At 37.2% G+C, this 70,530-nt stretch overlaps 1 protein-coding gene across 1 annotated transcript; it reads left to right on the top strand.

Annotated features, from left to right (window-relative positions):
* The first annotated feature begins 10,181 nt into the window (after nucleotides 1-10,181).
* LOC139718207 (uncharacterized) lies at nucleotides 10,182-52,309 on the top strand. The gene is made up of 13 exons (XM_071629686.1): nucleotides 10,182-10,304; nucleotides 13,668-13,698; nucleotides 14,836-14,979; nucleotides 15,837-15,963; nucleotides 19,423-19,538; nucleotides 21,112-21,138; nucleotides 35,508-35,579; nucleotides 36,308-36,451; nucleotides 37,772-37,898; nucleotides 39,180-39,295; nucleotides 41,185-41,205; nucleotides 48,748-48,897; nucleotides 52,185-52,309. The coding sequence occupies exons 1-13, from the start codon at nucleotides 10,302-10,304 to the stop codon at nucleotides 52,307-52,309; spliced, it is 1,203 nt and encodes a 400-aa protein (XP_071485787.1). The 5' UTR covers nucleotides 10,182-10,301.
* The last annotated feature ends 18,221 nt before the right edge of the window (nucleotides 52,310-70,530 follow it).

Here is a 70,530-nt window from a genome sequence, read left to right as displayed (position 1 = left end):
TCTACTTGTTTCCAGACACAGGAGGAGAAAAATGAAGCCACACTATTACGTCATGGAGTGAAAACGCAATTGGCGCCAAACTATGACCATACAGACGATCGACTGAAATTAGACATGGTTCATATCAGACAAAGGCGAAATGAAATGAATGGTAACATTGGCCTTACACGGAAAAAGCAACAACTACATGCTGCCATTCACCCAGACATGAATGATATATCATTCTATCATATTTTTATATCTATTATCACTTCCACGTATAGTCCTACATGATATTGCCACCTTTTTAGATTAACCTGGTGCAGAGAACATTATTCTTGCGCCCATCGTGTATATGGTATATTATATATATTTATATATGCGTTATAATGCTTTTGTTTTTTGACAACTACGAACAGGTGTTCAGTCTGTGGCGCCCGACGCAGACAATTGCGATTACGGCGCCCTATATCCCTGACACGGAGTGCCTATCCAATCCAAATGCTGATAGTCCTGTAAGCTAGACAGAGAGTAACAGAAGCCAGTGAGGAAAGGTATTTTGTCCTTTAATCTCCCTTATACGCTCACATCTGCACACCCGTCGAAGTCTCATTTGGAAGAAAAAAAAAAAGAAAAGAGGGAAAATTTAAGCCCGGGGCGCCGAGAACGAAAATAAAACGCAGTGGAGAGAGAGAATGACGGAGACGTTGAAACATATTCAGTTCATGCATTTTACCCAGTGATGATTGCCTTACCAAGTTATCTACGGCGGCTTTCGTTATGCTTCTGGAAGGGGTGGAAAATGCCAACGACTTTGAGCTGCGATATCACTGCATGGTTACAATATCTTAAATGTGTGTGTGTGTGTGTGTGTGTGTGTGTGTGTGTGTGTGTGTGTAAGTGAATGCTTCGTATGATACTTATGCCCACACATACATAATTATAACTTCGTTCCATGATAACTAAGAAATCATATTCATAAACAAGGCACACATGCTCAAACACATACCAAACACACACACACACACACACACATACAGAGAAGTGTTGCGTGTATTCTACTCATCGATGGGGCTTGATGACATTATGCAAATGCAAATATAGATTTTAAAAGATATGCCAAAAAGTGTGGTTTAACTATGTACAATATACATTTTATGATTAAGAAAACGCATGTTTCAATTGGTCAAAATGAACTCGACAAGAATCGAGAGAAATAAAAAAAAATTTTTCGTAAGATTTTGTTTCTTGAACATTTTGTCCGTGCAAAAAAAGTAAAGCAAAGTAAATAAATGTGTATGAGTGTGTGTGTGTGTGTGTGTGTGTGTGTGTGTGTGAAAATCTGCTACATGAAACGACGGAACTGTCTATATATCCATTCAAAGAAAGGATGATGTACAGTTTCATGTACATGGACGTGCCTCTAATGCAAACAGGTAAATGGCATGATGTACAAAGATAGACGTATCAGACACAATATGTACACCGCATGGTCATCTAAAATTCAATGAACTTTTCCTTAAACTTTAATGTCTAAATGACATGATCACGCAGGGTTACAAATTGGCTTGCAGGGTGAATCAAATATTTATCTGTTATTTATCTGTTTATTTATCTGGGTTTTTTTCGCTTCTATAGTTAAAGTAAGGGCTCCGAACTGAATGTAAGTATACGCAACAAACATGACATAAACAAAATATTCACAACTCATTTTCACGCAAACACTTCACATTTTGCACAATGCACCGCTGCATTTTTTTCTTAATTTTTCTCCTTATTCTTCCTTCTCTCTCGCTCTTAATCGCCACTCAGTGAGTGGTGACTTGAATATCATATTCTTACCATGTCGCATTGTTTAGACAATAATTCCTGAGGCCATTGTCCTCGTCAAGCGTTTGCTTATGATGATGGTCTCCAGTATTTCTCTTATATCCAGAGTTGCTTCATTTTATTTTGTCTTTGAACGACATATATACGGGATCCTATATGTTTGCATAAATATATGCATAAAATTATGCCTGCTTGTTTTCATTTTGCATTGTGTTAGAAAAAAAAATTGTACGATATTTGAATTAATCATGTATCTGTTTTAACTGTCAGATTCAAAATATACTGTGCTCAATTCGTTCAATTGACTTTGTATTTCATTTATGTATGAAAAAAAAATCAGATATGAAATCAAATCAATCAAATCAATCAATTGACATTTCAAAAGACATTCAAATGAGCATCGTTTTCCTAGAGAGAAAAGCAGTCTACATGATGGGATGGAAGGGAAATCAAAACAGACAGACAGATGGGATTGTGTATAGAGAGCGACGAGTAGAACAGAAACTGGGACAAACAAACAGAGATACAGAGACAGCGACGCAGGGAGAGAGAGAGAGAGGGGGGGGGAGGGGAGAGTTAAGCTACCCTGTGAAGTTAGACGCATGAACGAGACAAGGGTATAACATGCATAATATTGCCGTCTCCAATATTACCAAAATAAATTTTGAGGAATTTGATTAAAGCGAATATTATCAAATTTTAGCTGATTCAATTATTCACCTCTACCTGTTTCTGCACTTACCCTGCCATCTAGGATGAAGTGACACATGCACCAAGTATACGTCTGATATCATTTGCACCACACAAACATCACAATAAAGGGTTATATCTTTCATTGCACTACACCTACAATATGGTACTCCTCTCAGAACTGCTCTCTCAAAATTATTGATCTTGCTTTAGACATGACAGAGTTAAACATGGAGTTGTTCATGTTGTCAGGAGATCTTGATTAGATTTCGTATTCCTACAGTGTAGCTTGGTAAGCTCATAAATCTATTAGGCCTGCCGTTCCACATATAATATCAAATTTCCTTTCCTCGTTTATACACCCTCTTAACTTTGCTCATTAAAAGAGATTGAAATGAATTATATATTACACATACATGTTGATTGGTTTTGGTTCATCATACCCTCAGCATCACTTGTAGAAATAATGGGATAAAATTAACATCTATCTGCCAAATCCTCATTGTCTTCTGTAGTAATTATTTTCTACTGTTTTCCTTCAGATTACTCTGATACGCCTATGCACAAAAAAACCTTCCAAACCATGATTCTGCCAATGGCATTATCCATCATTCATCATTACTTACGTATAAAGTACTAATGGTGCATGTGATTATTAGAAGATATTGGAAAGCACCTTTCCCTATAGCTTAATTCTATGTTACATGTACTATGATGAATAACAAAAGACATGGCAGGGAAATAATGCTCGTTTCATAGGGAAGGTGCATATATTAATATACTTAAGTAATGATTGACAGAAATGGCAATGCCAGAATCTATCTTTGGAAGATTTCTTTGTGTGTGTGTGTGTGTGTGTATGTGTGTGTGTGGGCATATCCAAGTAATCTGGAGAGAGGCAGTAGAAATATTTTAATCAAATAGTGGTGGCATATTTTCAGATATTCTTTTGTCCACATACATGTGATTATAATTAATTATAATCTGCATTGCATAATTTCTTTAAGCGTCGTTCCCTTTACTTACTGTCTTGTAAACTTGCTCTCAAGAAGTCAACTGTGGATGAATTTGACAATAATTATATTTGGCAATAAGTGAAATTAATACAGTAATCTGAGTTGCTATTTCCCACTCACAAGAACATCTTCTTTTGCGTGTGCACTGGCATTTATTGAGTGGATTCTATTTCTTTTATATACTGACCTCCTGCATGCTTTGATTTAGTTAACTAGGTCATATAGACAGCAAAAAGTTTTGATAATTTCTTATTGCCAAACCGTGATATATTTATAGAATTTGCAACTGTTTTGTCATGTAGGGCCTATAGTGTGAATATGCAGATGTCATCCAGTGAATATTATTTATGTTAGCTCTTTTTAGATCCTTTTTAATTGCTTGTACGGTTTCGTACTAAAAATATACAAACAAATCTAAATCTATATCCAAATTTAAATATGTTTTAAGCCATATTCCACCCCTCAAAATATGTTCTGCAATTAAAGTTTGATATATCATATTTCTCTCATTCCGTCATTATCTTCATTAAATATGACATCATAAGAAAGCCTAATGAATTATCTTTAAAATGACACCTCACTTGCTATGATTGGGTGTTCTTCGAATGTGCAAAACATCTGAGAATGGAGACAGATCAAAAGTGAAAATTCGCAACAATTCTGCTATAGATAATGTATAGTTTTGATGAAAAAATGCCACTGGAATAAGCAATGCTGAAACGAGAGCACTTTCAAAAACTCCCATTTCCTAAACATTAGATGACTGTTTGGTCAACCTTTATGTTTGATTTTAATCTGCAGATACTACTGCAGTTTTTAATTCATGGATGGAGTCTGGAATCTAATGATAATCTCACAATGCTTTTTTTTTTTCAAGCACATTCCTTCCCTGAAACGACAAAGCAAATGGGAATTATACTGTTTGACATAACACGTTTGCTCTATTTTGCAACATTTCACATTTGACATTTCCTGATACTCAGTCGTACTGTGCATTCCAGGAGTGTATTATGTAAACAAGTGAGTTGTTGTAAAGAAAGTTAATCAGGCTTTCTTATGATGTCACATTTCAATGAAATGATGTAGTTTTGAGAAAAATATGATACATCAAATTGGAATTGCAGGACTTTTTGAGGAGTTTAACTCGATGTACCTGATGGAGAATTAACTTGGGACGAATGACACCATTAGCCTATCTTCACACTTGCACGCCTGACTGTTACGAAAAACGCGTTATAGTTTAAAATTACATAATTGTCTTAATTTTCACAAAAAAAAAATCATGGAGCATCCATGTTTCTCTCTTTTTTCTATAGTTATCTGAGCTTGATTACTGCGTGAGAGTATGGGTATCCATAAGTTGCGGGAAAACAAGTTATTAGAATTGAAGAGCCCACATCACTACTCATATAATGCTGGGATCGCTAACGTGGTAGCAGCACTCAACTCTTTTAAATGTGCATTTCGTTTTCAACAAGACAAAGTGTCAATTTCACCGCACGCATTAACAAACAAAGTTAACGATTACTCCCATTTTTGTGAGACCTTGTGAGAACAACAACTGACAAAATTCACTTAAACGAGCGGCGACGTATACTAGTAGCTTGGTTGAAAGGAAAATTAATTCTTAAAATAGACATACGTCGTAGTTTACAGTTGGTCAATTCAGAAAAAGAGCAAATTTCAAATCTAAGGCATCTACAAAAACAGTAGCGGATCCAGGCGGGGGCGCACCGGGCGGCGCCCCCCCCCCCCCCCCCCATATTTTTTTTTTAACAAAAGAAATAAAAAGAAAAAAATGGGGGTTGGGGTGCGTGCGCCCCCCCCCCCCCCCTCCATTTAGTAAAGGTATGGTATTACATAATAGAAGGACGAGTGAAAACCGCGTCATTTAAAGTTCAGTATTCTGCATCATTGGTACTGGGACTGTTTCACAAGAAATGCACCGAAATAAACAATTGATGTGTGTGTGTGTGTGTGTGTGTGTGTGTGTGGGTGTGTGTTGCGTTTTGTGGAGTGAATTGCGTAGTAAACCAATGAAATACATGTTACTTTATGGCATTGAATGCAGTTGTTTGTTATATTGTTTCTTTATAACATCCCTATTTTTTGTGTTTCTCGAAAGTCATTGTTTTCACCACTTTACACCATGACTGAGAATGATTAAGATCTTGTAAAAAAATTGTGAAATGTAGTATCTAGGTATTAAAATGGTTATTTCATCAATAGATGAAAAAAAAACAATAACGATTCGTGACGTTTGGCCTGTCGAGTAAGAAACCAAGATCTCCAATTTAGTATAACTGTTATCAACCACCTCTGCACGTGTTCAAGGTACATTTCTGATGCCTTAGGCTTTAAAGTGGTGGTGTCATAGCACACACACACACACACACATACACACATACCACTAACATATCCATGCAGGCAATGAATATGATCATTATTGGCTATTCTTGACAGAAACTAGCACCATTTCTGCCAGCCATTTCTCACGTATGAAACCAATTTTTATATAGGCCTATAGCATCAGTGTAGTACCCGATGTTACTTTGTATGTGGCTAGAAAGTTTGTTGCGCCTGTTCCATGCAAAAATATAAATCTATTTATCCTCACGTTGAAATGTTCATTGATGACAATCGCATGCCCTGAAAGGCGCAAGGGAAACAGCAACATAATACAAGTATACTATTATCAATAAGTTTGATGTAGTTCCTCATTCTCATTCAGGATAATCGTATTGAAAATGAAAGAACACGCTAATGACAAAAGATAAAAACTGATAAAAGAATTACTGCACGCTCGAAATTGAAACCACGGAAGAGGACAAAAGGAAAAAAGGGGTTAACGCAGGAAACAGGACGCGGCTGTATACAAGACGATGCATGAATTACATTAATCACATTATCGTACAGTGGACATCTAAACAAAGTACTAAGTACATCCTGTTCCTCCACGAGACGATGTGCGTATAAGAAGAAGTTCATGGAAAGAATCGGTTTACAATGCTGAATATACTGTCTCAAAATGAGCTTTTTTTGCGAAAGTACATTTTGACACACTTTTCAAGGTGTTTACCCTTAATTACAGTCATGATCATAAATAATGACGTAATAGGCCCTATCATGAAATTTTATGAATTAAGTTTTGACAATTATGACCTGAGAAATGTTATATCGGAAAGGAACATGTTTTTCAGATAAGGTATACGCATTGCAGACGGAAATCTGGTCTTTTTATTTTGTAAGTACAATTTGTTGAATGGCCCCCATATTTATACAAGGTTGTCTTTTACGTGGGCCAATCTTTTCCAGTACATGCGATGACTGTGAACAAATACTTTCATATAAATCATGCACTTGCTCATTCCTCTTTTTCCACTTTCGAATGTTAATATTTATACTTTGTATTTTTATTTGATGTGAAAGACTTTGCGGTATTGGAAATAAGTTGATTTGAATTGAATTAAATTGAATTTCCTGATACCTTCAAAGCTTTATATCAAATTGATAATATTTTAAGAATATCTTTATATCTATCTTTATGGATCAGCTGGGGCCCAATGCATAAAAGTTACTATTATGGTAACTTAATTGCCATCCAATGGTAACTTCCATGGAATTCTTGATTTTGATTGGCTGTTGAGTATTATTACCATGTTAGTTACCATTGGATGAGCGGGCAAAGTTACCATCTAATATGCAACGGGGCCCTGATCAAAGTACGTTTTGAATTATAACTAGGTAATTAACGAGATAGTGTGTGATTGCATGGAGATAAGGGGTCGAAACGGGTTAATTCTTGACTGACTACAGGTGTAACTGTAATAGGAAATGATTATATTGTGACTTTCAATGAGCTTTGAATCGTTTTTCCACGCCTACAATGATCCATGAAGAGAGATGGCAGTATAGAATCAAGTGCCCCCTAGTAGTGAATCAGGGTAACTTGCAGGGAGTATTGCTTCCAATTTGGTCATGCTATAAAGATATAATTATTTCCAATTTCCAATAGGCCTACGCAGTAAAATGTGCAAACATCATTATCATGAAAATGAATAAACCCCAGAATACAATTTAGTCAGGTACAGCATAATCCAAGCAAACATTTTCAGAAAACATGCATCCAGAGGCGTTTTCACATCAGCCCGATGTTTCGAAATAGCGCGCTATTTTGCTGGCTATTTTCTGCGAAAAATATCTCGAGCTTGGATTTTTATCGGGCTGATGTGAAAATGCCTCAGGAGAATCTTGATTTTCCTGAAAATGAATTTTAGGACCAGTCTCCACCCTCTTCACTCCGTGCTACCAATTCCTCAACAGTGTGTGTGCCGTTGTATCATGCGCATGTTGTTTATGTGTGTATGCATGTTCACGTACTGCAGCTATAGTGTCCTTTGTATAAAAGGACCAACTACTGTACTCCGTTATGTGCAAACCTATTGCTCGAACACGACTGAAACAATACTACTCTCCCTCTCCATTTCTCCCCCCTCTCTCTCTCTCTCTAGCTTAATACACACACACGTAACACAGTCACACACACCCTCACGCTTTACACAAACCCGCACATTATGCACAATCGTGTAGGCAAATATATTAAAAAAGGCCAACAGTTTTTCCGTGGCGCCTGCTTGCATGTCTGTGATACGAATTTTAGACGTTGTTCATCCCCATGTACACTCTATCACAAAAACTGTGCGTTGCGCTTTGCGATCGTCCTGATCCACACGTTCCAAAGATCATGAAATTTGCAGGGATATGAATAAAGCGTCACACAAAAACAGCAGTTCGCCGATCTGTAGTGATACCGTATCATGAAGTGGTTAACAAATTCAACAGATGAATCCATTCTCGTTTGTTGCATAATTCTCTACAGAACACATGGCATGAGTGGTACGTTCAGACTATATAGGCCCATTATATAGGTACCCTATGACTACTTGTTTGGATAAGTCTTTTTTTTTTTACAACTTGAGTGAAATAATACTTGTAGGCCTACTACGCGGAAATGCTGTTTTATCCATGACGGACCTTTTTCCTGTTTCACGGAGAGGGAGAGAGAGAGGGGGGGGGGGGGGGGAGAGAATGGAGCGGGAGACCGTGGAAAAGCAGTGGAATAAAATGTGACTGGCGAAAGGGATAAAAGAGAATAATGACAAAATAACAGCAAATTTAAATACTAAAATATATAAGTCGACGTAAATGGATGTCTCGTACCTACATGTGCTTCATGTGAAAGCCAAAAACAACTGAACTGAAAGGAAGTTATGTTCGATGGAATGGAAGCAAGATAAGAGGATCGACAACTGCTAAGGCATCTTTTTAAACACTAATAAAGTACCGACATTATTGGCTCATGGGTGATAATCTTCATCATTGCAATTTTCGTAACTTCAGAATGTTTTTTTTTGTGCTTTTTCTTTTTCACCTTATCATTTGTATATTTATAAGTTCCATTTATCATATTTGTAATATTCACATATATATGTATCTATATTTTATGTGGAAGGAAAATGTATTTACAAGTTCTGTTGGAGATGGAAAAAATTAATGAAATGAAATGAAATATATAATCCAAACCTTTCCCTTTTTCAGCAATATCTTTATCTATCATTCAATCTTATCAGAATGGCTCCCATATGTACGCACTCAAAATCTGTATAACTTTATGCCGCTATAAAACCTGGCACTTAGAATATTGACTGGCCTTTAAAAAAATGCAAACAAAAACCATCACTAAGTGCCTAAATGCAGTTCATGCTTTTTCAATCTAAACATGACCTCAGTACACTTTGCTCCCATCAGCGCACCTCAAGTAAAGCGCAAGTGCTATATAGTCAAGCATAATATCATAAAGTGATTTTGAATATCTTTCACTATCGATTTGTCAATATATCAGTGTCGATAACTTACACGACAAAGAAATTCAAAGAAACTTTACCCTTCTAGGTCCATTATCGGCATTTCTTTTAATGTTGAGATTGCGACGACCCTTGCACCAACTTTAGCTCGTGTTTACTTGCAATTGATTCATATAAATGAACAGGGGAAACAGACCATTTCAAACTTTGTATAGATATTTCATATTAGTACCTGGAAATAACAATCGAGCTTTATCAAAATTGATACCGAGTACTTAGAATTTCATAGTTATGATAAGAAGTTGCCGTACTGGTAATGTTTGATCTAGTCACATGTTTGACCGTTTGTGATGCCACTTCCATTAAAGTTTGAATAAACACTTTTATTCTGTGTGTACATTTAAAAAAAAAATAATTGGTTAAAGTTAAAATAGGTTAGTAGAGAAAATGGAGTGTTATTCCACGGCAAAGCCTCTGTCGACAGAGAACAGTAATCATGATCTTGGTAAAAACATCTCGTAAATTTCATGCAAACCTAGAGATCATATCGCGGAAAGAATGATAGCTTTAAAAGATGACAAATGCAGTATAAAGACATGTAATCATATCGGAACATCACCAGATTCAGTCTTATTGAAAATTACTTATCATAATTCATTCTCTCATTCGTTCAAATGACGTAAGGGAACACCCGCCATGCGTAAAAAGGTGCAGGGGCGCATCGCGCATGGATATGTCGCAGTGCGGCTCAGTAGTGCGGCCCATTGAACGATGTGAAATAGCTAATGAATCTGATTGCAGCCATTCAACAAGCTATAGCTTGAGTCAACTTGCTGTACACTGTTCCGCCAGATTCCAGTGATCTGCCACCTGCTGTCCAACATCCGTAAACTCCCTGACAAATTGTTACCTAGTATTCAAAATGGTGAGTTACCCATTTTATTACATTGCTTATGGACTGTGATTTTATCCCCTTTATTCTTGTCTGTATGTGCATTTTAGTAAAACTGCAGATTTAAGAATGTGCTGAATTCTAACGTCCCTGTGTTGTGTGTCCCCGCCCCAATCCCCGTTATCGTCAGTTTGGGATCTACGTTTGCGTTGTGATGTAGAATCTAATACTTTGCAGCCGTGGCTGTGAGTGTGGTATGATTGGAAAGCGTAGATTTAAATGAGAAGAGCGTGTTTAATTGGTGATTTACCACTGTTAATGGGGCTGTGATCCACCAAGGTTGACTTCACTATATCGCTTTAGTAGTGAAATCAAGTCGTTACACTCTGCAGCAATCTGAACCTTTCTCAGTAATTTGTGGGCGCAGCTAATCAAATGTTAAAAAGTAAAATATATATTACAGCCTACCTGGCCTCTCTTAACTGTTACACAGCGAAATAGAATGCAGTCTTATTCTTTGGCCTTGATGTCTGTACGTGCAGTCGAGTATAACGTTACACTTTGCAGACACAATACAACTGTTACTGTGAATTATTTACATATAACTTAGTAACTACAATGATGATACTTAATAGATCTCTGCCTACTAGTACTGGTTCACTAACAGGTTAGTAGAGTGATATTTAAAAAAACGGTCTTGACCCTGTGATACCACTAACCCATTATTGGTTACATTTTTAAAGATTCTACTGGAGTAGAATCTATACAACTGTATTTATGGGGGTAGATCTAGATTCTAATGCAAGAACCTTTTGTGGGTAGGGGTCTAGACTCTATCACAATTCACAATTTAGGAGGATTAGGCCTACTATAGATCTAGCTAGACCTAACGTTATAGGAATAAAAACCCTTCTAACGTTAAGCATATTCCGTCATTGTTAAGTTTAATTACAGTAATTTTTTATTGTTAGGTGCGTTATTTTGCCAGTTTAACTAGTTCTAATCTATTTGTTTTTTAAACCTCTAGACTAGATCTAGACATTCTAGGTATTCTACTTGCCTTTTTAGAAATAAAATGTAGAACTACAACATGTATATAGACAGTCTCTAAAAATGTAGAATGGAATCCTATAGGTCTACTGATAATGCATGTTTTAGATTTACTAATATAAATTTAGTTGAGTGTCCAACACCCTAATGTTTTTCTATCAGTAGATAGCGCATTTATGGGTAAACTTGGTCTAGCAGGTAAACTCGGCCCTTAGCGCCCTCATATTAAACAGGTGGCCAAGTTTACCCATAACTACGGTAAATTTACTTGGAATATCTCACTATATGTCTGAAATTTTACTCACATGTAAAGAAAAATGCTCTGAATTCACAAGCGTGCTATATCAAAAATGTGATTTGCAGTACACGCTCCAAAATACTGTAAAAGTGGATATTTTCGCGTGACTAATTTTTCGCACTTGGCCGGGTCGGAAGAGTTTCGCGTGTTTTTAATTCCGCAGAATCAAGACATCACGCACAGGCACATATGGCAAGCAAAAATATTCACGTGCATTTATTTTCGCGCTAGTTTCTGGTTGCGCGAAATGCGCGAAAATTTGAACACCGCGAAAATTTCCACTTTTACAGTAAGTGCTTCGAACGCGTGGGGTGTTATTTTTATGCCCTCGGTTGTGCTTTGAAGCCAACACCTCTTCCCTCTATTGACAATACGTGTGAAATGCACATAATGCTTTTCCAATGTGCATTCGTAAGCTACGGCATCATTGTTTTGCTGTTGATCTTGTTTATTATCAGTTCTTTTCAGTGATATTTGGACATCATCAAATCCCCAGTGAAGAATGCAATTGAGTATATGAATATAAGAACGACCCAAGTCCAATTTTTGGCCAAATTTAGTTTGACATGGGAAATTGTAGCTTATGCATGGACTCATCTTGTGTGTAAATGATAAATCCTAATTACCCCCAGAAGTGCCTGAAATGAATGAATTAAATCTCATATTAATGTAAGAATGAAGGACTTGGGTCATTCTTTCATTCATATAATAGCGCCCTCTCTCATCCTTCTCCCATCTCTATAGCAGAATATCATGTATATGAATCAAAGAACGACCCAAGTCCATATGAATCAAAGAACGACCCAAGTCCACCACACAAAATGGCCTCTCCACAATTAATGTAAATGTTAATTGTCATAATGATATATTTTCTAATTTGTATATACAATGTTTCCTTCCCATCACAGTTAAATAGAATATTATTGGACAAATAAAAAAGATATGAAGTTTTTTTTAGTTTACTCGAAATGATCTTCCATGGACTTGGGTCGTTCTTATATTCACATACTCAATTAAACCACTGCGTGTAGTCTCATGCGTGAAAGTTACCCTCAATGCTAGAAATAGAGGGGTGTGAATTTCAATGCACTGTGTCGCTGTTTCAAACATATTTCTCAACTGGAACTGACAAATATGTATGTAAATAGCAGGAGTGGCCGCACTCATATCCATCTCAGACAGAGTTTTATAATGTGAATGCTTTCAGAAAGTTATCTCCCTTGACCTCTAGTTATCAAAGGAAGCTACATGTACTTGACCCAATAGATGATGGCTTCTACCATAATAGCAGAACATCAGATTTTTTAGATCATACCAGAGTCCATACAATATTGAAGAGTCACAAATTATCATTATGAGTGTAATGTAATGTTTACTTTTATAGCTCCCAACAGTTGCTAGCAAACCTGCAAGCATATATGTACATGTACATCCATGTATGTCTTTTATGCGTGTTTGTTTTTTGTTTTTTTGTAACACCAACTGGTAAGTGACTGGGCAATGCAATACATCACAAGAAAAATAAGTCTCTTGTGTTTAACAATGATACATGATTCTGCACATGTTGTCTTTCAGCGAAATAGGAAAAATGTATGAAAATGTGAAATTAATGAAATTGCTTGTACACAAAATGAATAAGTAGACTTTTAGATATTGTATGAGACTTTTCATTTAGGTTATTTGCCCAGCAAAATCCGCAATTGGGAGCATATCCAGTTGTAGCAAATTCAACTGTGATCTTATATTTAACTGGTAACTCTAACTTTCATTAGCAGATTACACTTGAATCTTTGCAGTCATAGTTATTGATGTTCTCCTGTTTAAATTTCCAATAGATTTCAGATGCTTGTACTAGAGATGTCTACTGTGAAGACAAGTCTTGTAAAGAAAACTCAGTCTTCATCATACATGTTTGTAGAAATCTGTATTGTAAAGGAAAAGCCATTAACTGGACGGAACAGATTTTTTTTTTCTCTCAAAGTACTGAAATAAGCGCAGATAGCTCTTTTTCTAATGCCCTCTCATCCTATCTTGTGCCCTTTCCACAGGCTGATCAACTGACAGAAGAGCAGATTGCAGGTAAATACATATGTATTCTGTGTAAGAATCTTTACATCAAGTACTAGTAAACCCACCTGCTTTCAAGTAAACCCATTTGTGCATATATACAGTATATAGGCAGGATGATAAATGAATTACCTTTGCTTCATGTGAACCATGCCAATATGAAGAGCAAGAATCCTGATTGTCTTTGTTTCATTACTCTCAAAGCTAATCCCTCAATACCCGTGCCATAAAATGTGTATTCCCAATCTCAGCCCACAGCAATGTATCTTGTAAGCAGTAATATTTGTGTAAATGTATGCTATATCTGTGATTTAAATGATACTCACTGAATGCCTAATCCAAAGTGATAGATCTGCAATCTCTAATTGAGCCATTCTGTCTGATTTTACACAATTCCCAGCAAATTTGTCTCGTATCAGAATACAGTTAACTGTTACATTTGCAGATGTCAGAACTTGTAGTTGCATGTTTTTTGTGAATATTTGTTCCAATACAGATCTTCGTGTGCTTTTTTTTTTTTGCAATTCGCACATGACATAACACTTGTCAAAATAAATTTCCAGGTTTATTTCGTTCCACTATCATGCTTCTGGCGGGTATAGATGCTAATATTAAAAAACATGCTAGGCTAGGAAATTGGCATAACACTTGTAATTTGTAATTTTCCCATAGAGAGCCCTCTAGATCACAATGTTTAAATGTGCATGCAGTCAGCTGTGTTCTGATGATGATTTATCTTTCAAAAATTCATCCACACATTGTGTCCTTGGTTGTAGGAATCTAAGAGAAATATCAAGGAACTTTAGACATCAGGAGTACTCCATTTCCCAACCAATATTTGCTGAAAGGCCTTAGCATTGTGGACGTACTTTCCAACTTTCAGTGCGTCACTGCACATAATTTGTTCAGCGAGTAAATGACTGTCTGAAGCTTTCAATGCAGAATCAACACAAGCATTGTGCTTATGTATCTACTGAATATTCAGTGTTCTTCACTACAAAGTCTTGAAATCCAGCTCTGAATAGTAAAGTATCTGTCTGTGTAAATTGTGCCAAAGTATCATCGATGATCTATTTTAACCCCCTCTCTGATGTATGCGTTACATTATGTCAATGTGTCTCACTGTGTTGTATCTCTTTTAAATCATAGAATTCAAGGAGGCTTTCTCCCTCTTCGACAAGGATGGTGATGGCACGATTACCACCAAGGAGCTGGGAACTGTGATGCGCTCTCTGGGTCAGAACCCTACAGAGGCTGAACTCCAGGACATGATCAACGAAGTTGATGCAGATGGTTAGTTTATTGAAATTTGGTAATGTAAAGAGAGAAACAAGACAAAAAAAAAGAAGAAAATATGTTAGTGTCTATTTAGAGAGTGGAACCTAGCATCATCAAAATGCCTGCAGGGTGTATTAATTCTAGAGGATGCACAACCAAAAATTGGAGAAAAAGGTTATATAGGGATAACCTTATAATTCTTGGCTTATTAGCGGGGACCTTTAATCTACATAATGTTGGCATTATACTTGGAGACAGCATGTCTGTTTTTTGGAAATTTTTATTTCGACTGGAGGGATGTTAAAGCCAATTAGACCAAAATTTTGCTTTATTAACAGGTTTAGGCCAGTGGTTGACAAGTGATTGACATGTCATTGAAAGAAAAGTCGGCAGGCAACTTTCAAAATTTGATCATTTTGGATTTTTTTGATATCTCCACCCCAAGTGATGTGTGAGGGACAATGTTTATTGCTGTATTAAATTTTGGGCTTATGATAGAAGGAGCTGATGTTTAGTCAAACACACAATACAAAACAACTGATTGCAGAAATTGGTTACATTTTCATGCATTCATTCAAACTAATTGTCTCAGAAAGATAAAAGCGATTATAGTCAAGAGTGTGTGTGCATGGGGAGGCTGTACGTGTAGTTAAGTGTTGGAACACTCAAAATACATCCCGATCTTGTACACAGGGCACATGTATTGAAAATGTGTTTGTAAGTGTGGGAGGGAGAATGTTAAACTTTTTGACATCTGATGGAAGAATGACACAGCCAATACTGATCTCACAATCATTTTTAACCAGCACATTCAGGATAGAAATTTTGAGAGGATTGATTATCAGCTTCCAGTCTTTCTTTTGTCTGTGCAGGAAATGGAACAATTGATTTCCCAGAATTCTTGACGATGATGGCAAGAAAAATGAAAGAGACAGACAGCGAAGAAGAGATCCGCGAGGCTTTCAGGGTATTCGACAAAGATGGCAACGGCTTCATTAGGTAAGGCATCCGGCCTCTGTAATAATAGGTCAAAAGATTTGCAAGTTTAGCAGCCTGATTATATCTATGCCAAATGTATGCATGACTTTCAGCTTGTTTTTATGCCTCCACAACGAAGTGGCCGGAGGCATTATGTTTTCGGGTCGTCCGTCCGTCCGTACGTACGTCCGTACGTCCCGTTTTGTTTTTGTCGATATCTCAAGAACCGTGTGGTGGTTTTACATCAAACTTGGTATGAGGGTATATCCTTGGGGGATAATACTTTGTGTGGATTTTAGGGTCACAGAGTCAAAGGTCACAGGTTATTTTGTGAAAAAAAATTGAAATTTCATGTTTTTCTCCATATCTCGCAAATGGTTCAAAGTATCTTTATGGAACTTAGTATATATGCTTGTACGGATGGACAGTGATTATCTAGGGAAGTTGGGGGTCATGGGTCAAAGGTCAGGGGGGTCAAGGTCAACTCCTCAAAATATCACTACTTTCCTTGAAATGCAATATGCCTGAAGGTTTTTTTTTTTTTAAACTTGATGTATGGCATGTATTACCCAATATATATTTTTGGGGAAGTTTCTTGCCAAAAGGTCAAAGGTCAAAAGGTAAAAGGTCAAGTGAAAGTGCTAAATTGCACTTTTTCCTCCGTATCTCGAAAGTAACTCAAGGTATCATCATGAAACTTACATATTTATGCATGTTCAACCTAACAGTGATTCTCTTTGGAACTGTGAGGTCAAAGGTCAAAGGCCAGGTTTAGATAATGCTATTTTCCCATTTGATACTGAAATTATACTTTTTCTCAATACTTTGAAAATTACTCAATGCATAAACTTATAAAAGGGTCAAAAGTCAAGTAAAAATCATCAGTTCCCCAAATACCTGCACTCTGACATTTTAACCATTCATCCAATTGAACCTAGTTCTAGGAAAGTGAACATTCAGCACATTTGTGTCAAACCTGTCATTTTAATATTTTGCCAATTGTGTGAAACTGTCATCACACATTGTCAAGACATTGTACTATAGACCTATTAGGAGAACCATGCATTATGGCGGAGGCATATCAGTAGCCGTAGCGATATATCTAGTTCATTTTGGCATTCGGATAGTGAAATTGTACCTCCTGAATACAATAGGAGACAGAAATAAGAGATATCTAAAAACAAAGTAAAACGAAGTGGTCCTAATAAAAGGTGAGTGACACCTTTTATTAGAACCTCTCTTTTTTATATCTCCGCCATTTTAAAAACCAATTTTCATCAAATAAACTTCGATTCTTCATAGAATTGTTTGCCCTTTGATATTTCATATAAGTGGTTTCTAATTGTCTATAATTGTGTGTACTTTAAAGGGTGTGTACAGTTGTGGTCGAGGTGAGGATTTAGCTTTTAACGTTTTACGAGATATTCAGAAACCACTCTATGAGATGTCAAAGAGCATGCAGTTCTAAGGGTATCAAAAGTTTATTTGATGAAAATCGGTTTTGAAATGGCTGAGATATCCAAAAACATGGTGAAACAAAGAGATCCTAATAAAGTTGTGGCATGTCGCCTTTTATTATTATCACTTTTTTGGATATCTCAGCCATTTGAAAACTAATTTGCATCAAATAAACGTTGAATCCTTCTTAAAATTACATGCTCTTTCATATTTCATAAGAGGTTTCTGATTATCTCCCTTAAGAATGTTCAAAACATGAATCCCCACCTCAACCAGTACTGTACAGTCCCTTTAAAGGGGATGGCTAGTAACTGATCAGTGAGAATGCTGGGGGATGATTGTTCAATCCTTGTGGGATTCATTGAAGAGTACGTTATATATCTATTGTACGTGGTGTATTTGCTTCAGAACGGTCTCATAGGTAAGTAATGTGCAGTTTAATGCCCCGTCACTGTACAGGCATGCTAACCTGGAAACATTAAACTGCACATTACTTCATATGAGACCATTCTGAAGCAAATAATTTTCACACAACAATAGATATATAATGTACTCTTAAATGAATCCCACAAGGATTGGAGCAATCATCCCCCTGCATTCCCACTGATCAGTTACTAGCCATCCCCTTTAATAATTCACATGAGTAGTTTCTAATTAGGCCCCCCCCCAAAAAAAAAAAAAGCGATGTTGTATTGGCGTAACATGAGATTTTCAAATAGGGTCGGGTGGGCGGATTTTTTTTTTTATTATTTTTTTTTTTTGCTAACTGTATTTTACGTGTAAAACTCATACCAAAACCCCATTCGATAGAGAGGGTCTGTTGCATCCAAAGTTTGTTATATCACCGGTTTAAAAGCCGTCACGACATACCGGTCAGAATACGAACGAATAAATTCCGGGCTAAATCACCCAGCGCCACAGACAAATTGATTCTCCGAATAATATTAAATAAAATCTTCGAAACGGACTTGCCGGTCGCCGACACGCTGTACTGCGCGGCCATTTTCCGACACCAACTGTTGTTGTTGTTTTTGATAATTCGCAAACCCGTATCGCGCCCTCTCTCGGTAAAAAAGATGTATTTCCTTTTTTTTTTTGTTGAAAAGTTCAGGGTCAAGGTTTTTTTTAGGGTCGGGCGGGTTACGCCAATACAACGATTTGGGGGGGGGGGGGGGGGCCTTATCTAGAATTGTGTGTCCTTTAATATTTCATATAAGTGGTTTCAAATTATCTCACAAAAAAAGTTAAAACCTGAATCCACGTCTCAACCAAAACTACATGTATACCCTCCCTTGAAACATCTGACAAGAGTCCAAAATGATGTGTGACGCTCTTTGCAAAGCATGTAGGACCTTGCCAGGTGTGACAGTCATGGTAATCAACTGTTTGCAAACTCTGAGATAGATTTATAAGTTAAAATGATTCGAAATATTTGGTGTGGTATATCTGCCATGATTGATCTCTGCCATTTACATTTCAAACATTGTTTATTCTTAGTTCTTCTTTGGAAACCTTAAAATACAAGTTTCTCTGTTTCACCATTTTCACTGAAAATACTGTTTTGCAAACATGGCATTAGAACAGTCATGGAGATGTTCAATTAAAATGGTTAGATACATGTGTAGAATTGCCTTCAGTTGTAGGCAGTTGTGCAGCAGTTTTCCTCAAATGCCAGTATACTTATTACTGTAAAAGTGCATATTTTCGCGTTACTAATTTTTCGCATTCAGGCGGGCAAGAAGAGTTTCACATGTTTTTAATTCCGCGGAATCAAGACATCAACTACTGGAATATGTGGCAAGCAAAAATATTCGGGGGCTTTTGTTTTTGCTCTGGTTTCTGGTTGCATGAAGTTCAAGCCTGTCATTTGTTTCAAGATGACATTCAGAGGCTTACAATAATCTCGCTGTATATCAAAATTTTACTTGTTTTGATGATTGTGCTGTACTTCCTACAAGACCCCCACGCACATGTTTCACACTTGTTTTTCCTATCTCTGCTTCACTATCTGCTTTGCCACAGTGCGGCTGAACTGCGCCATGTGATGACAAACCTTGGTGAAAAGCTCACGGATGAGGAGGTAGATGAAATGATCAGGGAGGCTGACATTGATGGAGATGGTCAAGTGAACTATGAAGGTATGTTCTACAGGCCAGTGCAGTAGAAAGTGGTCCAAAAGTCTATTCACTGGACCATTTCATGATGATTATTACAGTGGACCAGCAAGTTTTTTTTTTAGGATTTGGGTACAGTTCCATTTTCCCAAGATTTGTTATTACAAAGATGAAATATGGTTCATTATTCCAGATATTGTTGATCAGAAAATTACAAAGGTTTTTTACTCCAAAGCTAAAATAAAGTAGAATTTTGAATTCCTGAGGTTTGTCAGTATACTTGTCATTTTTTTGCCTTTCATGCCAATGATTTTTATCTTCATTTACAGATTAATAAAACTTCAGAATAACGAAGATCACCATTTTCAAATTAATGAACCGTATTTCATTTACTGATTAATCTCTGGAATAACAAAGAAGACCATTTTCAGAATAACAAACCGTATTTCATTTACTGTTTATGAAACTTCGAAATAACAAAGATCACTATTTTTGGACAAATGAACCAGACCGTCTTTCATTTTCAGATTGATGAACCTTTTAGGTATGATAAACCTTCCCAGTAATGTCACAAATGTTGTAATAATGAACTCTATCTCATTTTTTGATTAACAAACATCTAGGTACACAGAATGTTTGCGTTTTGAAATACAATTGTAATGAACCTTCCAAATGATAAACATTACCTTCATTTCAGATTAACACACAGTAGCACAAGTTCTTAGAAAGGATGTGTGACATGGAGGGAATGCAGAGCAATTTCTATTTCAACACACTAAAATGTGAAGCATTCAGCCATGCAAAGACACTGTAAATGTTTGTTATGATATGTATTTTCATAGGTGATTAGCATTTCATTACAACAGAGCACATTTTTTTTTCTTTGTCTTGTGTTGCTCAGAAATTACTTCATTGTAAACAAAAATTTCACTATAATCATTTTCATATAAGCAAATTTTGCACCATAGACTGTAATAATAATAATTTTGGGTCTTGAAGTTTTCCTTCTTTGCAACAAATTGTCACTATAGCCATGTTCATTGTAATAGGAGTACACTGTATAAGTAATAATTTCAAATAGGGATAGACTTAGAAAGTGCCTGATGTATTTAGTATGAGCTTGACTTTAATTTAAATGAATTTCTCCCTTTTTTTTAGGGGGGGGGTATATGTGTTCAGGAAAAAATATAATGGAGACTCTGAGAGCATATGAGTACAATGTAAGTGTTGTGGAATAAGTCAAATAGATTGGGAAACATATTGAGAAATAAAACCAAAAGTGGGTGAAGGAGACATATTTGTGTACGATCAGATTCATTTCAGTATCACAAGGTGTGTCTGGTTCATATGGAACAGCACCACTTTCCTTTATTTATTGGAAAGGACTCAATGTCAGTTATTTGGAATTACTATTTGCCCCCGATATCATTGGTTATTAGCCCATGATGAAATGATACTTATACACGTGTCAGCACTCTTGATATACTTCACTTTCGTGCAAACATAGCTAGAATACTGTATTTTAGAAATGTATTACCCCAGTCTTGAATGAAACATTAATTCTAGTTTATCTTTGCTTTGTACTTTTGATCCACAGAGTTCGTTGCAATGATGACTTCAAAGTGAAAGCATCATACAGGGTCTTTCATTATCCACGTGCGTGCTACCCCCTTCTCCGGATAATTTATGCCACTGGCAACTCCTGCTTTCTTCCCAAGTGTCATTGTGATGATGCTCCTTCACGCTATGCAGCAGAGCCCCTCCGAGCTGATGCCGAAGCTCAAAGGCTTCCATGTACTATCCTGTACACTCTCCCTCCCTCGTACGCTGGCATGCATCCCTGCCTCTGTCCATTCCCCATGAACAATTGCCCGGTTTTTGTTTTTTGGTTTTTTATTCTATCCCCAAAGCAGCCAGTATGTTTCCTGTTCTCTCTGGGAAAGTGATGAATTGGATGCAAGGAACTGCCAAGATTTACTTCTTGTGACAATTTTCACATCTTGGACCCATACATGGTGATGCCTGCAGCTATTGATGCAAAATTATTTGAATAAAAAAAGAAGAATGCTTTCCCGTGCCTTTGCAACCCTATCCCCTGCCCTTGAACAATGCACGCACATCATGTACATTGGATTGGCAGCAATATCAACTATGGAAGGTGAAAAAGGAGAAAAAAGACAAAAAATATCTGTTTTGTAATTATTATTCTCATGTAAATAGAAAACACTTTAAATGATTAAAGGTTGTTTTCATGTTTTGTAAAGGAAAAAAGCCATACCTTTCTCTAAGTTTCAAAAAATAATCACACCTATGCTTGCAATCATAATGCAAAAATAAAATGCATACTTCATTTTCTTTCACTGTTTTATAGCATTTTCTTACTGAATGCAAAAAAAAGGACTAAGCATTCCATGTTCAATGTCAACTTTTTGTTGTTTTTTTTTCTTTTTGCCACATTGATGTAATGCAATTTTTATGAAGCTTTATCTGTTCTATGCTACTTACAAACCTTGAGAAATTATGTAAAACTCTTGAACAATGTAGTAAGCTATAAAGAAAGCCTTTCATTGATGTCTTTTAAGTATGCAATTATCATTTCATGTTCCAGTATTGTGTGGCAAATATCAAGCCACATGATTCCACTAGGATGTATTGTGCACTTGTGATGTGAGCTACCATTATTACGGGTATCATGTCTCATGCATGTAACAGGATCTGGTTTCTCAGAGCCTGCTGTAACATTTCAGAAACGGAATAGATTCCTTTCCCCCCGTATGTTCCATAACTGTATTGGGGGTGCTGAATCACGGGAAGATCTAATGGGAGAATTAATAGGCAACTCGCTACATAAACTAACCATGTTTGGAAAATGTATCGTGCTTCGTCATGCTGCACGAGTCATTTAAAATCTTTCAGCCAGTAGTGACAATCTGCAAGTGAGCAATGTGATACATTTCAAAGCAGCATGAATTATTGCCAAGCTACAAGACATTTGTTTTCAGGGTTTTGTTTTCAAATTTGCATACTGAAATGTTTTCCAGAGTGTTTGTGAGATGAATCAAAATTTTTCTTTCTCTCTTGTTTGTGTCACTACCGTATTCGTGCTCATTTTTTTTTTCTACTGAATGTATGTTGGCTTATAGTACAAACATGAAACAAGTAGAGTGAGCAGGCGTTATTCAGTGTATGACTATGGTCTAGACAGAAGCCAGTACTGGGTCTACAGTCTTCTATTTCTGTTCCGTATGGTGTTGGATATTCAAAGAACTTTCACAAACTTCTATGTTTTACATGCATGAATCTGAAGTTAACCGTTATTTGTAGTCGATCATCATATGTCGACGTGTTGCTGCCCCTAGACGGGATGCGACTTTCACGACTATAACGTGCAGTTAGCAACTTGATAGGCTCTACATACCATATAAACATTTAGATAAATTATTCATATTATTCCACTAGGTAGGATGAGTGGGTCTGTATTTTCTATATCTTGATCAAATTATGTGCATTAATCATTATGTAAAATTACTCCAACAGAGTAATCCATACGAGAAATCATACATTTGTTACCGAATTTGCATGAATTGTCAATAGCTAGAAGCTTATGTCGATTGCATTGAAGCAACTCAATTATACTGACCGTATAACATTGAAATAAACTTGTTAGTGTTTTCTTATTTCTTGACTTGTAGACATGTTTTGTGAATGCTGGTCGTAAAAACGGGGGGAAAAAAGAAGACACGATTGTGGATTGGCTGTGTAAGTGTGAAAATGTTTGCTGTGGCCACAACTCTAAATTACACAGTTGTATGCAGATTTATGGGTACGCTGTAGTACAGTATGTATGTCCCAAAAAATAATTACAATCAGATTTTCGCATTGATAACACCCAGAATGATTAAACTGTGTAAATGCTACTTCAGGGTCTTAAAATATAACATTTTAGCTCTATTTTGCTGAAAACCCCATTCAATATGGTGAAACGGTCACAGAGAAATGTGGAATGTTGGAAAGCATGTCATTAGTTTGATTCTTCCAAGTTATAGCACTTCGATGCTTTTGTGTGTGAATACAATAGACAGAACTTGGAGGGAAGAGATTCTTGACATCCTCTACAAAATTCCTAATTTCTCTTTGACCACTGAAGTAAATCGAATGGATTTTCTGTAAGATGTGGGCAATGAGTTATAGTTTCATATCCTGAATTTGTATTTGGATTGATTTTCTATTTTTAAAGATATCATTGCGGACGGTCCCATTGTATTTTTTTTTTCTTTGGAGATATGGTACAGTGCACAGTTTCATCAAAATTTCGGATACAATGAAGTAAAAATTCAGGTCCCAGAATTATGTCTTTGTATACAATGTAAAAATGTGTCGGCTGTATTGAAATTTTGAACATTTTGAGGAAAAGAAATGTTCAAAATACATGATAGTGGACGTACCACGTTTTGACAGGAGTTGCTTATTTGATACCATATTTTCTTATTGACGATACATGTACATGTATGTATGTCAGTGGAAATGATAATTACACTACAACCATACATGTATACAAACACACAATACTGCACTTTAGAAATCCATGGATTTGTTGATCAAGATTTCTTGATGAAGTCTGTACTAGCCTGAACAAGAACTTAACACACGACGTAACCATGACAAAATGATTTAAACCCTAATCAGGCTGGGGAGGGGGGGGGGGGGCGGAATCCGCCCCCCCCCCCCCCCTCGACGTTTCGCGCAATATCTTCGCAACGCGATAAGCTCCCGCCGCGATGTTTCATGACTTTTTTCTTTCAAGTATCGCGCAACTTTTGAGACCCAAATTGTTGCGCCCGTGCGTACCGTTTTGACGCGACGCCCGTTCGAAAAAATTTGTCAACCCCAAAATTGCTCCAAAACGTGATTTTGTGTACAAATCCAATGCAAATTGTGTTTTTTCAATTAATTCACATAAAAATTCATATCTTCACTTAGAATTGCCGAAAGTAATTTATTTTAGCATAATAATGCTTCGAAAAATGTCTGTGACAAATTTTGGCCAAAAACAAACAAAAACAAAAGGTCAAAAACAAAGAAATACATAAGAAATTCAAAAACAATAAAATACATAAGAAATTAATCTCGATACAGATTTTTTTTATCCTATGTCTCAGAAGAATGATACAAGAAACATTTTTAAAAAGAAATTAGCTTAATTGGAGCATTAATAAGTGATTTAGAGCCCAAAACTGATTTTATGCATAAATTACAATAATTAATTAATATAAAATATAGGAAAATTTTTTCGGAGAAAGCAACCATACATTTTGATAGAATACGTCGCGGGCGTCGCGTGTGCCGATTTTCGGCGCGATCGCGCGTTCCATAGGCGAGATCTGAAGGGGGGCGGAATCCCCCACCCCCCCCCCCCCCCCCCCCCAGATATAGCATAGCCAAAAAAGCCCAGCCTGATTAGGGTTAAGTTATGTCAATTGTGAGTACAAAGATCAGTTCTACATCTTAAAAACAAAGACATACATTAGATCGAAATAGAGAAAGCAAAAGAGATTAAAAACGAAAATTATATAACACAAAAAATTATGACAAAACAAAAGTGGGGGTTTTTTCCCTAGGATGCCTGACACTTAATATACATGTACTACACTGTAGTACAGTGGAATCCCGTTATAACAAAGGGACGGGCAGGTGTTTTTTTTTTTCGTCATATCAAAATTTTGTTCTAACCAAACAAATGAACAATAAAATACATTAAACGGATAATGCTGCCGTCTAAATTTTTACTTCGTTGTGACCGTGTTCGTTATAACGGGAGTGCACTGTAATGTCACAGCTTAGTATGTGATTACAAAAAAGATATTGAAAAGATTCAGAACTTTACAATAAAAAGAAAATTAATCTGTTATAATTTACATGATGTGAATAATTATTAGAAATTGCAATTAACATACATTTAACTAAATTGAGTATGCAATCTTGCAATAGAGAACATAATGGCGAACACACATGCCAAATTTGGTTCTGGTTGGTTGTTCCAACAGGCAGCCGAGATGTTATGGGGGCAGCGGTATAAACCCCCACCAAGTTGTTTGTTTTTTAGCCTCCAAAATAGCCTAGTCTGTTGAGGTTTGAAGGGTGGTGGAGACACTCGTCAGGTTTTCAGTCCAGCCAGGCCAGATATGCTTCAAGAGGTGCGGATGTGCTGACGTCACTAAACTCTCATCTGAAAAAAAAAATAAAATTGCAGTACATGTATCGGAATTTACGTGTGTAAAGATATAGATGATAACTTATGGACCTGAATTTTGATTACATTGTAACGAGAATTTCGTTACTGGTATACATTTACAGTGTTCGTTATCATGGGCAGAAAAATCAGTCTATCCGGAGGAGTCTTTTATCATTATCATTATTATTTTTCACTTTTACGGCTCTCCTCCGTAGACAGCAGGGGATTCCGTGAAGCCAGACGCAGTCTCCGCGGAACATATCCCCGACGACAAGATACAGACCAGGGGCCTGTCTTATAAAGACTTGTGATAGAAATCAATCACAAGTTTCTTGTGAGCTGCAACGCAAGTTGCGATTGATTTGGGGACTTGTGATTGATTTGAAGGCTTTCTAAGACGGGGCCCAGTCTGTCGGTCAACAGTACGTTGTATTAATTTTAGCAATCGGGAAATACACTATACTGTATAAGCACACTGTAATCTGACTGAAATGAGCGCCAAAGAGGTGAATTTGATCTTCGCACATTTTTGGTGTGTAAAGACAACGCAATGCATGTCATCTGTAGGCTACTGCAGTTATATATATATATATGTATTTATATATTAATTATATACAGTCATCCTCGCCTTTGGCGAAGATAATTTCGAGTCCAGATTTGGGTAAATACGTGTTATTTCCATCGCACAAGTCGAAGTTTTTTTCCCCCTTACGTCATTCAAACATGGAAGCGCATGAAGCATTCTTTCATTCTATGATAAATAAACGAAGAAAAAAAAACACACTTCTTTTTTGATAAAGTAAGTGTATAATATATATATGTATATATATATATATATATATACATACATACATATACATATATATATATATATAATAGAATTTACAATATGTAACACAGTACATATATATATACATATATTAATGTACTGTATATAATTGTATTATATATGTATATGTATAATATATGTTATTCATGTATATAATATATATATATATATATATATATATATATAATACAATCATCCTTGCCTATGTTGAAGATAATTTCGAGTCCAGATATGTGTAAATACGTGTTATTTCCATCGCACATGAAGCATTCTTTCATCCTATGATAAATAAATGAAAAAACACACTACTTTTGTAATAAAGTAAGTGTTTTATATATGTATATATAAGTATATATTATATATATTATATATATATATATCAATATACTGTATATATACTATATCTTATGTGTATATATATGAATATGCTTATATTTATATATGTATTTATATCCATTCATATTTTGCGGTTTATTTGCTTTTCTCAATTCTTTGTATATTTTTTATGTTTTGCGTACGAAAAACAAGTGAATTCGAAGTGTGTGTGTGTTTTTCTTTTTTAGGTTTTCTTGCTTGAAGAATCTGAGAAGCTAATAATATCAAAATAATCCTATGTAGCCGTTACGATGATGTGTAAATTCGTGTGTGCGGGTGGGATTGGGGGGGGGGGGGGAAGGTGTAGGGCCAATCAAAGCCGATCGCTTCCTGACCCTCAGTCGTGTTGAATGGATTGCCAAAAAATCAATATGGAATGTTTCTTTGAAATACAAAATGGAAGTCCGTAGTCACTGCATGGGCAGCTGTAATATTATCAATATTAGCAGATTGTTTGGTACAGAAATCAGGCGTCTGTTATGTGTGTCGTCAGTAGGGATTAGAAATCCTCATAACCACTGTGTCATTTTATGAGGCGGTGGGAGAAAGAGTGGCTCCCACCCCCATAGTCATAGTACGCGCCATAACACATAAAACCACGGTCCTAAGCTTCAAAATCGAAAATACTTTCCCAGAGGAACGTACACCACAGAATCGCACAGAAAGCTAAAAAAAAATCAAATCAAAACAAAATAACTCGAAACGAAACCGAACAAAACGAAACAAACCCACATACCTATAGTGGCGTATCTATAGATTAAAAGGGAAAGATTTGATCATGTCAAGTCACCATTATTGTAGAGTTGAGAAAATTTGCAAATCGGGAAACTTGAAAAAAAGGAAAACTAATCATAAATATTTAGAATGAAAAAGATCCAGCACCTTTTGAATCGCTATAAAGCGGTCACTAGAGGGCGATAATCAAAGTTTGCCCGATATGTCAACTTCCCCCTCATTATGTCTTTAGCATGTTTTTTGTTTGTTTGTTTGTTTGTTAGTTTGTTTTGTTTGCTTTAGCATGTAATTTCCTCTTCGAAATCTAATCATGAATAGCATGTGGAAATGTTTATTTCCTTGCATACTGAGAGGTTTGACCATAAAAGCATGTGATTGCCCAGAAAGCCATAAAAGAATAAGGAAAGAAATTTTATGTCTAGAACAAATGGGTAATTTGGTTTACTTTACGATAACAGTCATCACAGCAAGTTATGGATGTTAGTGTGCAGAAATCTTAATCGCGCCCTGACAATTCGAATGTATTGCGATCAAGTCCGAAGCAGCAAAAATGGCAAATTAGTGATGTCATCTCCGTATTTCAAGCAGATAGAAAGAAAGAGAGATCAAATTAAGCGCATAGTGAAAGTTTCAATAAGATTAAACAAAACGTCTAATTTTAAGTTTCATAATGATTTCTGGAACCAGTGCCTATAATGGTCCCATGCACCGCTGTACCTATAGCCTATAGCTCAGTGTACAAGACAATATTATTATGGTCTGTTGAAGCATGAGGTCTGTTGTTCGAGTCTCCTCTGCACATACAACGTTTATAGTTGCAGCGGGTGTGCATAATAATTATATAGGCAAGGCACTTTATTCCCATTGCCTATAGCTCTTGAGAAACCAGTGTCGCTTGCTTGCTTTCAAGTCTTCAATGTATTCTTTATCCAGCGGCCACGTGAAACAAATAATTTCTATTCAATTCAGTTTAATCTTATACAATCACTACATAATCTCCCATGAATTTCTCACCGGACTGTATACAAAATCTTTGTTCAATCCATCCCTCCAGTGTAGGGCCTATTACAAAGAGAAAAAATAGTTTATATTCTATTCTAGAATAGAATGTTATGTGCCTATACCATTTTCTTAAATCTATAGGCCTGGAGATACTGAGCAATTACAGGAAATCTTTTTTATGTATCTTTTTAAAGGCTTTACATGGTATTGTACTATAAACTTTCTATACTTAAGCGTCATATTATGACCCAGCCACAGCCTAATATACAATGACTTCCTCAGTTAATGAAGAAGTCCAGACGATATTCATGATTTATCATCATTGTTATTATTGTAGTACTTTTCTGTATATGGATCGACTGCTCCGTGTATAGATTTATGGAAATTATAGTGATCCTTGAGCAGAGAACCAATTCTCCGAAAAACCCGAAACAAATTACATTGAACAAGGATATGGTGACATATTATAGGAGGCTCACATAATTTCAGAAATGTTGCAATGTAATTCCATTATCCGCTTACTTATTAAAGTTCACCTGTGTAGAATCTATGCATGTGGTTTTTTTTTCTTCTTCCTTGAGTCCCACTCATGCATTTGGTGGACCTGATCCTCGAGTGTCGTCATCCATCTTCATTGTGATTCGTTATAAATTTTGAAAACATTCTTATTGCTCGTCCCATCAGTCACTATAATTTCTTTAACTGTGTAACCGATTATAACCAATTTATAGTTGTTCAAAATGTAAAAGTCTGAAAATCATCCGCAGGTCTCCTTTAAGTCCTTGCAAAGATCTATGGGATTGTGATCGAAAGCGATTGGCGAAGAAACATTTATATGCGACAGTTTCAGTTTTTCTCTGAACTTACCTACTCTTTCATTGTTCTTTTGGTTTCATTTTACTTTATCCATGTGAGTCTGTTAAACACTTTTAGAGCTTAGGGCTACTTGGGTGGATAACAGTACTGGTTAATTTCAGTACCGTATAATTATGTATGTGTCGTATGTATCTATAATCAGAAGAATGCCTTCTCACCTATACCAGCCAATCGCGGAAAAAAGAAGAGTCAAACCTCTTTGCCTCCAATCTACACTATGTCAATAATGAGTTCGCTATCCCAATTTTGTGTCTTGATAGGCGGTGGTGCATGGGATCGCACTAATCTTCAATCTGAGGTCCCTCTCTCCCTCTCTCCCCCTCTCTCTCGTCCGGACTTTGGCCCGATACAGTCGATGCATCGATTACGTAAGATGTTTAAAACGCAAGGTACGACGTGCTCACCTGCGCGCATGAATATGACGCAATGCGCAAAATGTGCATGGGCTCTCTCTTTCTTTTTCTTCGGCTGCGATACAATAGCGATCGATCCGGGCCTTTATTGCAGTTTACAGCGATGAAGAAAATGGTGATATCATGCGTTCAGTCTAGAACTTTCGTTTTTTCGTCATGAGACACGTTCCAAATCCCCTTCCTCTGCAGTACTACCCCCCCCCCTTATCTCTTTTCCACCTGGTGTGTATAGCGTAGAATGAACGTCACTCTGAATCACGCATGGTTATTAATGATATCTGCTACCGTTGCATATTCCTGTTGGTTTCGAAACTATATCATTCCGAATAAAATGAAATTAATGTGGAAAGGAATGCTGAGCAATTGTTAATATTTTGTTGTTGTTGTTGTTGCTGTTGTTGTTGTTTAATCTAACTTTCTGTTTGTTAATCTAAACAAGGTGGCGATGTGTGCTTTTAACTCATGTTTATCATCATTATAATGACTGGTATACTTTGAACAAGTAAAGCATGCTATTTCAGAAGCAAAATGGAGCACGATGACGACTTATGTCTGGGGTTGGAAAAAATATATTTCTCTATTTTGGCTATTATTTATGTTATGTTGGTTTTCTTTGGGGGAATTAAGGGAGGTGAGGCATGCCAGGCATGGGCAGCCACGAAACAAGGTACCGGCTCCTTTGTTTCAAAGTTTTCCTCTTTGGTCTCACAATAGGGCGTGTTTTTAATTTGATGATATGTGTGGTTTTTTTTTAAGTGTTTTCTTAAATAGAATTTCTTGGTAGTTGGAAAAGTGAATTTAAATTTACAGCTTTACTCTTTCATTTATACGGGCTTAGTTCATGTCATTGTGTAGGCCCTATATACACGTAACCTACGACTGTATGTTTACAGACACCTCGTTTCTGTATACATACGTAATTCGGCGTTCCATTGGACTAAAAGCAACTAAATAAAAAGCAATGCGAACTTAATACATTGACACTTTTTTTTTTTGCAAAATATTCAAGGTTAATTACAGGACATTGATATTTTCTGCTTTTGACTTTGCTTATAGCATTTTGATAAACAGGTATAGGCCCTAATAGCATGAATTCGTAATAGGTCGCTCCGTATTATAGAATAAAGTGAAGAACAATTTCATTTCATAACACATCATTAATTTTGTATAGTCCCTGCATGGTAGACATATTCGAATTGATCTGTAATATAAGTGTCTTTGAACAGTAATACAAAATTACCTTTTTGGGTATAACTTCTTTACTGTCCACTGAAATGACGGACAGATATTATCATCACTCTTCAACCTGGGAAGAACATCTGAAGAGCCGCGATTGGCTTTTTACACATTACAATGTAGTTCAACTTATTATTTCCTTCAGGAAACTCAATGGGTCATGCAAGTTCTTCTAACAAGGCATTAATAGAGACATTATCGAAGAAATTACACCATTCAATCTCATTTCAAAAGAAAAAATGCTCCGTGGAGTCAACATGTAACTATCTGCACAACAGAATCAACAACACGAAAACACAATTTTCCCTCTTTTTTTTTTGGGGGGGGGGGGTAGGGGGTGATTCCCTTTAGTTCAACGTTGAAAGAAAAATCTGTATTTTGTTGACCAGTTTTCCATCCCGAGTAAGCAATAAGAAAAATTACTCGTCAGATGAAATAATGTTCTGATCTGGCGCATAATGATGTGAGTGTCTTTGATATGGCGCATGTTTTCTGAACTATTTTTCCTCTCACTGTCATTGCGTAGAATTTCATCCGGAACAATCCCAACGTGGAGAAGGGGGTTAATGCGTCATTACGCAATCAATACTTCTCGTCTACCAATTTCTAAGATGGTTTTGCTATACGGTACTTGTCAATGCGTTCCAGCATGGCGCGTTCGAGCAGAGTTTGTCATTGCCCCGAGGTTTATGAATATTTAATGACCCTCTGCAGTATGGTGCATCTTGACCGGACCTCGGAGTCTTCTTCGTCCAGTCAAGCAATCTCCTCTTTTCAGGTCGCTCTAGGTTACGACCCAACCACTAGCTACCAGGGCATCCGTCTGTAACGGTAACATAGTCATCAACGCTCTCCCCATCTCCAACAATTTGCTGTTTGCTCTTACCCATTCTTCGCGTTCAACAAGTGCTCAGTGCAACAGTCGAGGAAAAATGGTAAGCTGATTTATTTATTTTATTTCTATTTTATGAACATCACTGTTTGAATGTCACGCGATCAATGTGTGTAACTCCGTGGTTCCTCCAACCAAGGAGGTTGAAAGGAGACACCCACCGACGACTTGTTATTTCATAGTACACTGTATACCACTGTGCTGGATGGGGAAAGTGGCGTGAAATTCTCCACCGTTATTGTGTGTCTCCACGCATGATGCATCTAAAGCTCTATGAATGTATTGTATCGTGTAACTCCAGTGAAAGAAATAAGGATTCGTGAACAGGGTATTATTGGGATGAAACCAAATTCCACACATACTTTGTCACGCAGGAGTCCAACCAGGGAAGTGGGAACCCTCCCTGGTCCAACCTTTTGTTCTCTCAATGATGATTTTCTTTAGAAAAAAAAATAGTACCCCAATGAAAAAGTAGTAATGGATGTATGTGTATATAATTATGTATATATACATGATTATATCCCCTTTGTAAATCATTTTTAATTGAAAGGACTACCCTGTGAAAATAAAACGGAATACATATCTCATATGCATATCATAGTGATTGAAATTTCTTAGAAGCTGTGATTCTGTTATAATTCTTTGTAAAGCAGTAAAAAAAAATACATGTGGACATTCCACTCATCTACAAATCATTACTTTCTTCCTATAAAAATGATGTGAATATTCTTAATCTGAGCGCAAAATGTCTTAAAACGGGATGTGTGTCCTGAATGAAAAAGCTACCTCTCACTCCCTCCCTCTGTCTGTGTGTACTGAATTGAGTTTTTCCTTATTTTAAATAACAAACGAGCATTTGACAAAGTATGATGCCCTGTAAGCAAAGTGGGGCCATTAAGCAAGCGACGCCACGATCACGTGGTCAGTCTAATCAGTTATATTTCCCTTGGTTATTATTTTCCCGAAGACATAATTATTGACTTGCATGATTTATACTAATCGTCTTTCCCTCACTTTGCTTTTTTATTATTTCGCTACACCAATTTTTAAGGAATTGCATTCTTGTCTTCAAAGAAATATCTTATCTCGAACAAACTCATCTCTCTTTATATCAATGATAATTTTACAAAGGTAAAGGATTTTATGTAACATTTTAGAATTCGAAATGTATTTCTATTCACTTCTTATTCGAGTTGAAAAGCTCTCTGGGACTTATCATAGGGACAGCGTTACTTTACAGTTGTCATGAAGAACCTTATAAGAGTGTCCGGATGGTTCTATAGCGTTTTCGAGCTAGGCCTATTAATCAAGAGCATAAAAACCAATCGCTTTCTTTCAAATAGAAATGTGTTATTTATCATAACGCTCGAAGGCATTTCTAACCTGTTTGGCACTTGGGTATTCGAAGTGTCCACAGAACCAGTTTTTCGTTGCCACGACTACATCGTGTGAAGGAAGAATGTACAGAGGACCTGGTTAAGAGTGAGAGGGAATCTGCCGGTGAGCAGGGGAGTGGATGGGTCTGCTTGAAATACAAAACAAGGCTACATAAACTGGGATTCTGTGTTGACGTCTATAGCATAGGTGAGCTCGTTGGGTGAGAGTGCTTTCTTATTCCAGTTTACAGAAGGCCTTAAACACGGCTTAGGACATGAGATTGTGTTGGGTCATCTTGTTTGATTCATCCTTTCGGTAAACTCGGGCGGCGTCACAGCAGAAAGCAGGTCCGACAGACCGAGGCTGCTAGTGGTGGTGGACCAGTAGTGGTGGGATCGAGGTGGGGGTTGTGCCATTCAGAAAAGATTGGGTCGATTCGGGGGAGCTTCATCGATTTCTCAACAGTCAAAGACCTTGCCAGTCTTCTGTGACTCACTGACTATAACCCGAGACTTGTTGCACTGCAAGATTCTTGAATGGGCTTGGCGGTTCTCCCGCCGGTGGCTTCAACTGACATGGCGTTATTTTTACTTCATCAGACTTCTTTTTCCAAAGAGTGAGAGAGATGTCTTTTGCACTGCAAAATTTGCCCCCCCCCCTCCTATCACCACCTTCCCCAAATCGTTATAAAGAAAAGCACGCCCGAATTTTTGATAGAATTGTTATAAGAACAGCATAAAATGCACGTAAACTATAAGATACAGATTTTTTTTTTTTTTTTTTTGGGGGGGGGGGGGAGAGAAACGCTGACTATAATGTGCGTTGAGCACCTGTATATAGTTTGTACAAAATCTTGTAGACCAACTGCCACAATGCAATCTCGTTCGTGATTCAACGGATGATGACAAACAGAATGTTTGCGGCTCCATGTCCATTCAATTGCGTCCTTCCAGAGTCTTCTCTGAGACTTTGATTCAGGTTTTCTCTGCGATCGATAGCGTAAACTGATGAAAGCCATTGGGTACAAGTCACACTATGTTCACTCCTTACTATCCCTCTTCTTCGTCCTTAATTCCAACTTCTCTCACTCTTTCATTTACTCACTATCATAGCAATCGATCGGTTCTACGAAGTCTGTTCTTTCGAAACTGTGTGAGCTCGAACTCTCATAGTATATCGATAGGCCTACCGTTTATTTTTAACATGACCATACTGACTATATAGGCACCTACGGTGCCCCTGTGCGACAACAAACTGAGACATTGCACGCTTATCGACTGCTGTGCGAAGAATTTTCTCTCGTGAAATACGGAAGTCAGATTAAACATCCGAACTGTTGAAACGCTTACTGAAACAAAGCGTTTTCCTTTTCCATTCATACATTAAGTTCAAATTAGACGATTGCAATAGCCTCTTTCATCATAGTTTCCATCAAGTGTGACTTCAACAATCACTTTTAAAAGCTTTCATAATGATATAGGTCCTACTTTGTAAGATTCAAGAAGTATGGAAGAATTTCGAAACAACAACACTCATAACTGAACTTTCCCAAACGAAAGTGTGGTTGCAAAGATGTCCATTAAAATTCAACGTGTATAGTTGCGTGCATGTAATGCAACAGGTATACACATGCATGGAACACTGCTCAGGATGTATTTTCCGTAACATGGTATACAATCATGTATAGGCCTAATTGAATGACATTAGATCGGTCCTCTTCGAGGTGCGGCAATTTCCAAAACGTGCATACGTAAGCCTCGTTTGTCTCTTCGCAGTAATTTCTTGTATAACCATGGTAACTTCAGATAGTTTACTGTATAGTTATCAATGCGATAGCATAAAGTTAAATGAAGCTCTACATTCTTTCAAAGCGATATAAACACGAATATCTATGAAATAAATCACTTTCATCTTTGACATTAACTTCACTGCTTGTCATCCACAGATGCATGATATCCAAATTGGTTTTCCTTTACTATTACTGGCGATAGCTCGTCAATGTTGTTATGCACAACTTTTTCGTAAGCTCTCATTTTCTATATTCCTTTGCTTTTTTATCTTACACAGGCTGAAACTCTGTCAGAGGAGCAAATTGCAGGTCAGTATAACAAGAGTCTGTAGAAATTTAGTATTTGTATTACTCTTACGTTATCATTACTGATTGAAGTATATTATATAGGTTAAAGAAAATCTACATAAAAAGTGGTCCTGGGGGCGTAAACCAATGATGAAAATCGAAATGACTAGATGCCATTTGAAAGTTAACTCGTTAATACACATTATCATGACTGTGATATTTCATGAAATATCCAATATCAGCCTTACAAGGTTAGTCGATGAAAATACTGCAATATGGGCCAACTGGAAAGTCCTAATACGTTAACTTGAGCTGCTTGAACAACGATCGGTTTGACCACGATTTTTTGCTTGCGTGAAAAATAATCATTAGTTACAGTTACACATAATTAAGTATTTTTCGCTACATCCAAGTTTCTGAATATCTTTATTATCTTGTTGGCAAATACATCTATATATTATTTAAATTTCGGAATGCCCACATGACAGTATTCCTGTCCATAACCGTCTCTTTTTATTCTTGAAGTGCTTCGTGTTCGAATGAGTCAGTGCATATAAAATAATCCATACTATATTTATATCATGACTTAAATGGCTGCTGAATCTATGTCGGCATAAAGTTATACAATCTACAGAAGTGTGTGCATCTTGATTTAAATGCGTGTAATCTGTCTGCATTATTTTCAGTCTGGGTCTTTTCAAATGTTGTCGAAAGTGAATGAATGATTTCACTCTTTTCATGCGTTACAGAATTCAAGGAGGCCTTCTCTCTCTTCGACAAGGATGGTGACGGCACGATTACCACCAAGGAGCTGGGGACTGTGATGCGCTCTCTGGGTCAGAACCCCACAGAGGCCGAGCTCCAGGACATGATCAACGAAGTCGACGCTGATGGTGAGTACAAGAGGTTATCTTTGCGTCATTTTACTTCAACTGCCCACACAAAAATATGAAGATGATTATCCAGTGGCGGATCCAGAGGGGGGCGCAACCGGCGCACGCCCCCCTTTATTTTTCGTGAAAAACAAAAGAAATAAAAAGAAAAAACATGAAATGAAACCCGGAAGTGCCACCAGAAATATTAGTCACGCCCCCCCCCCCCCCTCCCCCTTTACAGAATGCCTGGATCCGCCCCTGTTATCAGTGACCAACGAATCATACAGCCAACGAGTTAGGCATCCCACAAGTCACACAGCCCATGAGTTCGACACTACACTTCTACGCAGACAAGGCCCACAAGATCGAAATGTTTAAGTCCCGTGTTCTAACGTCGAACTCGTGGGCTGTTTTTACCTAGTGTCGAATTCATGGGCTTATGACACGTGGGCTGTATGACTCATGGACCTTTTTTCCGATGTCGAACTCGTGGGCTGTATAACTAGTGTCTTGTTGGTGTCCATCCCATGGGATGACCCCAAAATGCAGACCTAAGGGATAGTGCATTCTCTTAAGCTGAGGTGCAACCCTTAACCGCTTAGATCTTTAGACTAATCAACAGAAAAGTAGTTTTGCTTCTTCTATTCGATCGAATGTTAAAATTGTGTGAATACACCGTATTTTGTATCACATCAGTGCGTTAACTGGTATGCTGTGTCTGAGTATAGTGGATAGCATGTGTAACTTACATTTCAATGCCCACCTCATGGCCGGCGGAACCGTGGGGGCCGTGGGGGCTCGGGCCCCCAAACTGTTTGTGCACCATACAAAGGAATACATAAGGTGTCATCGTTGGGCCCCCACACTTTTTTTTTTTTTTTCTTGTAAGCTGAAAAAAACCGAAAATGTAAGGGGAGAGAGGAGCTGAGGACCTTTTTTTTTTTGTGGGCCCCCACACTTTTGAAGACGCTGCGCCAGCCCTGCACCTAACCATTGTGTCAAGAATCCTCTCTCTTAGATTCTGACCAGGTCCAATACCTTATCGAAGTAACGGTAAAGCATTATACATGTACTAGTATCAGGTCAGATCAACACTGTCTGTATTCCCAAAACCCTCTCGCACCATACACATATCAAAATAACATTGTATTTGAATATAAACCTTCTGTGCTAGAATCCCGTCCCCTACCCAGAAAAAAAAAGCACTAAAACTCAGGCAAGTATAACCATCATGTGAAGATGTTAAGATATTGTAGGTGCGTGCAGGTATTATAGTTGGCTAATATTCCTAATTTAACAATAAACTTTCCCCATTCACCATATTCCTAAAATTCGCAGGCAATGGAACCATTGACTTCCCCGAATTCCTGACAATGATGGCGAAGAAAATGAAAGACACTGACAGTGAGGAGGAGATTAGGGAAGCGTTCAGGGTCTTCGACAAGGATGGCAACGGTTTCATCAGGTAATTCATACAATATACTTTCTCAGGCTGACTTGATTGTCCATTGAACACGGACACATGATTACACTATGCAGTGCACTCCCGTTATAACGGACACGGTTATAACGAAATTCTCGTTATAATACAGTCAAAATTCAGGTCCTAAAATCATCATCTATACATATTATCTTTATTTTTTTTTTGTTCGACTCTAACGAAATTTCGATATAACGAAAGAAAACTGCTGGTTCCGAAGACTTCGTTATGACGGGAGTGGCCTGTATCACCCGCTCACCGAGGTAATTATTGAAGTCCTAAAAGAAGCGACCCTTTTTTCCGGAAATGATAGTCATTCGTGTAAGATCTTTTATCTAGTTTCCGAATATTGACGGACAAAATAATAAATGGATGAAATCGACATGGAATAATCGATTCATTACTGAGTAATATTGTTCAGAGCGTAATGTCTTTGGGCTATGATGGTATGCCGAGTGATGGCAGGTGCAGCACGCTGGTAGCTTCATCCGCTCTTTTCCATCACCCACTATGTCATACTCCGGTGGCGTCCAGCCAGTAAAGATTGCACAGGAATTTCACGAATTAACAAGGAATCTGTCATTATTGTTTTGCTTGTTTTTTAATCAGTGATGATAGTATGTAAAGACCGAACAGATATGGTGTCAAAATCGAGTGTCGTGCGGCGGGTGAGCCACCACTACACAAACTCGACCTATTATGTGACAGGCTTTTCTCGTATTTATTGACCAAGCAGATGTGCAGATTGTACATTCAAATACTAATCGTGATGTTGTACTTGTTCTGTTAAAAAACCCAGAAATTGCTCTATACAGAAGCTTATTTTCGATTTTCTACAATGGTTTTGTATGTAACCAAGTAAACAATGTAAAGACAGGCTGGTTTGTTTTATATTTTAAAAAGTAAAGATGCATTTTGAGAAAGAACTCCATAATATCGAAGCTGTTTATCAATTAAAGTTAGAGAACTTTGAATATTGGAGGATGGTTCATATCTAAATGTAAAAAAAACAAGCCCTGTGAAGAGCTTTCCCATTATCGTAATAATGCATGCTCACCCAAGACACCCCCCCCCAAAAAAAGAAAGTGAAGGAAACATGAGCAAGATTCTATAACTTATTAATCTACTCATCTTACCCCGTCATCACTAGCTGTTATCATTCCCATGTTACCATCAAACAGTTCTGTTTTTATGTCTGTCCTTTAATTTATCAAACTTGATATCATTGAATATTATTGTGAGCTATTGATTACTGATTTCTTCCAGTGCTGCTGAGTTGCGTCACGTGATGACCAATCTGGGTGAGAAGTTGACTGACGAGGAGGTAGACGAAATGATCAGGGAAGCTGACGTCGATGGAGACGGTCAAGTGAATTACGAAGGTAGGTCTGAGGGCGGAAATTGCATAAAACAAAGAATGGCTGACTGCATGCTGGAATGGGAATTTTGTTCTTGGCATATTGTAAAAACGTTGTAATGAATTCTAGATATCTTGGATGCAAAGGTGTAAGAGGCAGTCGTCTTGGTTTGCAGTGATTCCTAAGCTTGACATCCCGCAGGTTGGTTTCAAAATATTCGGATTTTGATAATGAAGCAAAAACAAAACTGGTTGTGACGTCTGAGCATCAACTGTCAAGAAAGTGTATTGAGCTGTGACATGACTTTGAATCTAAACCCGCTTAGACAAAGTAAAAACAAAACAAAAAGCTCAACAAAACAAAAAGCTCAACAAAGCAAATGGGAAAAAAAAAGGTAGAAATGTTTGGTTACTAATGAAAATAAACCCAAAATATGGTGTGCGATACATCCGAAGACAAGGGTGTTAAATCAGCACTAACAACAAAATTATCAATAGTTCCAGTGATCTGTATTGAAGAATTTGTGTTCGAAGTTTTACCACTACTTGTCCAATGATGAATGAACTTTGTTTGCATAATGGATCTTGCACGTTGCTCGTAGTTCCTTTCGCACTGTTTCTTTTCATTATGGCAGGGCTCCACACTAACTTTTTTTTTGGTGGCCCGATGGGGCCACCAAAATCATCAATTTCAGATTTTGGTGGCCCCAGAGAAAAATTTGGTGGCCCCCAAAACAATAAAAAACATTAAATGTCCTTTTTTTAATGAGTCAAATATTCAAGTCTTATCATAATAAGAATTGGAAGCTGGACATATCTACTCAAAAATAAACCTCAACAAACTCGCAACACTCACTCTCAGGCACTCATTCAGTCCTTTTAAATCTTGAATGGTGAAGACTATGTATAAATATTCATTGACAGGCACATGGGTTACAACATAAATAAATGACATCAGATTACTAGTACTAGTACATGCAAATAATTAAGAAGCTAGAAGAATATATTTCTATTTCTCAAAACACAAAAGACAAAGTTACTACGTTTGCACACACTCACTGCATGCATTTATGCATTTCCGGCGCAAAAAGTTACGAATTTATTGACATACTTTTCAAAGAATTTTGTTGGCCCGAGGCGGGCCACCAAGTTTGCCCTTTTTTTAATTTGGTGGTCCGACTTTCATTTCTGGTGGCCCCGGGTCACCGGGCCACCGCTAGTGTCGAGCCCTGATTATGGGCATGGATACAAAGAATATTGATGAATATTATCGCTTGACAATATCAAAACCTTTTGAGAAGGCAAAACTTATTTTGATATTATCTTATTAGTTTGGTGCCAGATAGAGGAATATCTATACCAGAATTGTATAGTTTCCTAAAAAAACAACGTTGTTCAAAATATTGACTTCAGATATAAGACGTTGTATCCGTGGCACAGGGCACTAACGTCATGTCAAGTCTGTGTTTCATAGTCGATATCAACGCACTGCATTAGGGAACATATTATTGTGTACATAGTAGATGGAGATTTCACAATCTCTTATAGTAATGAACAAACACTCCATGAAAATGGGCAATACACGTCTCTTTCCCGTCTTTGCTGTTGCAATACATATAGATATTGGTTTCGCTTGATTGCATCTTGTTTCGGGCAGCAGATTAAGAGTTTTCTTCAGTCAGTGCATTATTCATACCTGTGTATATATCTCTAACTTACATTCGTTTGTCCTCGTCGAAAGCATTAATTGAGGATCGCGGTTGACTTTTCATCTGACTTCTGTGCAGATTTTTGTACATTATAATCAGGAGACTCAGTACCGCAGATAATTCGTCGCATCACTGTCATGTCGAGTGGAACTGTCATTATCATCTGTCCTCCTCCTCATCTTCCTTGATCCCATATCCTACACAGAATTCGTCACGATGATGACAAGTAGTTGAGCCAATCGTCAGAATCGCGGACATTTCCCACCTTGAATTTATTTCTCTACCGTGTCATCAGGAAACAACAAAACATCCATCGACGTGGGCGCTCACCATGGATACCAACACCACATCCCTACCATGTTCTTCCACGATGTACTTAATCATCCTGTGTTAATTGGGGTTGCCCCTTAGTCCCCGTTTTTTAAGAAAATGTTTCGTTTTGGTCCTTCATCCATGCGTCCATGAACTCTGGATTTGCATAGTCATTTCAGGTCCCAATTTATGTACTTGTAAATACAATATTCTCGTGATGAGGATTTTATTTATTCTTATCTACAAGTAGGTTATACACGTATCATGAGATCCATTTTTTTTTTTTTTTTTTACATTTTTGCTAAATTGCAGAGTGTGTGCTGGAAAATCCCAAACCACCATTAACTTTCGCAACAAATTGAAAATTCCTCTTTTTCTTTGTAGATAATCACTGATATGACAATCCATTTCAATTTTAGGGTCGGTGTAATGAGGCATTTACGTGTTTCCTTGATTTAATCATCTTTATCAATATTAAGACTATCATTGTAAACTTGAAATGCATAAGTGAGCGCAATATTGTGCATTAGTAATTGTCGGCTTTTTTTCTCCAGCAGTGACATGTATGTTTTGATACTGAAAATTCTTTGTGTCATATTTGTATTGCCTTTGTACAAAACAACCAGTGTAATTTGCAAGTAAATATTATATCAAAAATCGGTGAAAAAATGCATTGTGTCATATCTTTTATGTCTTTGATGTTTGTGCTATGAGTATGTGAAGGAAAGAATAAGTGTTACAACAAATCGTGTCCAATGAATTCTTCGTAAGTATCAGACCATTCTCATAATAGGTACTGTATAATGTTATCTCCCCCTTTTCACAAGTTGAAGAACAAACATGATGTGTACTGCGAGCGTGCGAGAAGGGTCTCGGCCATGTTTTTAAACATGTGTGTGTGTGTGTGTGTGTGTGTGTGTGTGTGTGTGTGTGTGTGTGTGTGTGTGCAATGGCAATAAAAGCCTCAAGCCTAAAATGTTACCAAGCAGGTATTGATGTTTAGATGGTAAATAGATAAAGACAGAAGCTTGACTGGTCCACCGAGTATTTTGTGTTTGCAACAATCCTGACATTCTGAATGGCGGGAGTGTTCTGTTTATAAAGATCAATCAGGGAGGTGTCTCACCTCCCTGGATCAATCAAGAGTGCAGGTCCATACTTAAAAAAAAAGAAAGTGTCCAGCTCTATATTTCAAGCAAATGAAGCCAATATCAGTCTAATAATACCAGGCAAATGTCCTTCCATGCACATCTGTCTCCTAGTGTGTTTCCAGAGCCGGGGCCCTGTTTCATAAAGCTGTTCGTAAAATTACGCATGACTTTACGAACGACTGGAATATGAAGCGCCAATATGTGTCCCATTTTTTCCTTACGTTTTAACGGCGTACGACTATTATGTTAATATAAATAACATCTACATTGCAGCAAAAATACACTTTCAACTAAAAACACGTGTTAACCTGTAAGAATGATCATTATTATCTGCACATTTCAACAACTTTATAGCTACTGATAGTAACAATGATTAGGAAACCCACTTAACTTGCCATATTTCAGCCGTAAGTAAAATTGTGCGTAACTTTTACGAACGGCTTATATATATATATCGAAAACTTTGAGCAAAGAAAATGGGTTTTCATCGGGATTCGAACCCGAGACCTCCGGATTACTAGACCGGTGCTCTACCGACTGAGCTATTGAAAGCCCTAGATCGGTGTTCGTCCCAAACCCTTAATTCTCTTTGCTCGAGTGGTCAAAAGCTATAGTGTGTGTATGTGTGCCACACACGTACACATTAACCTGACATAAACCCAAATGATGTAAATCAACTTTGGAATAAAATGTGAGGGATCGCCGAAGCGTTGCAGCTTTTTGTAATATATTTTGAAACAAGGAAGGAAAAACTGACCAGAAACAATTGCAATAATAAATAGCGAATTGTTTCTGGTCAGTTTTTCCTTCCTTGTTTCATTATATATATATATATATATATATATATATATATATATATATATATATATATACGTAACATTGTAGTTGCTCCGCGTATTGGCAGTACTAGAAATAGCAATAATAATGTCACAACAGAGCAATGCATTAAATGCCAATCTTGATTTTAATGAAAAATCCGAATTTTCCAGGATCCTTCCTCTTCATTAGGCATGACAGTGCGAATGAATTTTCGAATTTTCGAATGAAAATTCATTCGCACTGTCATCCCTGATGAAGAGGAAGGATCCTCGAAAATTCGGATTTTTCATTAAAATCAAGATTGGCATTTAATGCATTGCTCTGTTGTGACATTATTATTGCTATATATATACGTATGTATATATAATATGAAAGCTTTGAAATAAATAGTGCCGTTGACAAGCTGCGTTATTGGATGCAATCTACTTTTTCCGTAAACTTATGCATGTTTATAATTGTATAGATAAGATGGATATATGGACATAGGGTGTCAGTGGAGTGTCATAGTTATTTTCTTCAGCCTATGTATCCATTTGTGAGTGACGACTGTTGCAAATCTTCGTGGTCTGGTATCCTGCGGTTCAGCGCCACAGTCACAACGATCGAGTGAAAAATATTTTACAACGTGTAATAATGTTCCCCCAACCGTTTGGAGGCTGGATGGCTCAATGACTTCAGCTCCTTAATCCTGGTTAATGTTGTTATGTATGCTTGAAGGAAAAGTCACTCGAAGCAGTCACCCTCCCATTGTCTGCTGAAATAATGTGAATAATAGCCAATCTGAAGAGCCTCATACTAATCACTTATCGCAAGCATATCGTCGCCTTTACAGTGTAAAGGGCTTTTTACACTTGTAAAAATTTTGCTTAGTCCCGTACCAACGGTGGGGCTAAGGGGGGGGGGGGGGGGAGGAGGGGCCTTAGCCCCATCGTTGGTACGGGACTATCCTTAGCCCACTTTCTGTTTACACTCGTTTTTGCCAAAGTGGGCTATATAGCCCCACCGATAATCCCGTACTATCTGGCCCTGCAAAATAGCAGGGTTAGCACCGCAATTGCGGTGCCAAGCAAGTGAGTGTAAACAGAACGAAAAAATAATCCTGGGCTAAGCGACGGAGACGAAGTCCGACCCTCACTGACCAATCAGAAACGAGGTAATCAAGCTTTGCATCCAGTGGAAAAGGCGCTCTATAAATGTCTTACTTATGTATACTATTATTATTATTATCAAGTGCTGCCGGTGCGTGAGTGTACGTGTACAGTACACAGCGTAATCATGAATATTCATGTGGTTTGGAAAGTACCGGACTAAGAAATACGAGTGTAAAAAGGTCAATTTTCTCCTTAGCCCCGGACAAGAGCTTAGTACGGGACTAATTGGCGAGTGTAAAAAGCTGAAAAAAATTGGTACGGGACTAACGATAGTCCTGGGTCAGAGAAAGTCCGGGGTTAAGAAACACAAGTGTAAAAAGGGCTTAACAAAACTGAAATAATTCGAGGTTTCCAAAGATGATCTAAGCTACGTGTTCTCCTGCACTTTACATACCGTCCCCTCAGTATGAGGGATAGGACATAAAATGGAGGATCCTTGTGTGAGAGAGTTATAACTCGTGCAAATGAAAAATCATTCATCGCAAAGAGCAGGGTGCATAACCCGGTGAAGTGTTCCCACCTCACATCCAACTATAGACTCCATGGAAGACCAGCTAGCAGTGCAACTGAATATAGGCTATCCATCTTCTCAGATGCAAAATGAAAAAGAAATAATACCTACAATTACTCGAAGTGTCATGTATTTTAATCCCTGGAAGCCAAAGAGATAATGCAATAATATACTTCGCTAGAAAATCTCCTCCTACGTTTTGGTAAATATCTTTAGCTCTGCAACAGGGAGAGGTCTATTTTCTCCTGCAAACAATCCGTTGATGTCAAGCCGGGAGCGGAGATGGACACCACCTAAATGTGTCAAATAATCAAAGCAAAAAGATATGCGTTATCAACGATACAAGCAAAGAATCGTGAAGATCTTGAATACTTTGTAATTTCATCGATTGGATTGTGTGCAATATGACCAGTTTGCGTCCAATTCAGTTGATGGCTTCATATTCATTTGTGACAAATAAGTTATTGTTTACGACAGTTACAGTGGTAGCCTAGTAACGATTATGATATGATAGATCGAGGAGATATTGCACATCATTTACGTAAGTGTGCAATACATGTATATACATTGTCATTATTTTTTTTTTGGTTTCTTTTTGTTTGTTTGTTTGTTTGTTTGTTTGTTGTTGTTTTGTTTTTGGCTTTTTGAGGGGGGGGGGGCAAGTCTTGTGGGTGTGCGTATGGGTGTTTTTGTGTGTAGTTTCTTTTTATTTTCTATTTTTTTCTCCATATCCTGCTTGTAGTGCAGGGCGCTTATTCCGTGCAGAAAATTACGTTTGAATATTAACGTTTTTGTTTTCGTTATATCTTTTTCTGATATTATATGATTCCGTTTAAGAACGCTTCCTCTACCTAAATCTGAATGTAATTATTACTATTCACTCATGACAATGTTATTTTGCAAACTGAGTGTGTCTGCGTATCAATACTTGACCATAATATGACATGCATTTGATATTGATTGCGATAATGATGATGTTGATAATGTTGACATTGATGATTAGTTCAATTACACAATTGGTTTTGTCATATTCTAATACCTGATATATCTTAACATTTGGTAAATGATCTACGTACAAAGTCACTTTCTCCAGCCGTTTGATATGTAAATCACAATTATGTGTGTGTACATGTGCATATAATGTAGGCCTGTATGTGTATGTTAATACAAAAGCAAATGGGCGATCAATCTCGACTCACGTAAATGATGTGCAATGATCAGTGTAGTATACTAAAAATGCACTACACTCGCATGCTGGCAATAGCGTTTGATAGGCGTTACATATTTTCGCGTATGTTCTGTGATTCTGTAATCCCTTCTTTGTTAAGCAGGACTATTTTAGAGTCTGCGGACTTACTGCTTTGTTCCTTGTTTTCTATGTGCAACAAAACCGAAATTGCAATCAGTTGTATAGAAAAGTAATAAAAAAAAATCACGCTCTATCTAATCAGCTTCGTCATTGAACAGATAAATCCGTCTGAAGGATGGCGCTGAAAAAGGAGTAAGATGAAGAAAGGAAGCGAAAGAAGAAGTAAAACAACAACAACAACCTCTTCACCGCGCAGTAATCAATTGGGGTATGGTTCGGTGACTCGGTAGAGTCTTTTAAAAGTGTCGGACACTCAGCCAGCATTTCATTCTGCCGCCCAGCATTCCAGCGTGCATAATCCAGTTTATCCTGTTTTACAGTCTGCATCTACAACCAACGCTAAAATGGTGAGCTACTACATTCATGACATTGTTAAAACTCTTGCACTGTTACGAATAGAATCAAAGGAATAAGGAATAAGGACTTTTGTTTGTTTCCTTTTGCGCAAAGCGTGATTGTTTTGTTTTGTTTTGTTTTGTAATGACGGTATTCAATCAGATACATAACAATAATAATTTGGTTTCCTTAAAAGATCATTCCACTATTGAGAATATTGAAATGTTTTGTTGACTGAAGAAATGATGTGGGTACATCAAGGACCCACGGCTACTTGGTCCTGTGTTATGGCGCGTTTACACCGAGCACGGTTATACGGACAACGGGCCGGGTTTTTGCTATAATGGTGCGCCAAAAGGAACCATGTCTGGTTCTGTTACAATATCATTTCCGCGCTAATAATTTTGTTGCAAAATGAATCTTCTACAAGTGATTTTGCTGCTGTTGAATTTGACATAATAATGTTTTGTGTGATTCTGTGCCGAATTACTATTTTTCTTAACAGAACCAGACATGATTCCTTTCCATAGCAAAAAAAAAAAAAAAAAAAAAAAAAAAAAAATGATGACTGTTAAATTTGCCGTTACCGTGCTCGGTGTAAACTCGCTCTTATTCTCGAAGTCCGCCTTCTCTGATTTATTTTCTACTCTGGCTGATGACATGAGCATCTTCTACTCGAATGCAAGCCTTACGCTCTTTTGTATGCTGTAAACGCTTAATTACGGACCTTATTGAAGTGGGTACAAGCTAATAGATTGTTATTTAATTGGATTAAACTAAATTTATCATTTATTATAGTAACACAAAGAGCGTCCTACCTTGTAAATAATTTGTGAACGATTTGCAATCGAATTTTTTGGTCTTTGCATTGATTTTCATAGTTAGCATAATATAGTAACATTATTGAAACTACCAAATATATACGAAATAAAGAACCTTGAAAATAATCAAACTTTGGAATGACAAATTGTATCCTTGTTTAGGTATCATTAGTAATGTGATAAAAAAGTGCTGAAAGGGTTGCCTATTAAGAAAACTGCCTGTTATAGGAAGCATTGACTACGTAATATAATAATCATTATATTCGCCATCTCTCTCTCTATTTCTCTACCCGACTCACTTTCCCGTCCACTGACAGGCCTATATTGGTAAACCTCTCACTCCGGAAGAGAAAAAGCAAAGTATGTGTCAGTTCTATTTTGTTTTGTTTCGAATAATTCATTGTGCAAATCATCTTCTTCTTTTTTTTTCATCAAAATGACATACCACAATCTGTTGAAAAAAAGTGCAAAAAATTGCAAATCATATGTGGGTATAATTTATAATGTTGGGTGGGGATTGGGAAAGATTCGACTGTGGGTTTCTTTGTATGTGTGTGTGTGTGTGTGTGTGTGTGTGTGTGTGTTTCACGATTGTGCAGCTATATAAAAGGGGTGGTATAGTGTTGATTGAGATGGGGATTCAGCTTGTAACTTTGTGCGAGATACTTAATTACAACTTGATGAAAAATGTTATCGAGCACACAATTCTAAAAGGAATTCAGTTTATTTGATGAAAATCGGTTCTGAAATGGCCGAGATATAAAAAAAAAAAAAACTAAGTAAAACAAGGCGATCCCAGCAAAAGGTGGGTCCCATCTTTTATCAGGATCGCTTTGTTTTGGATATCACACCCATTTCAAAACCAACAATCATCAAAGTAATAAGATTTGAACTCCTCTTAGAATAATTATAATGCTCCTTCATATTTTGTAAGATAGTCCTCATTACCTCACAAAAACAGTTGGAAACCCGAAGTCCCATCTCAACCAAAACTATATCATCTCTTTAACAGGATATTAATGGTGATAAGATAGGGTTTTATGTACCTTCCTGCGACTTGACAGATAAATATATATTTGAAATGAATGTTACTCTTCTTTCCGTCTGTATTAGGAGCCCAATCAAGGGTTCTTAACTGTAAGAAGTTCTTATATCGATGACATCATAAACATTGACGACATAAATATATAGCCCCTGAATGAATAACAAGTGACACTATTAATATTGTGCTACCTCTTCCATGCATCCATTCACCTTTATCCATGTATATTGATGATGATGTTTGTTACCACTCACAGAATACCAAGAAGCGTTTGCTTTCTTCGACAAGGATAGCAGCGGTAAGATCAGCACGTCTGAGTTGAAGAGTCTGCTCGAGTCCATCGGCCAGGTTGTCAGCGATGAAGATGTCAGCAGTCTGGTGAATTCTGTCAAGGATCGCGATGGTGGTAAGATTCTTTACTATTAGGGCCTACTCTCTTACTATGGAACACTGAACTGTGGCATTGACTTGACAACTTAGATTAAAGCGACAAGTTGGGATATGTTCAAAAGACGAATGAATACTGGCAATAGTATTTTAGTTAAGTCAAAGTAAAGGAATCTTTCCTGTCCAGAGAGTCCTCATAATCATTTATTTATCATGTTTCATCAAAGGTTGCTTTTTAATAATCAAAGATAGATGCAAGGGCGGTGTTTTTTCTTATTTCTTAATTAATCTGTATCTTGTTGTCGTTTTATTCACATATGCAGTGTATATTAAATATCACCCTTATCATATAGTAATAATTAGTATATTTTGTAATTGTCTCCCTTTATTTTGTTACTCTGGATATTTCATACTTTTAAATGTTCAATGTAAATTGAATGCAATTTTATTTTCTTTTATTTTGGGGTTAATTTCATATTTCTGTTCGCCTTTATATCGTGTCTTGCCTATAACACGTAAGTGTTTGTGTCGGTTTTGTTTCAGTTTGTACTTTAGCGATGATAATATTGACGTAGATTTGATTCATCCAGGTAGTATGCTAAAAGCATGTAAATTAAATCTGTTCGACTGGACTTTTGAAAATCACGGAGTGAACAGTTTCGTGACTCGTCCTAGTCACTTCTTCAGCTCTGTCTGGCTGACGAGCATTCACCCGTGGAGGGTGAATGGGCGGGGCCGTCCGGCAATGTTACTGCCTTTATTCCGCAAAATTCCTCGACGTGCAGACAATAAAGGTAATAACCATCGCCCATTCACCCTCCACGGGTGAATGCTCGTCAGCCAGACAAAGCTGAAGAAGTGACTCGGACGAGTCACGAAAATGTTTTCTCCGCGATTTTCACAAGTATGTCCAGTCGAACAGATTTAATTTGCACGCTTTTATGTATACTGCAGGCTATTTGTTGTGTTTTAATGCACGGACTATGTTATTATACATGTACTAAAGAAATAGCTTGGCTGATGTCAGTACTATGAACAAATTAAAAAAGGAAATAAATGGAATGAATGAATGAATGAATGAATGAAATCAATAATATGATTGTTAAAATGTTGTTTTTTATGTCATTAATTTCATTATTATTATTATTATCATTATTATTATTATTGTTGTTGTTACTATCATTATTATTACTATTATTATTATTATTATTGTTGTTGTTGTTACTATCATTATTATTATTATTAGCAGTAGTAGTAGTATTTCATTTGCATATGATTGTATTCTATTTCGAGTGCCTGCTAAGGATGCACTGAACATTAAGCCGTCATGGCAGTGACGGCTGCCCGTCCCCTCCGAAGGGCCTATTATAGGCAATGATGACAAACTTCCTTGTCTATTAAAGGGGAAATCCAGTCCAAATATAAGTCAGTCTGATAAGAAAGAGTAAAATATTACAAGTTCAACGGTAAGATTTTGGTCGAAATCGGGTGAAAAATAAGGAACTTGATATGACATTTTGAAGTTTGACTAATTTTTCAGCAAACAGTTATTAAAAGGTCAATATGAATATGCAAAATAGCAAAGTGAGCATGTCATCCCCACACAATTTCCATATTGTTTGTACGTAAAATTTTGAAATTTCTCGTTTTTCATTCAAACGCAATTTTGCCCGAGGCTCAAATCTTGATATATCTAACTGATAACTATTTTGAAGTTATTCAACCAGGAATAACATCATGTTTCAGACTTCAATGACAGAAACATCGAACTTTCATTTTTTTTTTTACACGATCAATGGAAAAATTGAGAGGGTATGACATGGTCAGCTCACTTATTTGCATTATCATTCATATCCATTGTACAAGAACTGTTTTGCCGAAATTAGCAAAACTTCAATATTTCATAACTTTCTTATTTTTCACCCGATATCAGTCAAATTTTGACCATTGAATTCGTAAGTATTTACTCTTTTTTTAGGCTAACTCATTTTTGGACTGGATTTCCCCTTTAAAGGTCACAACCGCGGCAGCCATGTAGGGTACTCGACCCATGACCTCGATTAATGACTTGGCGCCGTAGTTTTATCCATGATCTGACACTGCAAAATCTGGTGTTAATTTTCCGGTGCTCATTCTTTATGGTGTTAGATAAACACCTCCGGGTCCGGGTGTCATTTTGAAATATGAAATTGTGTGGGGTTTTTTTTTTCAATAGTTTCTCAGTTACTGCTTCTCTTGTCACTGCTTGTTGATTTTGATCTTCGACAAGACAATCAAGAATTTCCCGATAAAGTACTCGATTCCTGAAAAAAAAAATGTGTAAACACATTTACACCACAGTAACACCAGTTGGTGTGGTCTCTCATTGAAGCTGGACGGGTGTTATACCAATGACATTAACACCATCAATATCAAATCAACACCATTCGGTGTCATTATTAACACCAGCGCAGTGTCAAAAATATCACCAGCTACAGTGTCAAGTTAACACCACGAAGTGCCAGGTGAACACTTTTCAACACCATCACAATATATTGTTTACTCCCGTGGGTGTGGTCACCTGATCGGTGTTAGATTTAACACCCATGGTGTTAAATCTAACACAGATGTTTTTACAGTGTACATCGAAATTCATATGAATATGGTAGAAATTGTGAGCTTATTTGGTAATTTTGTTTACCAACTTGCCACTTTCTTTGATAATCCTGACAGCCTCTTTATGTCAAAATCTGGCAATTGCTTTGTGCAACGGACCTCTACTTCCTCTCCTTCAGTTCGTCCTTCTCTGTTAAGCCAATAAACTGCCCCGTCTATATAGTTGTTTCTTGCAGTTTGCCTTTTTATGTAACACATTTTGTTTCCTCAATTGTTTTCTGTGTGTGTCTGTGTGTGTGTCTGTGTGTGTGCTCCCATACAATTTTTGTTTTGTACTTCCCATTATTGAATCGCTGACTTCTCTATATACGCGCTTGTCCGTTGCTTGATCCTCTCTTTTCTAATAGCACAATGACTTTGTTCAAATAGTTCGATATAGGGCATACTTATGCTTTTCCCCGTTATCAAATGTTGAGTATGTCCGTAATACTCACATTGTATTACATTGACACGTTCGTTTTGTTTTATTGTAATTGAAAGAATGTGTGACATTAAAGCAAAAATTTGAATTGAATGGAAAACGTGAAAAAAAAAGAGTTGGGTCTGTGATTTCCAGTAATAATAATATGCCCCCACCAGCCATGGATGTTGTGATAACTTCACAACGAGTTACAACCAGCGTTCTGTGACGTTTTGCTTTTCTCCTTACAGATAGGACTACACTCAATGTGGAGGAGTTCACTGACCTGGTAGAATCTAGAATTGCGGGTCTAAATAAATCGGTACTCTTCGCACTCTCCGACCTTGATACGAACAAGGATGGCTACATCGAGTAAGTATTATGTCCTTGATTAGCAACATACTTGACCTCAACTACATTTCCTCATGCAGTCAACTCCGTGGCGATACCCTTGCAACCTCAGAGATTTTTGCTGTTTCTGTAGCCGACAATATACAGTGTTAAGATTCTTTACACATATTTTTTTTTCCTGCAGCAGCAATTCTATGAAGCTTTCTGTGATAATCAAAGGAATAATATTTTTGCTAAACAGAGAGTAAAGTTAAGTAAGCCAAGTAATCCTAAATGGATCCTAAATATTTTGGACTTTCTGTGTTAATAAATTGTCTCATATGACATTCGAAATGAACCATTAAAAAAATCATGTAAGCATTTCACTAAAATATCTGTTTCGGATATGCGGCAAGAGAAGACTACTGCGATAAATTTAGTCCTCCTAGTACATTAGACCTGACTGAAAGAGAAGGGAGAAGAAGTAGAAGAGACCAGACATCCCAAAGAAGTCGCAAGGTAACCCAAAAATAAACTGATGATGATGATAATGCTTTGATTTCCTTTGAGCGTCACTTCGCATGCAGGAGTGACCAATGACAGGTCTCTGAAAATGTCTCCTCGTAATTGCTCTTCCAGAAGAAAAATGACCAAACAGATACACAAATGCTTCGTTTTCGAACGTACTGCCGATAACTAATTTACGCAGGGTAGCTTCACCCTGCGTTCTAACAACCACCCCTCCCCCCCCCCCCACACACACACACACATACACCCACACCCACACACACACACACACACACATTATCATTCTGGGCATTCCCAAGTCGGTCCTAAACAGCAACTGATTAGTAAAACACATCAGTGCAAGTTTGAGGAAAATCGGACAATCAATGCAAAAGTTATTAATTCTAAAAGTTTGGGTGTTGTAACCACTGGGTATGGAGACTACTAGAGTTCATGACGTCATGTGCGGACAATTTAAAGAAAATATAAAGAGAATTCCGCAAAGATTCATTTTCATTGAAATTACACATTCCATCAACTTGACACTGACATACGAGCTTACGGGTTTAGTCATTATTCCTCCCTCTTTCTGAATATTCTTTATACATTTTCTTCATATTGTTGCCCACACAATGATGTCATAAACTCAAGTATTGTCCTTATCCAGTGGTTCCAACATAAAAATGTATAGAATTAATAACTTTTGCACCGATTGTCTGATTTTCCCCAAAACTTTTACTGATGTGTTCTACTAATGTTGCTGCTCTCACTCAATCCACATTATTTTTTTGGGGTTTTGGTTTCCTTTAATGAGAGATTTTCAGTGACAGCGTGATACCAGTTGTGTGTACTTTCTCTCTCTCTCTCTCTCTCTCTCTCTCTCTCTCTCTCGCCCCTTCAGCCGTGACGAGCTTCTGAAGAACATAAAGGCAAAGCTGGAGGGGAAGATGACAGAGAAGAGGATCGGTGAAATTTGTGACATAATGGTTACTGAAGCTGACAAGGACCAAGATGGAAAGATCAGCTACAAAGGTGTCCTTTCTCTCTTTAATGAAAGCACGTTTGAATTTTCCTCTTTCGGCAGGCAGGGAGAACAATAATTATGTGTACTTTTCATACTCAATAAAATTCTTTGGAAATGTCTTTACATTTTCGCTATGTTGTCGACCTCCTGCGAGATCACACATTGCTGAGGACGTCTTATCTAAAGATCCCATCTAGTACATGGATTTTACAACAACTGTAAAAATTAATAGTTTTGAATGGATTGCCTGATTTTCCTCAAGTTTTATCATTATAAAGTGTAATGCTGCATAGATTGTATTTTGATTTACTGCATTCACTAATAATGTACATTTGTATTTACGAAAAATCCATCTTTAATGAGTTTGATGAAATGAACCTTGTGAAATCATTACGTAAGAATGATTTGCCTGCGTAGAGGCATATAGTATGGTCTTTGTATTTTTTTCCTTTGAATATATATGTTTGTTTTGCTTTCTTTTCACGTACGGATTTATGTGGTCAAGCAGCATATTATATAGAAAGAGGAACATCATGTGATTAAATCATATTCAATTGATATCATTAAATTAAATTCGAGAAAAGAATACGGAAGAAGTCTTGTTTGTACACACACACACACACACACACACACACACATGCACATACACATAGGTCTATACATACGTAGGGGGCACGCATGGGTTCGTGTGCATGTGTATCTCTTGTGGTCCATGAAATCAAATACGCAAGCCTTGCTTTCATTTAAAGTGAAATGAAACGAAACTATATACTATCATGAAATCATGCGCAATATGTTGATTTAGATCGATACTTAGCGTAAGGGGCTTTCACGCACCTGGATTGCATGGAGCTACATAGTGTTGCGCACCGACCGCGTCGGGCTTACGGTACCTTACGCTGTACTTACGCCGGCCTGCGTAACAATTCGCCGAGCGACACAAGGGGGTTCGCGGGGTAAAAAGAAGAAAAAAAAAAGAATCATTATGCTTAAATTTTTTTCGCGTTCTTTCGGCGTAAAGCGCAGCACGCATATAAACACGGTTTATTATACAGTGCACTGTTACGCAACACTACGCTACTGTACGCCAATGTCTACTCAATAGTACGCTACGACGAAAAATCCTTTAAGGCTGGTACATGTACCAATAAAATGCAAACACTTCTTTTTCTCATTCTTTCGATGGCTTGTTTCCATGTTTGTTTGTTTGTTTGTTTGTTTGTTTGGGTTTTGGGGTTTTTATGAGCACGCGGCCTATTTCGGTGTAGTCGGTACGCAACACTATGTATAACAGGGCCGGTGTGAAAGCCACTCATGATGGGTATGAGTGTCAGATTACTTTCCATAATACATGTTTGTATTTACATGGTATGTCTCTCTCTCTCTCTCTCTCTCTCTCTCTCCTATCTCTTCACTTCGTATTTCCATGTTGAGGGTTCGCCATGCGAAAGTCTTAAAAAGCATATAGGCCTAAGTGATTTATTGGCAATCACCGAATTAGATACCTTTTCGTTTATTTGATTCTTTTTGTTCTGTTTTGTTTCCTTGATTACAGAGTTTGCAGCTATGCTGTCATAAGAGAACGGTCTCGAGCAGTCTAGCACGAACGACCGCATGCAGTCCTGGTCAGTGTTCTCGTAAGCAACCCAGTCACCGTCGTCATGGAAAACATCTTTTTCGACATGGTTTTATATCAGTGACTGACAAAGCTAAATGCAAGATTTCTTCTGTAAGGGGTGAAGGTACTATCTCGTGCTCCACACTTATACTGAATTTTCTTAATTTCAAATCTCCCTATTTGAAGTACATTTACAACTCACAAAAAATTACCCATTGTCGCGACTGTACTGTATTTCTAATGTAGGCCTACATAGAAATACTTTGTACCACAAACACAGCATACTCTGAAAATGTCTTAGGTATAACCGTTCCTGTCTCAAAATCCTATCCGCAAAAGACAACAAAATTTATGCACGTTTCTGTGGTGATATGCGTTCAATGTCATATTACTTATTTTAATTAATCTTTGCCATCACATGGCATGATCATCTACAAATGAAAACTACTATGTATTTCTGAGTATGTAATTCTTTAAAAAAAAGAAGAAAACGTTCACTGTACAATTACTTCATCATCCCCTGTTTAATTTTATATCTGGTACATGGGGTGTTTTAATTTCATAATCTCATATGTCTTTAAGGCAGAACAAGAAAGTCACTTCAAAACTAACACAAAAGGCGTTGTAATAAAGAAAAAAAGATCTGAGAACAACAATACAAAGTTGTGAGTTTTGTATTTGATGTGATGTGTCAGTATGTCTAGACGTCTGTTGTTTTCTATCGTTCTCCAATAAACAAGATATATTTAATGTCACAAGGTCCAGACAAAATAATGTACCATTTCAAATCTACCATAGGCCCACCAGGTATCGAATTTAAATCGCAAAAAAGACAGTTACCTGAAACGCCATTCCATGTTGGTGAAAATCGAACACCAGTTAAATCTACATTTATATAGAAGAAGTTTTAGTGACACTGCATGAAATAAGCGTGCTATAGAATATCAGCATTATACACACATTCTGTCATAAAATTATGATATTAGTCACAATCACAATGCGAAGTACATGGTGAGACTGCAGTGGTGATGTCCTCGCTTTATAAGGGTCTCCTCCTGGCCGTTATAACAATCTTTTGTCTGGTATAACTCTCCCAAGCAATCTGTAGGCCTATGCATGGTGCCTTGTTACCCAGAGCAAAGTGCGTGTGTGTATGTGCGTGTGTGTGTGTGCTTGTGTGTGTCTGTGTGTGCGTGTGTGTTCAGTGTGTCTGTGTGTATGTGTGTTGTGTACAATTTTGTACGTGTTAACTGCTAAATTAGTGTTCCGATTCCTTATCGGGATTGCCTAACAAATTAATAAACACTCTTCGAGTCCTGAAAAACAAAATTATCACTAAAAATCAATAATAAACACTCACCATTCGGTGAATAGTTATGACTTTTATGGCAAAACAAACCATTACAACTCATTTGCACACAAACTTGATTATAAAAGTGGACAACTTTCTTATTTCTTTTTCTTATTCACGAAGCCTACTCAATTTAATCAATGCCTTTCAGTGTTTACAATCGTCTTATACGACAAACTCGCTATATATCTTAAGGTAGATACTCCACCACATTATTTGGTATACATCAGACGAATGGCTATCATTTCTATACTGACTACAGTGTCTTAGGAGTCACTGTGTCTAGAGGGTAAGTGTGCTTTGAAAAACAAGAACAACAAATAGCCAAACCTTCTATAGCTGATATGAGAATACAAACTTGAGCTGAACAGTGCACAAATGGCCTTGATATTATACGAATAACGATGACAATTCACTGGACCTACCTGACTTGGACCGCAGGAGTGAAGGCGACTCGATTGTCAGCAGGTGCCAAGTCACGTGGTCTTTAACGTGGATGAAGGAGACGTTACCCCATGCAGTCTCACTGGTCTCCAGCACCTCATGGAGACATCTGGGAGCACGTCTCTAACTTTTATAATCTCAGGGACGTCTCCGCAGCTACCAGGCGTCCACTTGATAGGGCGCGGACAAGACGCGGACAAGACCCGGAATGCAAATTTGGTATTCCGCACTCCTTCGGCAACCTGTCCGCACGTTCCTGTGAACGTGTCCGCTCACTGTCCTAAACATGTCCGGGCGTTTCCGCACCTTCGGGAGAGAGAACAATTTCCGCGTCCAAATTTTGATCGAGACCAAAATTTGGATGCGGAAATGAATTTCTTGACATCTTCGGCGACTTGTCCTGACGATGTCCTGAGGATGTCCTGCTTGTCCGGAACCCTTTCGCTCCTTCCGCACACGCTCCGGAAAGAATCCCGCGGTGTGGGGAAGCTTCGCGAATGAAAGCGGAAGACACCAGGAATGTTTTAGGACAGCGCGGAGCCGATGCGGATCTATATATGCAAGTGTCCGGAACCGATGCGGAAATTTTGTGATCCAGACTAGAAAATGTCGACACTTTCCGCGAGCGTCATGCCAATGAAACGCAAAATGAGCAAGAAGGGAGGTGAGGCCCATGCAAATATCCCTATCACAGGCACACCTTTCGTCTAGTGATGAAGAACAGGTAAATCTAAGGAATTTCGGGTCCCAGAAGGCAAAGAAGAAAGTAGTAGAGACTGTGCCAAAAGCAACCAGAAAGAAGTGAAATCAGTCCCCCTAACTTCCTAGTAAGTTTACTAATATGTTGATTTGATCTTTTCAGAAATTATTTTTTATCTGAGTGACTTTTCTGGTTCCTATTACTTACTATGGTACATTTTCCTTTATGTTGTTTTCGTATTTTATTTGCAAACAAACTAGGTTGTCCTATGTGACAGCCCAGTTGAAAAATCACAAAAGTAGGTGGAAGTACACTCAGAAAAAAAGCAACATTTTTTTGGCTGAATGTTAATGTATTATATAAACATGAACAAGTTATTATTCATACGTAAATGCTTTCTAATGATACAACATATTAGAACAAAAGACAAATTCATCACGCTAAAAATCATGAATTCAATTGCAAAGATATATGCCTGTGGTCTCATTACAATGTAATATCTCTGAAGTACAAAATAACAACGAAAGCTAAAGATAATGGAGGAAAATGAAGAATTTTCTGTCAAACCAAAATTCAAGTGAAATGAGAGAAAAAAGCAATAAATCATGAACTCGAAAAAGTGTTAAATTTCTGTCTTTCTTTTGTTTTTTGTTTGTTTGTTTGTTTTTTGCTGAGTGTATGTATCTAAGTACACATTAAGCATCACAAATCATTTCAGAAATATTCTTTACCTGAATGATTTTCGTAGTTGTTATTACCTAATAATTCTATCTTCTCTTTTTGTTTTAGTTGCAAATAAACTCGATTGTCCAATTTGACAGCCCAGCTGAACCCCCCCCCACCCAAAAAAAGTAAAATTTAAATAGGTTAAAAATATTTCCCCATTTTTACACTTTATTTACAATAGGCTAGTTAGCTCTAAGCATGAAAAAAAAAAACTTCTCGGACTCGAATCATTGCAAAATGTTCAAAAGTGATCAAAATAAGAGGGATTTAGAGATGCACAAGGGTAAAAATGAGAGAAAGAAAAACAAATTTAATGATTAGGATCATTTTGGCATGCTCTGCAGAAGTATCAGACAAGACATGTATATATTTCACGATGAATAAAGCACAGGTCTAAAAGAGGAATAAAGAATATATATATATATATATATATATATATATATATATATATATATATTATATATATAAGTAACAGAACTGCAACAAAGTTCATGCTGTATTCACCAACGGTTTATTTCTTGTGAAGAAATAAAAAAAAGTGAAATAAAAGAAGGTTAAAAATATTTCCCCATTTTTACACTTTATTTACAATAGGCTAGTAAGCTCTAAGCATGAAAAAAAAAAAGACTTCTCGGACTCGAATCATTGCAAAATGTTCAAAAGTGATCAAAATAAGAGAGATTTAGAGATGCACAAGGGTAAAAATGAGAGAAAGAAAAACAAATTTAATGATTAGGATCATTTTGGCATGCTCTGCAGAAGTATCAGACAAGACATGTATATATTTCACGATGAATAAAGCACAGGTCTAAAAGAGGAATAAAGAATATATATATATATATATATATATATATATATATATATATTATATATATAAGTAACAGAACCGCAACAAAGTTCATGCTGTATTCACCAACGGTTTATTTCTTGTGAAGAAATAAAAAAAAAGTGAAATAAAAGAAGGTTAAAAATATTTCCCCATTTTTACACTTTATTTACAATAGGCTAGTAAGCTCTAAGCATGAAAAAAAAAAGACTTCTCGGACTCGAATCATTGCAAAATGTTCAAAAGTGATCAAAATAAGAGAGATTTAGAGATGCACAAGGGTAAAAATGAGAGAAAGAAAAACAAATTTAATGATTAGGATCATTTTGGCATGCTCTGCAGAAGTATCAGACAAGACATGTATATATTTCACGATGAATAAAGCACAGGTCTAAAAAAGGAATAAAGAATATAAATACAGTATGCTGTATTCACCAACGGTTTATTTCTTGTGAAGAAATAAACCGTTGGTGAATACAGTATGAACTTTGTTGCAGTTTTGGTACTTATCTTTTTATCTTGCCAATACGTGGACTACCTTATCAATATATATATATATATATATATATATATATATATATATATATACATTTACATATTTATGTATATTTTATGCCTAACTTGTGTTGTCCGGAAGGCATCCTGATTGTCCTCGTTCATTCCTGGTATAATCCTAGATGTTTCCGCGCTGCCCGGCTACGATTAGCATATTCCGAGGTATTTCGCGCTCTTCCGGAGTGATTCCTAGGAATGTCCGCAGTCAGTCCGCGGACAGTCCGCGGACAGTCCTAGGAATGTCCCAGGACAAGCCGATTCACAAAGTTATTCCGCGTCTGTCGTGGACAGGATGCCAAAATGACAACATTTGCTTCCGCAACCCTTCCGGGGCTTGTCCGCGCCCAAGTGGACGTCCGCCCTAAAGGAGACGTATGTTGCGACACGGATTGTCGCCCCTACACGGATTGTCGCCCCCGTCACGGATTGTCGCCTGGTGACAATCCGTGACGCTTGTGCAGTTCCCAGTTTTTGACCTCGAAGGCGACAATCTGCGTTGGCAAAAAATTTGTTGCGACACGGATTGTCGCCCCGTCACGGATTGTCTCCCCGGGCTCGGGGTGGTTCCTCCGGTGTTAAGCTTTGGTGGGATGGGTATGACTGGTAAGTTATGAGTATGCGTGTGTGTGTGTGTGTGTGTGTGTGTGTGTGTGTGTATTGTGAGCTGCACGATATGTGATGTGTATGATTTGTTGTTGTGTGTGGGTGTGTGTGTGTGTAAGTGTATAAGTATGTGTGTGTGTTTGGAGTATAATAACACAATATGTAGAAACTGTGCATGTGTGGTGGTTGTATTGTGGTAGTGGTTTGTTTGTGTGTATACGTGTGCCTGTATGCTTACGTGTGTATGTGGAATATAGCGGCGCTACTATGGCAATACAAACGCCTTCAGAGTGTATGAGCACGTGTTTAAAGAATTCACACCAGCGTTGATCTAAAAATAGTATGGGTGTGTCAACCAATATCAGCGGTGAGGCGGGCTAGGCGAGAGAGAGACTGAGAGAAAATACATACGAGGGAGGTACCCTCCCCAAATGTTATTTGTCTTTGTTCATTTTTCACTGCAGTCATTTTCTTCCATCAGTCTTATCAACTAGAACGTCCATATCACTATTCTTTGTCCCAGAATAGGTTTGGCATGCTTTATGCATGAGCGAATAATTTCCACACGCCGTAAAAAATTTATCAATCGTTAGTTGATTTTAGCACAAACGAACTGCCATTGCACACCGCTAATACATACGTAATACAAACAAACACCAACAAACACTCAAACAAATCCTCATAATGCAAATAAACCAACTCAACACTTTTTTTCCTTGATATTTATTGATTTCATTCAAATCATTCATAAATCGACCCATTCTGGGTGTAACATGAACAAAAAAAAAGTTACAAATGGCAATTCGAAACACAAACAAATCAATTTGTCAATTTATACCACAAATAATCTCACTTCAACATAGATAACTCGATTATAGACCAACCCTACTAATAATTTCTTCACGAGAAAGTTTTGACATGTAGGGCCCTACCAAACCTATATTCCTTGAATATATTGGTTTGGATCATGTAACACCTTCTTATACATAAAGAACACAAATACATTACACAAATCTAGAATGAAATCAGTCATAAAAAACCCGACCACCCCCTCCCCTCCCCAACCGAAACAAATCTAGGGCCTACATCTATCCTAAATATTAAATCCTACCAACATCTGTCATACCATTTATAACTATCCTTCTTCAAATCCAATCCCCAACCCACCAACCCCTGATTAAGCAAAACCTAAATCATCCCACACCCACATTCACCAACCCAAATACATACATACATACACACACACACACACACACACACACACGAAGTCGGACGAATGAGCCTTCGGACGAATGAGCCTTCAGAATAACAAACTTTTGCAATAACGAAATATAACCCCCTTCCCACATACCGACGCACACCCGAACCGATACCACATTCCTTCCTGATGAAACGATTTCCAAATGTTGATAAATAAGACATAATGGACCGTATGCAGAAAAGCAGCATCCGCCCGCACGCAAGCTCCACTCCGAATTACAAATCTGCCAAACAAACTCATCAAATTCAAAGCTGCTGATAAAATCAATATCAACGTTTATGCCAGCAACAGCTTACTAGGTATCCCTCCCCACGCGCAGCTAGAAAACATACGCAAAAAACTGACATAATAAACACATTCTTCCATCACACACACACACACACACACACACACACACACACACACACACACACTAAATTATCATGTGCACGCGCACATACACACTTCCTTGAAACCTCACCATGACTTTTTACATGGCATGTTTGCATGGATGTAGCCATGTAAGTTATGTGCAAAATGTGCTTCGAGGGCGGGCGACAATCCGTGCCGCCAACGCCCATTACGAATTGTCGCCCCGAGCAGGAGGCGACAATCCGTGTCGCAACAGACGTCTCCGAGACCTGCTAGAAACTATGATAGAAAAAAGTTCCCCCAAAAGTCGAACATACTAGTACATTGTATTAGAATTTCCCGCGACTCCCAAGAGACTCGAGTTGCAACTAGGTCTCCTCCTATTCCAATTCCATTCCACCAAGGCCATTGAGATACCCTCTTAACTATTCACACACACCATAAGATTTGCTCTTGTTTTGCTTATAGCCTTGCTACAGATACATCAGAGATATACGTGCACTTTATTCCAAAACAAAAACAATACTCCTACCTTTCGCCCGGAGGCTTCCTTTAATGGTTTTAGAGACCTAGTCTGCCTTCGGTGTATTGTGTATAAGTGTGTGGGTATAGAAAGGGAGGTGAGATGAAATCCGAGGTATATATAGATAATCATGACATTGTGTGAGTCTGTTTGTGTGTCCTGGCACTTGCAGACTGCTATAGGTGAAGATCCATTACACATAAAAACAAATAGAATTTCACACAAGTTTGGAATAAATAGTTCTATAGGTCATGGAATTGTCAGCGTGCAACTGATGGAGAGAAATGAGAACGCGAACAAAGTTAATGTATAATAACCACATGTGCATGTAATTCTACTTCTGTGTATACTTGGCGTCTTTTCAGCGGTGTACGCTCTACTTTGAAGTCACTGTTGCATGATGTCATTTAAGGAAAAACTCCCCCCCCCCCCCCCCCCCCCCCCCCAATCGGGTAAAGGAAAATATTACATCACATCAGTGAAATTTTTAGTTTGATTATTGGACAGTCCATTCAAAAGTTACCAATTTTTTAAAAGTGTTTGTGATTCCCACGTGCCATCCTGAACAAGCGCTCGAGCAAAGATACTGGGAAAATAATACAAAGAATTTGTCATCTTTCTCAGTCATCAAACAAAAATTTGCCCGATCTTGACTTACTCTTATTTATAAAAATACAACCCGAATGCATCTCAGTCACAAGCATATTTTGAATGTGTAGGCCTATTTATCATTACTAACATTTTATTCAATATATCTTAATCATCTATCATTAAATATTCATTTTTATTAATGCTCATGTTCTCAATGAGACGTCATAAATTGTTATGTATATCCAGTAGTTTGTGCTTCTGTACAAATACATAAAAAAGCAATAATCCCCTATACTGCTGTAGACCAAGTTTGCTCAAACCCCCACGGAAGTGCTTTCCCATTCATTTTGCAGTCTGAATTTAAACATACACAGAGAAGTCGGGGATAATAATCCCAAAACGCTTTTGTTTGTTTGTTTGTTTGTTTGTTTGTTTGTTTGTTTGTTTGTTTGTTTTTTAATATGGTGGGTGGTTTTTTTTTTTTCACTAATCACTTAGAATAGCCACTGGTGAATAGCATTCCAAGCAAACAACCAACAGTCCAATACTTGTTATTTTAGACGAGCAGCTTTTGCTATACGCTCGTTTGTCCGTGCCTGTATAGTCTGGTTTTCCGGGCTGTTGCTTTTCTTGGTCAGTCAAATGAATCGTCCAAGGCTTGCTTTCTACATACCTCTAATCGTTTTGTTTGCTGTCGCTGGCCATTACTTTTTACCTCGAATTTCATAGTAAACAAAATGCATTGCGAGTATTCTACATTATCTGCCGCTCGTAACTCGTTGGCTAATAATGCTCTTCTATGACAGTAATAAAAATGATGTGTCTATATGAAGAGGATTCTAAAACTTACCAGTTTAAGCGACTGTAAAAAACTTGAATAACTTGAATATGAGACCGCTCTGAAGCAAATTATGTTCACACAACAATAGATATATAATGTACTCTTAAATGATTCCACAAGAATTGAAACAATCATCCCCCAGCATTCCAACTGATTCCCACAGATCAGTTACTAGACATCCCCTTTAAGATAAGCGACCAAAAGACCAACATGCATCAGACAGGATAATCATTTTCTTCAGGCGTCCTTTGAGGCCGTCGACACTAATCTGAGACTATGCAAAGAATTGCTCACGAGATAATCCCATTCTTAAGAAAATAGAAGAAATACAATGTGAAAATACAATGGGAAAATGTTTTATCCCCCCCCCCATCCTTAAATTCCAATTTACTTCGAACGCTTTCGACTTTTGAAAAAGCTGGATTCTATCATGCTTTCAAAAATAATGTGCAATAATTATCGAAGAAAGAACAAGGTAATAAAATTATATCTTTGGAATATGCCCTCCACCGTTATGCCACACGCATAATGGTGGAGGGCATATTCCAAAGATATAATCCGTGAGACAGGGTCATTTTAAGATCCAAGCACTACCAGACATTATAATCTCGATAACAATAGACTTCCATGAAGGACAGCATGTTATGTAGGTCTTACAACTGTAAATAACTTCCTAGAGACACACTCAGATGTAAAACAAAACAAAAAACAAAAAAAAATTACATTTTAAAAATACACAATAAAATCGATATCCTTTGTTTATTTGTTATCTGGGTAATCGAAGTTGGTTTTCTTTGCATGGAAGGCTTTTCAGGCAAAATTTCGTTCATAGGTATTCAGAGAAAGCCTATAGAGGACTGGTTCTCTACTCAAAATTAATTAACGTGTCTTATTAATCTACGCTTAATACATTTTAAGGTATCAAGTCAATATGAATTCAAAAGAATGTGTGATCAGCTTTAATGGAGGTGTATTGTGAGTTGAAGGAGTCATCCTCAACCTCACTAGTTTCAAACAGGCTGGATAGTATCTATTAGTATCTTTTGTCACGGAAAAGTGATGGGGATATGGGGCTAGTCCACTTAATTTACGAACGTGAGAAACCTAGACGCAGATTTGAAAAGAAAGTATGCCATTTTGTTTTGCTGTCACCTCGCAAGAACGTTGGAACTATCGCTAATTTTCATTACAGACTGCCGCCGTAGGACATAATGGGGTCACCGGAGAAGTGCCCAGTGAATCTTCATTCGTTAGCACAATCATTTCAAAAGGAAAATACCTTACCATCGAATTAATTCGAGGCCAGTTGCAGTGCCAGCCACGAAAGGCCAGTGATAATCATTCAGACTCAATTTGAGGAGCCGGAGATTTTCCTATTCTTAGCATGATTCTGGAATGTTTGGGACACGAATCTAAAAAGCTGTATGCCTGTACTGGGAAAGGGAAAAGAGAGATTCCCCAACTCCCTGGCAATATAACGTTACGTAGAAGTCTTATTAGCATTTTCAACTATTCCTGGCAGAAGTGGCAGAGGAAATGAAATTAGGATATTTTTAAATGGTATTTGTATAGTTTAAAAAAAACACACAAAACTAAAGATTCAGTGTTTGTCAACTTTGGAGTGCAAGTAAACCAGGTTGTAAGTACAATTAATATTAGAACCAAAGCGTGACGACCAGCCTTCAGAATAATGGGATGGAGTTTGGAGATAATTGTCACATCTTACTAAGTACTTTTAAAGCTGACCTCACGTACTCATCATAATGAATCTGTCCAGAAAATCTTATGAAAGGTGTATATTGCCTAACAATCGCTTGCCCTATGATTGATTACGTAACACTGTTTGATTTTTTTTCTCGCTTTGTCACTGTGGTTGTTTTGCTGTTTCGTCTTGCACTTTTTCGAAATTGGTATCGATATTGGTTTAACTTGTAAATAAATTATATACATTACATTAATGCTCTCGGGTGGTACTGTATTATTTAGGACCGTACCAAGAAAGAATAAGAAATGCAGCATGCATTTAGTCTTGAGGGTCGAGTGCATTGCGGGTAAAAATGAGGAGTTCATCTTCAAAATACACCTCAGTTATTACCCTATGGGCATGTTTTCTGTCAAATTTAGAGTGACTATAGACTTGATGCAAGCAACAAGTAGGCCCTATAGGATTATAGGCGAGGAGCAGGGGGAGGGTATAACGGGACACACTGAAAAGTGTTCAAGGATAATCCCCTCCCACGATATAAGAGAGGCAATTGTGGGTAGATATTATATTAACAGATAAAGGTTACTTTTTAAAAGAGAAATAGGATGAACTGCTTCGATACCAACCATGAAATGTATTAATCGTACGTGTATGCGTGTGTGTGTGTTTGTCTGTGTGTGATCGTGTGTGTTTTTACCTCCTCAAAAACATACCTTTCACGTATGCATTTAGACAAACAATCGGCCAAGCAGACAGATTACAACAGGGCCCCATTTCATTAAAAAAAAGTTGATGATAACAACTGTTGTTGGAATGACAATTTGATTTGATTTGATTTGATTTATTGATTCCTGTATCATCATTTTACATGAACATGCATGCACATGTCTATATACATACATTGTTGGAGCCATACATACACATAAACATCAGTGGCTAACAAAATATTTTTCTTCATTGCCTTCACACAATGTACAGCAGAAATGTATCAGCAATACAACCGTACAATGGATGATGAACAGTATAGGGTTATAGCTTAGGCGTGGCTTGAAATGCGTGCAGCCCTCGTACATAATACACATATAGATAAAATATGAGAGAGGGATGACTTGCGTAGAGATAGGATAGTAGAAAGGAGAAAGGGAAAGGAGAGGTTTGTCTGCTTTCACTAAAGGCTTACACAAAGTTAGTTCACCTGGATCATTGATCAGTAAGGCATGACAAAATATTTCTCACCGAGGTATAGGTGTGAACAGTGACAGTTCATTGTTGGTTACATAAGATTACACAATAGATGAAATGCGGCGATATTTCTACGAAGGAATTTCGTGTATTATACACGAACAATGACAGCGAAATTATTGATATCGAAAGAGTAATATTGTTTTTACAGCTTTCCTAAAAGAATACAAGGACTTTAAACTTCGAATTTCAGAAGGAAGGGAGTTCCAAACATCGGGTCCGGTGTGTCTGATAGATTTCAGAGCCATCACTGTTTTAGGATTATATAAATGAAATTTATCAGATTGGGATAAGAATGTAGGCCTATGTCCTTGTTTAATTGAAATAGCGAGAAGAAAGAAGATGGCAACTGACCATTATGTAAACGAAACATAAAGGGTGAATTTTGAAAAAAAAAATAATAATGTCATTTACCTTGAGTGTTTTTAATCCTGCGAATAAAGGATCTGAATGGTCTCGATAACTTGAGTTGGTGCATATACGTATAGCTTTCTTTTGTAGAAGCAATATATCATCAATGTGACTTTTTGAAGTTGCCCATACAATATTACAATGTACGATAATATCAACGAGTTATATAACATGAATAAAATATTCTTAGGAACAAAATACTTAAGCTTAAGGAGTATACCAACGTTACGAGACACTTTATCAGAGATGTATTGTACATGTGTCGACCATTTCATATTTTCATTTATGTAAATTCAGAGAAATTTGATACTTCTTTTTTGTTCCAGTGGTGTACCATCCACTATAATATTCAAATGTTGCATTTAAGTTTTATGCTTCTTATTATAAACATAAATGAAATTTGTCTTTCTTAAATTAAGTGATAATCTAAGTTTACTCTTAAACCATGTAGATGATTTCGGTAATTCAGTATCAAGAGTTCTTCGGAGGGAATGAAAATCAGAATTGGAACAGAATACGTTGGTGTCATCGGCAAACATAATATCTTGCAGTAACATAGATGAGTTGAAATATCATTTATATACACTATAGAAATAATAGCGGTCCCAATATAGATCCTTGTGGGACGCCACATTGTATAGGTAATACTTCAGAGTTAACAGATTCATAATACACATATTGCTTTCTATTCGATAAGTATAGTATTCTTTGAACCATTCTGGTGGAATACCACGAACTCCATAGCAATGCAATTTACGTATAAGAATAGTGTGGTCAAGAGTATCGAATGCCTTTCTTAGGTCCACGAAAACACCAATGACATGCTTTTGTTCAGCTAAGGCAGTCGACACTCTATCGTACAATTGGGCTAGTGCCATATCATCTGTAGAATGGTCTTGATTAAGTAAATCATTCTTGATCAAAAAAGAATACAGTCTATTATACACAAGCCTTTCTATTACCTTAGAGAGACTAGGAAGAATAGAGATAGGACGGTAATTGGATACAAGAGAGGAATCATCTTTTTTATTTATTGGAATAACTTTTGCAATGTTACACGCATTCGGAAATATACCAGTTGAGAGAGAAAAATTACAAATATGTATTAAAGGTGTCAATATATATGCTACCAACAATTTGCTTTAGAAAAGACGTGCTCATTTCATCATGACCAACTGTATAACTTGATTTCAATGAATGTACAATGTCAAGGATCTCACTATAATCTGTTGATTTAAAAAATATTGAGTTATCATTTGACGTACCTAAATACCGCGAAACTCTGTTTGTGTGGGATCTATTTATAAAGCTTGACTAGAACCTATATTAACAAAGTACTCATTAAAACAGCACGCCACATCTCTAGGATGACATAGTGTTTGTCCGTCACGTATAATTTGAAATGTTGGCACCTTCTCTTGCTTTAGTACCAATGACTTCATTGATAACCTTCCAAGTGGCTGATGTATTTCCAGTAGCATTTTTGAAGGCTTCCGTGCAATACATTCTGCGGGAAAGCCTTATGATTTTTGTTAATTTATTTCTATATAATTTATATCGATTAACGTTATCACTATTAGGATACCGTTAGCTAAATTTATATAACACATTTCTTTTATTAATTGATTTACAATTGCCATGGTAACGGTTAGAATTCAGCTTCCTGATTGGTTGCTGCTATATGGGAAGTTGCTATTCCAGCAAGAGTTGCTATCCTAACATGTTTTATGAAATGGGGCCCAGATCACAGACAGGTGGATGCACTGGTGTGTAGTCATCTCTCCAGCCAAGAATTTAACGATTTGCATCGGTAGATGGCGCTCTTCCATTACAACGTACGCGATTCTGATAATTAATCGCTCATTGACAGTTTTTCCTAGAAATCACTACATAATAAGTACTTGCAGTATGGTGTTGTGCATGATTTTTTGCTCACGTTTCAAAAATGCAGAAATGAGCTGGCAAACACGTAAACTAACAAACTGTAACAAAGCTCCGTAATTGTGAAATTATACTTCCCCATGCGCATTACATGGTGCACTTTTGTGCTTACATGAGTTGCATGACTATGGTATGATGACTATGCCTCGCTCTCCAAGACATGCAGAGACGGAATGATAATTAAGTGTTTATGCCAATGTGTTTTCTAGTTGGCAATTATTAATTGTATTATGTGAGGGCGCTGTTTCATAGTGGATAAGACTCCCGACTCCCGTTCGGTGGACCCGAGTTGGAATCCCGCCCAATGCTTACGTCCTTGGACAAGATGTTTTTACTCACTATGTCCCTCTCGACCCAGGTGTATGGTACCTGGCAACGCTAGGGTAATGATAATAACAGGGCCCTCTTGTAAAGCAGTGACAACACTGAAGAGGCTACCCTGGGTAAATAAGACATTATTATTATCATTATAAAATAGAAATTATCTTGAATCCAGACGGTAATCCGTATCACTACCAAGACGATAATCATCTATCCTGTTTCTACAGTCATTATTAACGTTTCCTGAAAATTTCATCCACATCCACAACCTTTGGGTTATTTTGTTTTAGATAGACAAACAATAAAGAAATAAACAGACAAACAAACCAAGCCGGCAAAAGCAAAGCCGTCTTGTCTGAGACACTGAACTCCACAACATTCGGTTTCATTGCTCCCGTTTTAGGCTGTGCTATCTTTATACATTTTGTATATACAAAGTTAAATAAAAAGCGGGGTATGGTTCTGCATTTTATACGTCATCACCGAAATTTTATCATAAGAAACAAGCTATGAAATTCGAGTGGCTTATGATAAAGTGCAGCAATATGTTTTTACCTGATAAAAACAATGGCAAATATCATGATTATGGATGGTGTTAGTTTTGTAAGAGTGACATTGATTCTGTCTGTCCACAATAATTTCCCCAAAGTTCATCGTGATAAGTAAAGTGACATTGAAGCGATACATAAATAATCAAGTCAGTTGAAAAGTTGGTGGGTAAAAGCA

Source organism: Diadema antillarum, unplaced genomic scaffold (assembly GCF_040938485.1).
Source record: "Diadema antillarum isolate AM-2024a unplaced genomic scaffold, OU_Dant_1.0 scf00000091, whole genome shotgun sequence".
NCBI classification, from domain to species: Eukaryota; Metazoa; Echinodermata; class Echinoidea; order Diadematoida; family Diadematidae; genus Diadema; species Diadema antillarum.
This window is presented reverse-complemented; position numbering and strand designations above follow the sequence as displayed.

What these genes read in the sequence shown, in the direction of transcription:
- LOC139718207 (XM_071629686.1), top strand. An exon ending in TGGTCAAGTGAACTATGAAG is followed by an intron (nt 19,539 to 21,111) that starts GTATGTTCTACA and finishes TTTGATCCACAG; the next exon opens with AGTTCGTTGCAATGATGACT. An exon ending in TGCAATGATGACTTCAAAGT is followed by an intron (nt 21,139 to 35,507) that starts GAAAGCATCATA and finishes CTTTTTCGTAAG; the next exon opens with CTCTCATTTTCTATATTCCT.